The 72089-nt window shown below is 42.3% G+C and overlaps 2 protein-coding genes across 2 annotated transcripts; one reads left to right on the plus strand and one right to left on the minus strand.

Moving 5' to 3' along the window:
• Positions 1 to 10761: 10761 nt before the first annotated feature.
• Positions 10762 to 21490, minus strand: rrm2 (ribonucleotide reductase regulatory subunit M2). The gene is made up of 10 exons (XM_033021603.1): positions 21118 to 21490; positions 20904 to 20972; positions 20227 to 20379; positions 17116 to 17232; positions 16160 to 16293; positions 15984 to 16078; positions 14848 to 14981; positions 14189 to 14293; positions 13929 to 14042; positions 10762 to 11344 (listed from the first exon to the last, which is right to left on the minus strand). The coding sequence occupies exons 1-10, from the start codon at positions 21208 to 21210 to the stop codon at positions 11192 to 11194; spliced, it is 1167 nt and encodes a 388-aa protein (XP_032877494.1). The 5' UTR covers positions 21211 to 21490; the 3' UTR covers positions 10762 to 11191.
• Positions 21491 to 50039: 28549 nt separating this feature from the next.
• LOC116973485 (cystin-1-like) lies at positions 50040 to 57567 on the plus strand. Its single transcript, XM_033021604.1, has 3 exons — positions 50040 to 50694; positions 53192 to 53244; positions 57303 to 57567. The coding sequence occupies exons 1-3, from the start codon at positions 50218 to 50220 to the stop codon at positions 57403 to 57405; spliced, it is 633 nt and encodes a 210-aa protein (XP_032877495.1). The 5' UTR covers positions 50040 to 50217; the 3' UTR covers positions 57406 to 57567.
• Positions 57568 to 72089: the final 14522 nt, after the last annotated feature.

The following is a 72089-nucleotide window of genomic DNA, read 5'->3' on the forward strand; positions in this document are numbered from 1 at the left end:
TATTCTGACTACACAGGCATTGGTTCCTACTGTTTGATTCTAACTGATTTAAGGTCATCAACTGGTCAAGATTCAAGATAAAGAACGGCAGATGCTGGATTCTTGAGTAAAACAAATGTCCTGGAGTAACTCATTGTTCAGTCAGCATCTCTGGAAAACATAGATAGGTGATGTTTCGGATTGGGACCCTTCTTCAGATTAATTGTAATTGGGGGGGGGGGGGGTGAAGAAAGTTGGGAATGTGGTCTGGACAGGACCAGGCCTGGCAAGTGATAAGTAGATACAGGTGAGGGGTGGCTGATGAAGTTAGATATCGTCGGTAAAGGCGCATCAAAATCAGTTCAATTGGGAACGGGTAAGTGCTGTCCTTACAATCTCCTGCTGGAAGACCTTTAGTGTAATTTGTCCACCAATTCCACAGGCCCCAAAAAAAAACTAGATTCATGCACCGCCTTTCATAGTTAAGGAAGCACTGAACAAAGAAGCTCATTAAGCCTCAGAAACAAATGCTGATCATATAACACCCTCACAGCCAGTTGACAAATGCCCTTAATGCCTTTGGTTACTGCACATATTGCACACATTTAAGTAATGGAGCGTAAATGGAGTAACACATGGCCACACAGTCCATTCACACTTAGTCAGGAACTACATGTATGCATGCTTGGCTGCACACTGACAACCTATTACACACCTTCACCTCACTGACAACCTATTACACACATGGTCTCCAAGTAATTGAAGACTACTGTTACAACATTCAGAATCAATTGATAAAAAAAGCAATGTGTAGGAAGGAACTGCGTATGCTGGTTTAAGTCGAAGAAAGACACAAAATGCTGGAGTAACTCAGCGGGACATGCAGCATCTCTGGAGAAAGTTTCAGGTCGAGACCCTTCTTGTCAATTTCAATAAATGCAAACAATTGGGCATTGAGCTGTCCGAGCCGCTGAGGATGTTCTCCGTCGGAGTTCAGCGTCGGTGTTCTATCAGCCCGGCGTGGCGGCGACTGCGGGTGCTCGGGAAGCCCCGACCACGGGTGAACATCTGGGAAGATCGGAGGGGAGGCTGGCTGGACTATGGTACCTTCCTCAACTTTGGTGCCACTGTGTTGTGGTTATGTTGTGTCGTGGACTTCTGTGTTTGTGCTTTTTTTGTATTTTAATATGTCTTATTATTTATTTATTTATTTATTTATTTATTATGATATTTGTCTGTAAGGAAAATTCATTTCGTTGTCTCTAATATGAGATAATGACAATAAATTGAATACAAGAATTCTGTAAAGCAAAAACGACCAAAGAGACGACGGATGTGAGACGGCTGACCCTCAATGCTTCAAGAAAGATTAAACAGCAAGATTTCCGCTTACGAAAAGTAGCGGCAATTTGTCACAATTAGAGCCACCATGATCAAGAGTTATACAAAAAGTTTAATGGCAGTAAAGGGCCTGTCCCACTTGGGCTTCATTTGCGCGTCATTTACACGACATCCTTTACGCGATGCGCGCATGGTGTTCATTACGCGCGCATGGTGGATGGTGACTAAGGCAGTGACGTGCAGTGCCCCAGGATTTTGGGATGTACAAAATCTTTGCGCTCCATCTGCGTGAGGGGCAAATGACGCCCAAGTGGGATAGGCCCTTAAGACTAAAGGGGCTGTCCCACTGCGGGGACCTAATTCACGAGTTTAGAAGAGTTTGCCCTCGACTCAAACTCGCAACATGGTCGACAAGAGGTCCTAGGAGGTCTTTGTAACTCTCCTTCATGCTCGAGAGTAGTCCCCACGTACTCGAGGCCTGTTAGGTCACGGCAATTTTTTTAGCAAGCTTAAGAATGCCCGCAAGTAAAATCGCCGAGGGGGAGAAAAAAAAATTAAAATTAAATAAAAATTGATATTTTTTTTCCTCGTAGGTTTAGTCGATGTAGGTCGTAGTAGGTCGTAATGCTGTCGTAGGTAATCGAAGGCAATCGAAGGTAATAGCTCGTTGAGAAAAAAAGGTAAGTAAACCGACCGGTGATGTTAAATGCCCGCTAAACTTTATTAAAAGTTGTCTGGCTTCTTAAAAGTGTCTCCACTCCTTCTCCCCCCCCCCCCCCCCCTCTCCCCCTCTCTAAAGGATTTACCTAAACTGTGCCAGCCGTCTTTTACCTTCCTGTTCATCGCGGGTGTGAATTTCAGACAGCACTCCCCCGTTTTCCCTGGCCCCCGCCTTTGCGGAGTGTGTGTGCGTGTGCAGGCGGTCGATCCAGCTCGCGGTTTCATCGCTGACGGTTGATACAGCTCGAGGTTTTTCAGGCGAGTGCCCTCGAGTTTGAAGGTTGAAGACAGTCGCTTAAAAGTCACGTTAGTGGGACAGGCCCTTAAAGCTTAGTGTAACCTGAAATACAGTGTAAACACAACTACATTAACGATAAACCACACCCTTGTGTATACAGTAAAAGCAAATATTAGAATTTAAATTTAAACTTTCTCTCTGGGTCCTGTTTTGTTGGTCCCTTTCTAATGCCTATTACAAAAACAATCACCACCTTATGTCTTTGCCAGTGTGCTCTCGTTCAGCATCACTGAATTATTGGCCGACACTGCATTTGAAGATGTGCCACACATGCGGTGAAAAGCTGAAAGGTAAAGCATAATCTCCTCAGTGCCCTTTCCATGATTCCATGAACACTTGCATCTCTAAAATGCGAACAGGATATATTAGGTTACACAATGACAACCTTGAGACCATTGAATAGATTATCTGTAGGATAATTTAACATTCTATATTAACTAATAATTAAAGATAGATTCACATGTATGGACTAGCCAGTAATGTTAATGTCTGTTACCTAATAGTAAAAGCTGAAATTAATGCTCACTGTCAGAAAGATTGCACTTTTGCACTAATTTCAACTTTTAAATCAGACTTTCATTTCAAATAGATAAGTCTTTTTGTTCAGGAACTTCCATTTGCCATTCCTGATTCTTGATAGTCTTACTGTTCTATGTCATTTACAAACTCTGACTCCTAATAATAGTTTCCATATTCCTCATTGAAGGCCAATCGTCGGAATAATTGATGGCACATATCGCGGATCCCAATCACATGTGGCATCACCATCAGGATTGATCTTAGAACCTTTTTCCCCAGTTGTAGTTAATTTGTCAGATTTTTAAAAATCCATTTAAAAATAAAAACTTTTTCTTCTCTAAATTTAGCTGGACATTGTTTCAGAACTTCATTTAATTTTGTTTCGAAAAGTTAATCATTACCAGACACACTGCAGTCATTATTTCATTCTGGGTCCCTGGATACTGAACCTACAGTATCATCTTCTCTTCACACTGCATGATTCTGTCCTTTCATTAAGATGCTCATTTGTACTGATGTCAGGAAAAAAAAAGAAAGAACAAAAGTGATTTTGGGCCATCTGAAATTTACTTGTGGCCAATTAAGTGCTTTTAAAGTGGACACCATTGTAATGTAGGAGACATCGCAGCTAATGTGTACAATGTAGACTATCCAAAAAAAAGACTGGAACATTTATTCCTCAGTGAAACTACTTTAAGAAAAAATGCAGGCAACATTTCGCAGAGAATGAAACACAGTAATGATTAGAACAGGAAACCTTATCAGATCTGGAAAATAAGAGATGAATGGCTTTAAGCTAAGCAAAGAGAATAAACTGAATGGTAACAGTGGAGAGAAGATTAATTGGTCAAAGCGGTGATGGTGGAACTGGAAGGGTCAGCAAATATGTAAAATAACAGACAAGAGACCAATGTGTTTAATTGTCAATGTATCAATAATACAACAATGAAATGCCTGCAGCAGCATAACAGGCCTGTAAACGCAACACAGATATAATAGACAAATACTTAGTTATTGGAAATTAATAATTGGTAATAACAGGTGCATATGGTGGTCAAGAAAGCTTTTGGCATATTGACCTTCAGTAGTCAGAGTATTGAGTATAAAAGTTGGGAGGCCATGTTATACAAGACATTGGTGAGGGCACATTTAGGACATTGTGTTCAGTTTTTGTCAACAAGTTATAGGAAAGATGTCAAGCGAGAAAGGGCTCAGAGAAGATTTACCAAGACACGAAGGACTGAGCTACAGGGAGAGGTTGAACAGGAGAATGAGGGGTGATCTTATAGTGGTGTACAAAATCATGAAAGGAATAGATCGGGTAAATGCAGTAGGGAGTAGGGAAATCGAGAACCATGGGGCATGTTGGTCAGCACGTTGGGCCAAAGGGCCTGTTTCCATGCTGTACGACTGACATTAATAACCAAATACTAATAACCATAAACTGTGAAGGAAACGTGCAATATTCATTCCTCCCACCTCTGCCAGTTTCGTCAGTGGTACAATTTGTGGATTCCGTGTATAACTCAAAGCCTACAGAACTAAAGCAGATGTTCAACTTCCACCTTGAGGTAACAACTGAGTTTGTAGCGATGTTAGACAACAGTGCCTGGATTTCCATGTGGTGAGCGCCCTCTGCTGTTAAAGAACAAACTGCAGATGCTGGAAAAATCGAAGGCAGATAAAAATGCTGGAGAAACTCAGAGGGTGAGGCAGCATCTATGAAGCGAAGGAATAGGTGACGTTTCGGGTAGAGACCCTTCTTCAGACCTTTTTTCGGGTCGAGACCCTTCTTCAGAAAGGTGCGTGCATTCTCAGTGGATTGATATCAATCATTCTCATAACATTCTCAGCAAAACCTTAAATAACTTCAGAATTAAATTATCTTAATTGTTCATTCATAGAAACATAGAAAATAGGTGCAGGAGTAGGCCATTCGAGCCTGCACTGCCATTCAATATGATCATCCAACTCAGTATCCTGTACCTGCCTTCTCTCCATACCCCCTGATCCCTTTAGCCACAAGGGCCACATCTAACTCCCTCTTAAATATAGCCAATGAACTGGCCTCAACGGCCTTCTGTGGCAGAGAATTCCAGAGATTCACCACTCTCTGGGTGAAAAACGTTTTTCTCATCTGGTCCTAAAAGATTTCCCCCTTATCCTGAAACTGTGACCCCTTGTTCTGGACTTCCCCAACATCGGGAACAATCTTCCTGCATCTAGCCTGTCGAACCCCTTAAGAATTTTGTAAGTTTCTATAAGATCCCCCCTCAATCTTCTAAATTCTAGCGAGTACAAGCCGATTCTATCCAGTCTTTCTTCATATTAAAGTCCTGACATCCCAGGAATCAGTCTGGTAAACCTTCTCTGTCCTCCCTCTATGGCAAGAATGTCTTTCCTCAGATTAGGAGATCAAAACTGTACGCAATACTCCAGGACCGAAAGGTCTGAATGACAAATAAAGGATTCAATTCAATTCAGGTGTGGTCTCACCAAGACCCTGTACAACTGCAGTAGAACCTCCCTGCTCCTATACTCAAATCCTTTTGCTATGAATATGTATATTGGTATGATACATTGTAGTGTGCAAATCTCAAATTGTGTGGACATTCTGTGCATGCACCAGTGTTCTGTGAGGACATATTAAGGATGTGCAAAAAAAAAAAAAAAAAATACTGACAATGCATATATTTCTTAATTTAAGTCTGCCGGGGGTACAGGGAGCGAAGAGAACGAGATGTAAATTTCTAGCCCATGGCAGATCATTTAAATCGTCTCCGTAATAGAAGTGAAGGCTGAAGGCAATACCTGCTTTCGGGTAGAGACCCTACAACAGGAATGATGCAGTCTCAAATATCAACATAGATGTAGACTCAATTGCAGAGCTGCAGATTTGCTCTTAGCCTGCACACTTAACAGTATTTCCTGGCTCAATATTTCTACATGTCCTTCAGGCCAAGTCCACGCCGACTATCAATTACCTGTCCACAGTAGATGTTATTCCCTTTTACATCAACTCCCTACACATCGAGCAATTTACAGAGACCAATTAACCTACAAACCCACTACCGTTGGGATATGGGAGGAAACCCACACAGGCCCAAGGAGAATGTGCCCTCAACTCAACATAACCCAGGTTTCTGTAATTAGGCAGTAGCTTTACCAGCTGTCACTGTGCCATCCTTTGCATGCTGCATAAGTCACTAACATTGGCAGCTCAGACCACCGATCAGAACCAATAGACTACTTTGGAAATCAGATACAAATCAGAGGTATAACAAGAGTGGTGAACTGGAGTCAATGCAAGTAGATAATTAAAGACAAAGATCAGTTGAGAAAAGACAAATGAAAATAGAACATTTAATATTTTGACAAGATGTTGTGCTATTACCAGTCCGGAGTTTGATGGGCTTGACCATTACTGCATGAAAACTCCTTTTCTTGATTTCCAGCACTAACTTTTGGTAATTAGCGAGGCAATCCGCCCAAATCCAGCATCCTTGGGGTAATAGAAGCAATAGGGAAATGAAATTGCATAAATTAATACAAAAAAGAAGCCCCACACCTTGCAAGTGTTCCTATTTTAATTTGCAGTGGCTGAATCCCTCATGCCTTTCCTCCTATTTTACTTATCTCCTTCCCTGTCCCAACTACAATTTTAAGGTTGTTTAATTTCTATCTTTTTCCCCCAGGTCTGAAGAAAGCTAATTAAGCTGAACATTAAATGTTCTTTTCATGGGTGCTGCCTGAGCTGTTGAGTATCTGTCACATTTTTAATTGCATAATTGATCAGTAGAGTTAAGATCTGCAACTCAATGAATCTCTGATAACCCCTTATTCAGCCAGCATGTGTTTCTGTTCTCCACCTCCAGATTAGTTTACTTTTGGCCTTCATTAACTCACATATACATTAATCTTCCAGTAAACTTAATGAAATCCTTTTCTGAGAAAAGCCACAATTAACAGTGCAATAATTGCTAATTGACTCCAGCCTTGAATATAATATTGATTTCAAAGAAATGCAAAATTATATTCTACTTATCAGGTCTTAGTCAGTGTTGCATTTGTTCCTGAGCTCTGGCTCACATTTCCTTTACCCCCAATTTCATTGAGATAAACTGATTTCATGATCCAAGTCTCAAAAGACAAATTATTCTTGCCTTAACATGTATATGTCCAAATATAGCACAGTTCAAAAATCAATAAATTACTTAAATGACACCATAAATTACTTAAATGACACCTCTTCTATCATAGATGAGGCCCTCGCACGTCTCCTCAGTACTATGCAGCTCTGCCCTGGCTCCCTAGTTGCAACAGGGACAGAGTCCCCCGAGTCCTTGCCTTTCACCCCATCAGCTGTCATTTACAACATATAATCCTTCGACATTTTTGCCACCTCCAATAGGATCCCACTAGTCACATCTTCCCATCTCCACTCCTTTCCGCCTTCCGCAGAACATTCAATCCGCAACTCCATTGTCAACTCATCCCTTCCCTCCCAAACCACCCCTGCCCCAGGTACCTTCCCCTGCACCTGTCCCTATACCTCCTCCCTCAACTGTCTGGGGACCCTGACAGACCTTTCAGGTTAGGCAGAGGTTCACCTGCACATCCTCTATCCTCATCTATTGTATCCGTTGTTCAGGGCGTGGACTCGTACATTGACGATACCAAACGTAGACTGGGCAATTGTGTCGCTGAACAATCCGTCTGGACAACCTGATCTCCCGGCTGCCAAACATTAATTACCCTTCCCATTCCAACACTGACCTTTCTGTACTAGGTCTCTTTCATTATCAGTGAGGCTAAACACAAATTGGAGGAATAACATCTTATATTTTGCTTGGGCAACTTACAACTCGGGTATATTGATCCCTCCAACTTCAAGTAACCCCCTTCTCATTCTCACCGAGCAAACAGCTAATGGCGTTTCCTTTATAATTGTTACTTTTTTCCCCATATCTTTCATTCATGTGTTCTATATCTCTCTCCATACATTTCTGTCTCTCGTTTCCCTTTCCCCTGACTAGTCTGAAGGGTCTCGACCCGAAACTTCACCCATTCCTTTTCTCGAGAGATGCTGCCTACCTGCTGAGTTACTCCAACATTTTGTCTATCTTTGGTAAAAAGGACTTTCCAGCACAGATCCCTTGCAATTTGTCATTGAAAAAAAACTTAAACCCAACAGACTCTTAAAAATGTATTAGATGCCAAGATACAGTGAAATAGAAACATAGAAAATAGGTGCAGGAGGAGGCCATTCAGCCATTCGAGCCAGCACCGCCATTCATTGCGATCATGGCTGATCGTCCCCTATCAATAACCCGTGCCTGCCTTCTCCCTATACCTCGACTCCTTCATTAATATATATGGTAAACAGTTGCGGCCCCAACACCGAGCCTTGCGGCACTCCACTCGCCACTGCCTCCCATTCTGAAAAGGACCCGTTCACTCCTACTCTTTGCTTCTGGTCTGCCAACCAATTTTCTATCCATGTCAACACCCTACCCCCAATACCATGTGCTCTAATTTTAGTCACCAGTCTCCCGCGCGGGACCTTATCAAAGGCTTTCTGAAAGTCTAGATACACTGCATCCACTGGCACCCCTTCATCCATTTTACTTGTCACATCCTCAAAAAATTCCAGATTAGTCGAGCACGATTTCCCTTTCATAAATCCATGTTGACTTGGACTAATCCTTTTACTGCTATCCAAATACCCCATTATTACCTCTTTAATAATTGACTCCAGCATCTTTCCCACCACCAAAGTCAGGCTAACTGGTCTGTAATTCCCCGTTTTCTCTCTCGCTCCTTTATTGAAAAGTGGGGTAACATTAGCTATCCTCCAATCCACAAGAACTGATCCTAAATCTATTGAACATTGGAAAATGATCACCAATGTGTCCACTATTTCTAGAGCAACCTCCCTGAGGACCCTGGGATGCAGACCATCAGACCCAGGGGATTTATCATCCTTCAGTCCCATTAGCCTACCCAATACTATTTCTCGCCTATTGAAAATTTATTTCAGTTCCTCTACCCCCTTAGATCCTGTCCTCCAGTACATCTGGGAGATTGTTTGTGTCTTCCTTAGTGAAGACAGATCCGAAGTACCTATTCAACTCTTCTGCCATTTCCTTGTTGCCCATAATAATTTCACCTGTGTCTGCCTTCAAGGGACCCACATTTGACTTTGCTACTCTTTTTCTCTTAACATATCTAAAGAAGCTTTTACTGTCCTTTATATTTCTGGCCAGCTTCCCTTCGTACTTCATCTTTTCGGCCCGTATTACCCGTTTTGTTTCCTTCTGTTGTCCTATGAAAGTTTCCCAATCTTCTGGCTACTCTTTGCTCTGTTATACATCTTTTATTTTGTTTTATTCTATCCCTAACTTCTCGTCAGCCACGGTTGCCTCCTACTCCCCTTAGAATCTTTCTTCCTTTTTGGAATGAAATAATCCTGCGTCTTCCGGATTATGTCGATATTCCTGCCATTGCTGTTCCACCATCATTCCTGCTAGGATCCCTTTCCAGTCTACTTTGGCCAACTCCCCTCTCATGCCTTCATAGTCCCCTTTGTTCAACTGCATCACTGCCACTTCCGATTTAACCTTCTCCTTCTCAAAAACGAATCATATTCTGATCACTACCTCCAAGCGGTTCCCTTACCTCGAGTTCTCTTATCATATCTGGTTCATTCGACAACACTAAATCCAGAATTGCCTTTTCTCTGGTCGGCTCCATTACAAGCTGCTCTAAGAATCCATCTCGGAGGCATTCTACACTCTCTTTCGTGGGGTCCTGAACCAACCTGATTTTCCCAGTCTACCTGCAAATGGCAGAAAGGGATCACCATTTTAATTTCCATCAGGTAATAAACCTGAAGGTGAGCAGAAACAAATCGACTTCAAAGTCCAGGGCTCAATTCTGACTCACGGTGCTGGCAACGTGGAGTTGGCTTAAAAAAGACAAAGTGCTGGGGTAACTTAGTGGGTCAGGCAGCATCTCTGAAGATCATGGATAGGTAACATTTTGGGGTCAAGAGACTCCTGCAATGACATGTTCCTGTTAAGTGTGCATGGTTTCCGTGATCACATCAGCTTGCTTTGGATGCTGGAGCTTCTGCCAATAACCCCCCCCCAAAAAAAAACATTCTAGCTGGCAGATTGATTGCTGTAAATTGAGAGCAAATGGATAGCAGATAATTTGGTGTACGGGGTGTTAATTGGTATGATTTGATGAAACCGGTTGCTGGAAAATAAGTATTGGATCAAGAGTTGTTCAAATGTTGGCAAACTCATTTGACTAAACTGGTGGTAATTAAAATAGCTTGTCCTCCTTACACCTATCATCACATCAGCCATAGTATCAGTTTAGTTTCCTTATTGGGGAAGTCCAGGACAAGGGGTCACAGTTTAAGGATAAGGGGGAAATCCTTTAGAACCGAGATGAGAAAAACATTTTTCCACGGAGAGTGGTGAGTCTCTGGAACTCTCTGCCACAGAAGGTAGTTGAGGCCAGTTCATTGGTTATATTTAAGAGGGAGTTAGATGTGGCCCTTGTGGCAAAAGGGATCAGGGGGTATGGAGAGAAGGCAGGTACAGGATACTGAGTTGGATGATCAGCCATGATCATATTGAATGGCGGTGCAGGCTCGAAGGGGCGAATGGCCTACTCCTGCACCTATTTTCTATTGGTAACAAAGAAAAGGTGTGTACAAAAATGTAAAGATGGCTCTAGTCGCCCCAGTGAGGTGCAGCACCTCTATAAAATCGCAGTACTCTGCCACAGTGAATTGCCTGCAGTGTTAAATGCTATTGTACCAACTCACCTCAGTGCCGATTCACTGCAGCACTCAACACCCACTGAAAAAAAGCTGTTCAAATGCAAGGCACCAAATGTAAATGTTTGAAACTTTATTTAGAAAGTGCATTTTGATTAAAATATTTACATATTAAAACCCACTGAAAACTGCTATAAACAAAACAGTGGCTAAAGCCAATTAGGCTCCTTTATAGAATGCTTGACAACACAAATCCTCATTCAAGTGTTTCTACAACAAAATGACATACACCCTCTGTTGCAGAGTGCTGTAAACTATGTAATTATACAGTTACACTTGAAGTAACATGTGTATCTTTTATTGCTTTCAAAATCCTACAATGTGCAATCTCCAACTCCAAATTTTGGAATTAGTATGAATGCAGCCTTGTGCCCAAACCGGGTTATTATGAATGCAAACTGAAAAGTCAGTGATGTGTGGAACTAACACGTCAGCTTTTTAAATCCTATTTTGCCATCCGACTGCAAATCTTCGCCATCCTTTCAAAACTCGGCATCCAGTGAGAAAGAATTGTCAGCACTCTTGGCCATCACACCCATCCTCTGATACTCTCCAACTCTCTTTTCAAAAAAATTAGTTTTGCCTTCTAAAGAAATGTTCTCCATAAAGTCAAACGGATTCTCAGCTTTATAGATCTAGAAATAAATAGTTAACACTTGGTTAATTTAGCATTAAGGATTCAATAATATTGAAGCAAAGCAAGAATTTCATTGTCCTATACAGGGACACATGACAATAAACTAACTTGAACTTGAACTTGAACTATATTGCACAGAGACACTAAAGTACTTCATACAGTGCAGGTCTCCTTATTTCAGGAAAGCTGTCAATATATTACAAGCTTCACGATACTGAAGGACACATTGTTTCACAAGGATCGATCGATCGATCAGAATAGCAGGATATATACGGAGAAAAATAGATCTAGATTCTTGTGTCTTATATTCGGTGGGGTATTGACAGGATCGATGTGGACAAATGTGTCTTGTGGGAGAACCCTGAACTGATGGATCACCAAAAAATAAACATGGTGAAACTCATGGAATTTCAATCAGATCGGCCACAATCCTATTAAAGCGGCAAAATAAGTTTGATGCGAGACACTTATTAACAGGGCTCGAAATTAGCGGTTGCCCAGATGCCAATGGCAATCTACAGTCCCGCCGGGCAACCTAAAAGCCATGCCATTTTGCCCGGCTTGGCAAGCACCCGGGACACCTATCGGTTAATTCTGAGCGGGCCCCCTCTCTGTCTCTATCACTCTCCGTCTCCGCCCGCTATCTGTGTCTCGGCTCTGCACGACCGGCCGGATTATACATGCGCACTGCCTCGGCCTGCACATCCTCTCCCTGCACATGTGCACAACCAGCACATCATCGGCCGTGATTGTGTGCATGTGCGACCCTGCACAGGCGCACTGCCACGGCAACTGGTCGGCGTCGGCCACTTTCTCCCTCCCTTTGCATTGAGGAAGATCTGGCCGCCATTGCTGTCTTGGTCGCTGCCTCACCACGACCGGTGAAAACCAACGCAGAATCACTCCCTGGAGCCGAAGTAATTCCCTGGAGTAACTCTTGCTTCTTGGTTTCCTGGTCCTCCAAAAATATTCGAAATGGAATAAAGCAAAACAGGGTTCTTGGGGAAAAAAGAGCTACCTTAAATTTAGTTGGGTACCTGTGGTAGGGTGAAGACTATTCCATGCTTTAATTGTGCGGGGGAACTCCATGGAACAGCCAGCATCTCTGGATAGAAGGCCCTTCGGCCCACAGAGTCCACGCCGACCATCGATCACCCACTCTAGTTCTATCCCACACGTCAGTGACGTATGTCAAGAGTCAAGAGTGTTTTATTCTCTCATGTCCCAGTTAGAACAATGAAATCCTTACTTGCAGCAGCACAACAGAATTTGTAAACATAGTACTCTGTAAACAATGTTATAAACGAGAAAACAAAACTCCATACAGACAGCACTCATATTCAGGATCAATTCCGGGTCTCTGGCAATTTTAGGCAGCAACTTTATGGCCAATGTACTGACCCATAGCCTTGAACTGAATTAAAACATACAGTAGCTGTAATGGGGGACATAGCATCACTTAGAGATTTAAGACTGAAAATTTAGTATTTTTCTTTAGTAACCAAAGTTATCAACGTATAATTTTTTGTGTGTTGGAAAATAAAATAGTGGCACAGCTGGTGAACTTGCTGCCTCACACCAGAGATCTGTGTTCGATCCTGTTCTCGGGCACTGCCTGCGTTGAATTTGCACATTCTCCCTGCAAGCGTGCGGGTTTCCTCCCACATCCCAAAGATGCATTGGCTTTGTAGGTTAACATGTCTCTGTAAAATTGCCCCTAATGTGCAGGGAGTGGGTGAGGAAAGTGGAATAACAGAACATGTGAATGGGTAAACAAAAATGCTGGGAAAACGCAGCAGGTGAGGCAGCATCTATGGAGCGAAGGAAATAGGTGACGTTTCGGGTCGAGACCCTTCTAGGACTGATGCGACGGAGGCCGTAAGTAGGAAGGAAGAGGCGGAGACAGTGGGCTGAGGGAGAGTTGGGAAGCGAAGGAGAAAGCAGGGGACTACCTGAAATTGGAGGTCAATGTTCATACCACTGGGGTGTAAACTACCCATGCAAAATATGAGGTGCTGCTCCTCCAATTTACGGTGGGCCTCACTCTGGCCATGGAGGAGGCCCAGGACAGAAAGGTCAGATTATGAATGGGAGGGAGAGTTGAAATGCTGAGCCACCGGGAGATCAGGTTGGTTGTTGTGAACTGAGTGGCAGCGAAGCGATCGCCAAGCCTGCGCTTGGTCTCACCGAGGTTGATCATACGCTGAATAATCACATTTTTGTTTGGAAGTGGAAAGAGATAATACAAATTGCATTCATTGCAACGTGTAAAAAAAGATGAGATTCTGTATTGTAATTTTGCTGCATGTCATTGTGGTATATATCATGTCTTGATTGGTGAATATGTTTAGTTTGCGTCTTTATTTGAAGCAGAAATAATGTGTATGCTTCATTGACCATAATTCCAACTGATAACTACGCACTTTGTTCGAGCACAATATTGCACACGTCATGCCAGCCGTCTTAAATGACCACCTAAACTATCATTTGGCAACCTAAAAAGCTGCCGAGGTTGCCCAGCTGGCAACAGGGGAAAAAAGTTAAGTGAGAGCCCTGATTAATATCATGTTTGTATATCATACCTTATTGAATCCCAGTTCCAACATCAATCGGTCAGCTACAAATTCAATGTAACGTTTCATTAAGGTGCAGTTCATTCCAATCAGGTTTACTGGCAAAGACTCAGTCAGAAACTCCTGAAATGCAAAGTTTATTTTAAATTCCTTATTTTTAGTAGGTAAAAGATGGAAAATAATACTCAATACCTTGTGCTGTGTAGATTACAGGCACCAAGCAGTACCCTTTCATACAATTTTTAAAATATATATATTAAAAAAATTACCTGTTCTATATTAACAGCATCCTTAATGATCCCTCGTACCTTCTCCTCTGAAGTTTTTTGTACCAAGTGTTTGAACATCAAGCAGGCAAAATCGCAGTGCAGACCCTGGAACAAACATCACAGCAGCACATTAAGTCTGGCAGAAATTTTGTTTAGATCAGAATGGCACTACTGTATGTAACGAGTCTGCCAATAGAAGTGTACTGCAGAAACCAATCTAACAGATTGGTCAAACAAATGTAATAAATTGAACTACACATCTAACTTTTCCAGCCTCAAAGCTATTTTAACCTTTCAACTGGATAACTCCCATGGTTAGACTTTAAAAAAGAAATCAATAAACGTGGATCCTTTTTCAGATATTTTACTTAATTGATTATTAGCAAACAAGAAATTGCACTACAAGCACAATGCTAAATTTCTACTTTTGCTATAAAGTGGGACATTTCAAGAACTCCTGCTCCTTTAAAGAAGAAAAAGTGACACATCATGAACTACATCAGCCACTCAGAATCCTATCCAAGCAAAAACTATTGCTTTCAGCAGGAAAGTGGAATACTGGAAATTAAACAGCGAGAATTGGTGTTAAAAAAACAATATCATTCATTTTAAAGAGGCTTTGAATCAAATCCACAACCCGGGCAGCTTGATTATCATACCTCATCTCTGCTGATCAGCTCATTGGAGAAAGTCAACCCAGGCATTAAACCTCGCTTCTTCAACCAGAAAATAGCAGCAAATGATCCAGAGAAGAAGATTCCTTCAACAGCAGCAAACGCTACAATCCTCTCACCTGGTAAATTCAAGAATTTAACATATTCAAATGTGTTTAAGCTGTGAATGCAACTTTGTATTTTAAAATACAAGCACCTTTAAAAAAAATGTTTTTAATTAAAATGCTTTTATTTATGCAGATCCCATCACACAAGGGATCTGTTTATCCCCAAGGCCTGGAATTTCCACGCTTCAGCTCACTTAGATTTGAGGGAAGACCCAGTGACAATGCATCTGATGGCTCTGACCCCGCTTGTCAGATTTCCTGCAGAGTGCAGGAATTTACTGTTGTAAATCCAATCTCAGGGTGAAACCCAAAATCAGCCCAACCATTAATCCTCTGAAAACTGCCCCAGCCACATCACATGGACTTGAATTGTTTTCCCTGGAACATTGGAGATGGAGGGGAGACCTACTCAAAATTGAGGCGTAGATCGCCAACCACCACTTGAGACGCAAGTTGTGGTGCTAAAATGCTAAACTAACAGCAAACATTTGTATTGATTAGACAATTCAAACAGCTTTATCCACCGTTGTCACTGGGGCCAAAAGTGAAGTATTCTAATTCACAAGGGTAATTAAAGGATAAAGTGGGCAGCAGTGCAACAAGTATGCAGGAAGAGGAGGAATTTCTTTAGTCAGAAGGTGGTGAATCTGTGGAATTCATAGCCATATGAGGCTGTGGCGGCCAAGTCAATGGATATTTTTACGGCAGAGATAGATTGATTCTTGATTAGCAAGGGTGTCAGGGGTTATGGGGAGAAGGCGGCTAGGAGGGAAAGATAGATCAGCCATAATTGAATGGCAGAGTAGATTTTAATGGGCCAAATGGCCTAATTCTGCTCCTATCACATAGATTGTTATGCGATATTTCTAAAATATCCAGTGACTTTGTAATTTCAGGTATTTCCTGGATTAACTGCATGGAGTAAGAATGCACTGCGGTTACATTGGATGTGACGTTATTGTTAGAACTAATTTTCTTTAAAATACCCACTTTCAATAGTAAGTCACTACTCACCAAATGTTGCTTGCTGGTCACCAATCCAACACAGGGCCCAGTCAGCCTTTTTCTTCACACAGGACAAAGTCTCAATTGCATTGAACAAATATTCTCTGTGAAGCAGAATGGATAATTCATAAGCATGAATGCAGAGAAAAGTCAATAATCTGTGGCTGCCATGAGAATTTAATTACCTCTCATTAGAATCCTTAATGTAAGTGTCAATTAGAAGACTGTACATTTCAGAGTGAATATTTTCCATTGCAATTTGGAATCCATAAAAGCAACGAGCCTCTGTTATTTGAACTTCTTGACTGAAACGCTCAACCTTTGGACCAATGAAAGCAAGATCAGCAAATAATCCAAGAAAAAAACTCTTGACTTTAATATTCCAGTTAAAAACAATACATATAACCATATAACAATTACAGCACGGAAACAGGCCATCTCGACCCTTCTAGTCCGTGCCGAACACGTATTCTCCTAGTCGCATATACCTGCGCTCAGACCATAACCCTCCATTCCTTTCCCGTCCATATAACTATCCAATTTATTTTTAAATGATAAAATCGAACCTGCCTCCACCGCCTTCCCTGGAAGCTCATTCCACACAGCCACCACTCTGAGTAAAGAAGTTCCCCTCATGTTACCCCTAAACGTCTGTCCCTTAATTCTCAAGTCATGTCCCCTTGTTTGAATCTTCCCTACTCTCAGTGGGAAAAGCTTATCCACGTCAACTCTGTCTATCCCTCTCATCATTTTAAAGACCTCTATCAAGTCCCCCCTTAACCTTCTGCGCTCCAAAGAATAAAGCCCTAACTTGTTCAACCTTTCTCTGTAACTTAGTTGCTGAAACCCAGGCAACATTCTAGTAAATCTCCTCTGTACTCTCTCTATTTTGTTGACATCCTTCCTATAATTAGGCGACCAAAATTGTACCCCATACTCCAGAATTGGCCTCACCAATGCCTTGTACAATTTTAACATTACATCCCAACTTTTATACTCAATGCTCTGATTTATAAAGGCCAGCACACCAAAAGCTTTCTTTACCACCCTATCTACATGAGATTCCACTTTCAGGGAACTGTGCACAATTATTCCCAGATCCCTCTGTTCACCTGCATTCTTCAATTCCCTTACATCTTACCAAGTTCTCATTAACAATACCATCACTGGCTGCAAAAAATGCCAAGACGTGAGAAATGAAGTATCGCTCCTCTGACTTCAAGGACTCCCAGTGCTGGAGATCCTTTGAGAGATCAACCTACAAAAGCAATTCATAGCTATTAATACCCAGGACAGTCACAAAATTCAACAATAAAACCTTAGGTTGTAACTTCAGAGCAATGCAAAAAAAAGGTACAGAACGACAAGACACGAAAATCTTCACTTTGTTATTGGTGAAATGTGAACCTGGGATGGAGGAAAAGGCTGGATAGTCTGGCATTTGAAAAAATGTCTTAAAATTAAGTATCTTGTGTTTAGAAATAGTTTCATTCAGATATTGATAGACAACAAGGTTATGAGGATCGAAGGTGATCAGAAATAGTCAATTGGCCAAGAATGGGTAGGTGCATAAAGAAAGCAAGAGACAAAACATTATGCATTTATTTTGGGGTAAGAAGGAAAAATCAAGAAAGATAATGGAAAAGTATAGACAGGTTTTGTCTATAGAGATAACTCAATGAAATCAACAATGAGGACCAACAACATCAATTGTTCAGCTGTTAAGCTTAATGACATATGGTGAACAAGAACAACCAAGCTAGAAAGATGAATTCATGACATGCAACTTGTCACCATGGGGGAAAGATTCAGCTCTTGGGGTTCTTCATTATGGAAGCAAAAGGGTTAGATTCCAAAAGATATGCTAATAAAAAAATTCAGGTGTCATTAAACTGTGCACACTTATTTGAGAACAGGAGATAAGAGCTCAAAGTCAAAGCTTTTTCCACCTCAATTTTCAGCTCTACGTACACAACTGATGAAAGACCAGAACTCAATGCACAGGAAGGTTTTTAAACACACGAGTCAGTCATGGTAGAAGTTAGCATTCAACCCCAGTGTTATTTTAGAAACTAAACCACTGCCCAAGTTTTTGCAGTCCAGGAATAAAGGGAATTATCATTTTTCATGCATTCCCTCTCATTGGAAACAGGTTAGCACCAGCTAAGTGTAAAGGTTTGTTAATGGTAACTAATGTCTAAGGTTGCAAGTGGAATGGAGAAAATGCGATTGAAAACAATCAGAAATGCCAAAAATCTGAAAACAAAACGTTGAAATACTCATGAAACTGTAGCATCTTAAGTAAAAAAATACAAACTGTTGGGGGAATTCTGGGTCAGTCAACATTGGTGAAAAGAAAGTTAGATGTTTCAGATCATGTCCCCATTTCAGACAATGAAGAATGCAGTGTTAGGCAGTATGAGGGAATGTTGAATATTTCCAGCAATTGCAAAGTTTTGTATCCTAGTTCCAACAATGCCACTCATTCATTGCCTCCACCATTAATTTTATTTCCATCGCTTCCAGGCAGAACTGATGTAATAAATAAACCCTCACTGTCACTCTCAGGCAGGTGCATTGTTAAGACCCTTAACTCTTTCCCAAAACATTTATTTATTTCTGATGGAAGATTACTGACTTGTGCTACTAGGTTTTTATTTCCATGAATGTGATCCGTAAGATATTACGGCTTCAGCATGTAGATAGAAACAAGCACAGGTTTTCAGGACATGGATGCCAGTGTGAGCCTTCTTTATTTCACAAAAGTACGCTGTGCATACTCACCCATATTCACGAGACTGATAAGACAGAATATATCACGACACAAACCATACCAATAGTACTGTTCTTAAAGTTACAGTGACCATTATATACACTACTATCCCCTTAAAAAGTAAAATAACGTAAATTAGACAAAGAATACATTTTATTAATTTAATCTGACGGTTGGTTTACGCACTCCTGAGTGGTTTAGGGGGAGTGTCAGGTTGTGGCTTTAAAGGAGTCAAGTTCAGGATCATTTACCTTTGACTTTATTTGGAGATTCTGCCCTTGCATCTGAATTTGGAATAATACCAAAGTCTGACAGGTCTGCTTCTTCGTCTATGCTTTGCTCTTGTACAGGTTCATCCCTTGCTGGGATCATATGGTTTATGTGCACACTTCTAACATGTCCTCTAATTTCTACCAAGTACCACCTGGTACCACACACTTCAACTACTGTTCCAACCTCCCATGTGTTTGCTTTGTAAGGGGGGCTGAGAACACAAACCTGATCATGTGTATTGAACCTACGTTCTTCTTGACTTCCACCATAACAACGTTTCTGATCAGATTGTTTGCGTTCAACTTTAGATGGGTTAGGTAGAACCAAACGCAGTCTAGCTCTGAGCCTTCTTTTCATGCGTTCAGCTGGCATATACCCTGTGGTAGATTGTGGCGTGGTACGATATTTCAGTAGCTGGCCGCTGTGACGTACTGAATTACCCTAGTACTATTGCCATTTTCGGTTTAGCACAATTTTCATGTATGGAAAAAAAGGATTCTCACAAATTGAATTATTGGACAGCATTAGTCTCCTGTGCATTTTAAGGACACGTTTAAACTACGCCATAAAACGGATTGCAACACCTACCCCTCACTCTAGCTTTCTGCTATTTGAAAATGTTACACGTCTGTTGGTTCAGTTATTATCTGGGAGAACAGCGACAAGGGTCCAGGATAGTTAGCGTCTGTTGAAAAATATTTGCTGTTTTCCAATACTTATGATGAACAATTAAACATGTACTCAAGTTAAACCGGTTATTAATAGGGAAACGTGGACCAGCCGGATTAAAACATTTCCAGCATAATTTTTGTATATGAAAAATGCATTCTCCTGCGAATTTATTTTTTTCAGCAGTAATTATTCTAGCTCCCATCGACGTCTCCTGTATATTTTAAGGATAAGTTTAAACTGCGCGCCATAAACAGGGTTGCAACACCCACCCCTCCCTTTTCCATTCTTGCACAACTCGAGTATAGAAACTAAAACAGAAGATAAATATTCAAAGAACTCCAGACGCCTCCTCCTGGCTTGTTAGGCACAATACAGGTATAAAATACAGCTGTTCGTTAATCGGAGAACAATGGGACCGCTATAGAGCCCAGGTTAAAACACTTAAGGGCTGTTCTAATTTCAAAGTCCAGAAAGTAATGAATATCAGACAAATTTAAACTTTGTAATGAAAAATATTAGCTGTTAGGAAGCTACCTCCTCTGCCGTCCAGAAAGATGCTTCAGCTTTCTTGTACATCCGCCAGACATCGTGATATTGTATGGGGAAGATGACAAAACGGCGCGGATTTTCCCTCAGAAGCGGCTCGTCCTGTAACCTTGATGAGTCGCTGCTTTTTCCAGGCTTGGCCTGTAAATAAAAAATGCACGGTCAAACACATAATCATTTTTTAAAAAGCACAGCTCTTTACTGCGGAATTCGGAGGGGGGGGGTAGAAGGAAGAAGAGAGAAGAGAAGCAAACATTTGGCGCCAATCCTCAAAGAACGCAATTTAAAAAAAATGAATTTTAGGACGTTTAAAACTTTCAAAGATAGGGTATTGCGCAAATACACTCTAGTCTAAAGTGAAGCGAAACGCTTTCCTTGCAGTTTGCAATAACCCCGGAGAGCTGTCGAGCGAGGTTTGGCGCCACAATCTCCCCGCGCTCTCCGGCAGCGGAAAGCCGGTAGACAACCCCTCAAAGACACAAAATGCTGAAGTAACTTAACGGAACAAGCAGGAATAGGTGATGTTTCGGGTCGACACCCTTTAGACTGAGAGTCGGGGAAAACGGCAACGAAAGATATACAGTACTTAGGACAAATGAATGGAAGATACACATAAAGCAACGATTTTTTAAAAAGCCCACATTCCCTCCACTGCATTTACTTACTTGGGCTTCGGCGAAGATGTTGCGGGCGGTTTTACTGGCCAGGACCCGGGTACTGCTTAAAGAAGGCGGCTTTAGAGAAAAGAGAACATAATTACGCCGCCGTTCAATCCTCCGATCGCGTTTGTTAAACAATGGGAACAGCACCCGGCTCACTTAAGACTAGCGAAGCGGGAGAATTTAAAAAGCAGTTTCGTTTCCTCCCCCCTTCACTTACTGTGTTCTCCTTGTCATTAAGAGACACGTCACTCATCTTAGTGAAGACCACATTCTCGTTCTTGGCAGCGAGAGGAGTGCGGGCGGGAAGCATTGTAATATCTAAAATGGTTTACGAATTGGGTCTATTAGCAGAACTATGAACAGGCTTCGGAGTAAAACGAGGGATGCAAAGTAGGGGAAACAATATAAACCAGTTAACTACTGTGATAAACTAGTGCGGGACCCTGCAAAGATTTGTCAGCAGCAGTAAAGTGCCGGTAGAGTTGAGGATGTAGCTGAGCTGCAGACGCCGATAGAGTTGAGGATGTAACGGAGCTGGAGATGCAGACACCGAGCCGCTCCTGGACCGAATGAACGAATGTTGGCGCCGAGTCTCCCTCAAATCCTGGTCGGATTTGGCGTCTTCTCCGAGCCGCCCAATCAGCAGCGGCGGAACCTCCCCGACTGTGACGGCCGGGGTATTGCTGACCAATCAGCACCCGACAAAACCCTTCGCGGGAACTTCAATCTGTCACAGCGCCTCCCGCCCAGCTGGGTTTGAGCGCGGAGAGTCTGCGGTTGAAAGAACAGATGATCGATCACCCGTTTGGCGGGAAACACTGATATTTAGCACATTTTTTACAATAGATTTTTTTCTTACCACCGTCGTAAGATCTTATATTATTTCTTAAGATGTGTACAGATCGGTGCTTAAGCTTTTAAATTGCAAAACTTCATCCGAATGGTTCCCTTAAAACTTGCAAGTCGTTACCTACTGATTTTAAATGAAAGGGAAACACCATCGAAATTTGGCTTTTCACCATGACAATGCAATTTATTGTCTTGATTAAATATAAATCGCCATGTTCATTAAACGCTACCGAGAGTTTTAAACCATAAAATTGATGTAATGCAACAGTAAATCAGAACCGTTTGATATCTGCGAAAATTAACGTGTTCATGAACCAAGTTCTGACAGATTCGATCCTGCATTATTACGATTCCGTATATTCGCAGATCAGAGTGGGATAAAATATAAACATAATGTATTTGAATACGCAATGAAAGCCTAAGACAACCGCATACATAATGTAATGTATTTATTTACGTTAGTAATATACAAGGAAATACAATTACAATCAAACCGCGCACAGAAGTTAAAGATTTATCTACAACCAACTTGCATATCCAAATTTTAATCAAACTTTCCCGCATAAATAAAATCACCATTCCCAATGGTGCTTACAGCACTCCTACAGGTCCGGAGCACCAAAATAACCGCATTTTCTCTGAAACTACAATGCAAAGAAAATACAAAGCAGAGATGGCTATCTTGGGGCGTTGGGGCAATCAATAAAGTCAAAACAGGAGGAATGACGCCTCATATTTCGCTTGCAACCCAACAACATGAACATCGAATTCTTGAAACCTCATATTCCGTTGAAGTAGTTTACAACGGTATGAACATCGGATTCCTCAATTTTAGGTGGCCTACTAATCTCTCCACCCCCCCCCCCCCCCCCCCCCCAACAACCACTCCCCTTTAGCACCCTCTTTCTTCCTCCCCTTCCCCTGTGCCCCACATAGACTCACCATTTTCTCCCTCCAAGCCCTCCCTCTCCCTCCCCTACTGCTACTTTTCTCCCTCCCTTTCTTCAATCCTGTCACACACGTGTTTTAATCTCTGGTCTTTTTTTTAACCATCTATTAAAACCCCCTCGCCTGCATCCACCTATTATCCGATTATGCTTTATCCTGCCTCTCCCCTCTTCTAGCTTTCTTCTTCCCGTCTACAATCAGTCTAAAGAAGGGTCTCGACCCAAAACGTCAACTGTCCATGTTCTCCAGAGATGCTGCTTTACCTGCTGAGTTACTCCAGCACTTTGTGCCCTTTTGCAGTGTTGGGAATTATCATCTCGTAAGAGACAAAAATGAACAAGGGTTCACATTTCTGAACAACTTCCAGTAATTTGTGCTGGACAGAATTTACATATTCTGCAACTAAATTAAAAAATAAACTAAATGAAAGAACTAAACGAACTGCAAACGCTGTAATCTTGAAAGAAACACAAACTGCTGGAGTAACTCACAAGGTCAGGCAGCATCAGCACCAGTCCACAAATCTGCCATAGGTAGAATTGGGGCAAGCGGGTGGTAGTTTGGGAAGAAGTGCATTCCTTCCATTATTTACACTGGCTTCTTGACATATGCTCCTGACATTTCTTGAAGCTAAGTTGCACGCCTTGAGCAGTCATTGGCTAGGAATTCCCAGGGATCAGTGAGGATGCTGCACTCCTATAAGGATGCTTTGAGAATGTTGTTGAGTTATTTCCACATATTAATCACATTATTGCAAATATTAATCACATTACTAGTGAGAAATCCAGTAGTCCTGCCACTAATTAAACCTTCTGTTCAGCAGAACAGTATCTGGCCTGTGAAATCAGTGAACAGATTCGAGAGAGAAAAGTGGACAGATTAATGTCAGGAACATTGTTCTTGGGGTTACCTGTGCCTGCAATGAATTAGTGTTAAGTTCACAGTAGATAGACACAAAACGCTGGAGTAACTCAGTGGGTCAGGCAGCATCTCGGGAGAAATGCTCCTGGTGGTGGGTTGAGACATATCTGCCAACATTTGAAAATGAAAAATCTTACTCTGAGGTTGATGGAGTGCGAGCACAAAAAAGCGCTCGCCCATTACGGGTGGGGTCCAGGTGCCCGCTTTAGCTCCAAGTGTTTTTTAGTAGTGAAACTTTTTTTGACACATTTGTTTGATTCATTTAATTAAAGAAACAAAGTGAAATAGCATCAGGAGATATTGCTGACCTTACTAAACTAAAGAACTGAGGCGTCAGCTGCTCTACATCGGTGAGACCAAGCGTAGGCTTCGCGATCGCTTCGCCCAACACCTCCACTCGGTTCGCAATAACCAACCTGACCTGAGACCCTTCTTCAGGGGAGAAGGAAACTAGAGGTATGAAAAGGTACAGAACCAGTCAGAGCCAGCACCGATGACTCAGGAAAAGTGGAGCCCACAATGATCCTGTAATTTGTAGTTTGTAGATGTAGCTCAGAGGTGGGGGGGGGGGGGGGGGGGGGGGGGAGGGGGCGCAGGGAGGTTACGTTTTATAAACATACTAATCGTAGGCACCAATCTCTAATATTCTTAACATGATGGAGTAGGATGCTTTGAGTTTGTAAGCTCACTATTTAATGTCAAGCAACGAGGTATATGAGTTACAATTTTAAACGTTTATCTGTTGTTAAAATGTTGTGAATGCAATGTCACAAAGTCTGCTGGGATACTTGACCAACATTAAGTGTTTGTGGTGGCCAAGAACTGAGGAGCCATTAGTTAGTTCAGTGCTGGTAGTCCAAGGCCATTTGGAATAGAACATTTGGCATATGAATGTTAATTGTTTTAAAACCTTGACGACTGGGAAATGTATTTGAAAAGAACAAGATGAATGGGATGCATGAGTCACAAGATGTCAGGTGGTGTTACAGCAGAAAACAATGGTTTCATGCCTGGTCTTCATACAGTAGAAACGAAACTGCTACAGCAACTCAGTGGGCCAGGCAGCATCTGTGGAGGGAAATGGAAAGACTATGATTCAGATTAGGATCCAAATCATTGATTATCCACAAATAATACTGACATGCTGCCTGACCTGCTGAGTTCTTCCAGTAGTTTCTTTCCTCTCACAATTTCAGCATCTGCAGGCTCTTGCGTTTCCTACACCCAGGGTGTTCTGAATAGCATGGCGAACAAGAGGGCCTGGATAAGTGGCCATTGTCAATACTCATATATGGTCACATCACTAGCTGTTCACTGTCAATCATTTCCTTTGCCTCAAAAGTCTATTTAAAAAAATCCCAAGGTTGCGCAAAGTGTAGATGGAGTCAATGGTGGGGCGTTTTAGTCTGTGTGATTGACTGGGCTACATCCGCAACCTGCTGCTATTTCTTGCAGTTTTGGGCAGAGCTATTCCCAACCCAAGTGTGATGCAATCTAACAGAATGCTTTCTCCGGTACATCTGTAGCAGTATGCTTTCCATGGTGTCAGTGTAATAGCTGAACACTTCTGCCAGCTTTGGGTTGCAGTAAATACTGAACAACTCAGAAAACCCCATAGTCGTCCTCCAAATGTCATCTGTGGCACAGTGCTAACGCATGCTCCTTTATGTTGGAAGGTTATGGGCTCCTGGTTCATCTCCAGGGACATTGGATGACAATGTTGGCTTCAGTGCAGTTTTGACCGTGTGCTTCTCTATCTACTCTCCCAGATAGATGCAAAAGAAATTTAAAACAACATTTGGGAGCCCCCCTGGTGTGCTGGCCAATATTCAACATTCTGATATAAAACATTATCTGTTCATTTCCACCCAACAACTTGTGTGTTGCCCTTTGCTGTGCACACAAAGTGCTGTACTTTGTTGAAGCCAAAACATTTTGGGTTTTCCTAAATTTGTGACAGACACTATTAGAGAAATGCAAGTTTGTCCTTGTTTTAGACTAAATGAAGTAATTCTATGATAACAATTTACTGGAGGATGGGAACAACGTTGGAAAATTCTCCTGGCCCTTGAAAACTATGAGCATTTCTAAATGCTGTGTTATATATAACCATATAACAATTACAGCACGGAAACAGGCCATCTCGGCCCTTCTAGTCCGTGCCGAACACGTATTCTCCCCTAGTCCCATCTACCTGCACTCAGACCATAACCCTCCATTCCTTTCCCGTCCATATAACTATCCAATTTATTTTTAAATGATAAAATCGAACCTGCCTCCACCACCTCCAATGGGAGCTCATTCCACACAGATACCACTCTCTGAGTAAAGAAGTTCCCCCTCATGTTACCCCTAAACATCTGTCCCTTAATTCTCAAGTCATGTCCTCTTGTTTGAATCTTCCCTACTCTCAGTGGGAAAAGCTTATCCACGTCAACTCTGTCTATCCCTCTCATCATTTTAAAGACCTCTATCAAGTCCCCCCTTAACCTTCTGCTCTCCAAAGAATAAAGACCTAACTTGTTCAACCTTATACATCTTATACATGTTCTTATTTAATCAAATCATAAAATTATTTTGTTCATGTAGTCTTGGCTAAAGCACTTTTGAGAAATACATAACTGTGTAGAATTCTGGTCTTGGACTTAATAAGAATTCTAGTAGCTGCAAATTCATTGTGTGGGAGGCACTCTGACAACCAAACCAAACCAGTAAGCACATTCCAAGGCCTGACTGGTTAACTGCAAATGCCTGGGAAGATCCACTCTCTGACTGAAATAGAAAACAGAAGAGATTTCCAGTCATAATAAAGGAATTACATTTTTTAGAGAACTAGATTAAGTGCAGACCCGTTGGGTCTGCTCCCCCAACACAATATTCCACCACTCACTCATAGCCCCAACTGCACAGGCGCAGCTCATTTCCCCTCATCCCCAGCACTCCCTCCCCCTCCTCTTCACCCTCCCTCTTCTTTCCCCTATCCTCCTCCCCTCCACAATCCCTCCCTCACCTCTCCCCCTCTCCTTTCCCCTACCCTCAGTCACTCCCTCCTTCCATCCATAACTCCTCTCCCCTCCCTACCCCCCTCCTATCCCTCTATCCCCCATTTCTCACCTCCCCCTATCCCCTCCACTATCCCTCCTCTCCTCCCCCACTACCCCCTCCTCTCCCTCAATCCCCCAACATCTCCCTCCTCACCTCCCCAGGATCTTTCCCCTCTCCTCCTCTTCCCCCAATTCCTCCCTCAGCTCTCCCTCCCTCTTCTTTCCCCTAGCCTCAGTTATTCCCTCCTTCCCTCCCTCCATAACTCCTCTCCCCTACCTACCCCCGACCTATCCCTCTATCCCCCACTTCCCCCACTCACTTCCCCCACGGCCCTCCTCGGCCGCTCGCTCGCTCGCTCGCCCGCCCACCCGCTCGGCACCACGGAGGTGCCTGCAGACACAGCTCCAGCCGGCTGAGCGTTAGTGATGCTCACTCCGCTCCTTCAGGTTTATATTCTCCTCGCTGGGTGAGGCAGGCGCCGCTCATGAGTGACAGCAGACCCGGCCAATCAGTGCGGCGATGGTGCAGGAAGGAGAGTAGACCAATCTGCCTGGCGGCGACTGACAGGAGAGGAGACCAAACTGCGCATGCGCGGTTTTTAAGATTTTTAAACCTTAAAAACCTTACTTTAAAGATTTTTAAATATACCATAGATCAGAATAAAACTTGTTGCCCTTGTAGCACAGGAAAATGGTGAGTAAGGTGGCGAAAAATCGTTGCGCTATCATGTACCTTTTTGCGCAAATAGAAAAAAACGCAAAGCTGGAAGAGCACAAGATCAGAGTTTTAGTTATGTATAGATAGATAGAAGTAGATAGAAGATGAACATTTTTTAAAATATTTACATGAGACTTTTAGCTGTTCATTTTTTTTCAATGTATTTTTGATTAAAACATTTGCCCTATCTTTGTAAAATATAGGAAACTGTATTGAACTGTGGTTTTCGACTTAATGAGAAGTTTAATAGCCACAAATTCATTGTGAGGCAGGTAAAGTTGTTACATGTTTAAAAATGATGGCCACTAGGTGGTGCTTTAGAGTCATAAATTAATATTTAAACCTGCAGCAAAATAATGTTTTTGTTAGAAAGGGGCCACGTTTCATTTATGTTTTTTACCATTTGTTCCAGATTGCTCCTCCTGGCCAAGGATAGAGTGGTTGTGGTGGCAACCAGGACTGCTTATGAATAAATTATTTATCTATCCAGAATATGCAGACTAATTCAGAACACAACATGTTTTCTCATTAATTATGTGCAAAGGAACTACCTAATACATGAGTAGAATGCTCACAAGTATATCCTAACTTGATCTTACAAAAAAGTGACAAAGACCTTTAGGAAATGCTCTTTGGTGATCGTATCATGGTTATAATGTAATACTGTTATATCCATTTCAAAAATGTCTTAAGTGTCTGGAAAATCTCCATTGTAATAATAATAATAAATTATGAACATTTACTTTACAACAGGTCAACATTTATTGCCTTTCCAAATATTCTGCCTATCCATCGACACTCATGCCAGTAGAATTTTTTTTAAAGAACAATGCGAAGGTGATGAGAATAAAGATGGTCACGTGTCTATTGCAACTTGGGAGATTTCGAGATATTGCCCACAAATTCAATTGCATAGCAATATTTTTTACGCAATTGAAGTCTGTTTTTCCTGAGGTGAAATGTAATAACATTCCCTGGTTGTTTTATGCCACTCGGAAAATGTCAGTTTGTCTGCCAGCCCAGAGCAATTTCCAAATGGTCATTCCCTGTTCAAAGGTGCGTCTGGAGAATTACAGGGAACCTGTGTGGTCTTGAAAGCCCTCAACTTCGAGCACATCAATGACAATATGATTTTACTTGCATATCCTGCAAGATATGTAAGTCATATATCTACATTCTTGAGTCTCCTTCCACAATGAAATGACCTCTGTACCTATATCCGCTCACTGTGCAATTGGACCACTAGCTAGGACCACTTATGTCCAACCTTACGAAAGGAATCCTGTGGCATATTTTACACACCACTATATTATGCTGCTGATATTGTTCACTTCATTTATTTTAATTAAATTGATGCGTTTTATTTAGAAAAGAGCAAGGAAAGGATTTCAGGCAAATACACTACATCTTCAAATTTATTCATCCAAATCATTTGCCTCTTACAAACCTGAAAACGTGATTCATACTACTTGATGCAATGCTATCCTTCTGAGGAGGGGTTTGCATTCTTAATTTTCTCTCCTGAAGGTACCCTTTGATGATTTTCAGTGGTTTTGTGATGAAGGGAGGTTGGGTATGTGGGAGGGGGGTTGGGGGGGGGGGGCAGTAGTCTACTGCCATCCTGCCCAACAAGCTATTCATCATGAGCCTACATTCCTTGACCTGATGTTTCCAGCAAGCAGCACTGAACAAGAGCAGGCAAGCCTGGAACCCGTAATTTTCCATCTGAAAGATCACTGACTACCAGGCCGAAACTTACAATCGGCTCCCCGCATAGAAGTTGATTATCTTATTTGGGGAAGTAAACTTGAGGTCAGCTTGTTATTCAATGATAGACATTCAAGTTGAGATCAATCCCATTCTCAATTAATGTGAATTTATGGCTACTTTCCCCATGGTAGTCCGAATAACAGCTTTGGGTTCTTTCTTATTCCTAAACATAGAAACATAGAAAATAAGTGCAGGAATAGGCCATTCGGCTCTTCGAGCATGCACCGCCATTCAATATGATCATGGCTGATCATCCAACTCAGTATCCTGTACCTGCCTTCTCTCCATACCCCCTGATCCCTTTAGCCACAAGGGCCACATCTAACTCCCTCTTAAATCTAGCCAATGAACTGGCCTCAACTACCTTCTGTGGCAGAGAATTCCTCTTCTTGTTATAGTTGTAACAAGGTGTTTCGTTTATGACGAGTAAAAATTCTATAATAATGCATGAAAGATGACTCTTCTGTCATGCGATACCAAACTGCATCATGTCAACTTCTCAAGTGGATGAGAAATAAAGTCATGTCAATTTCAAGAGGAAAAAGGGGAATTCCTACACGGTGCTGCTAATATTTATTCTCAATCAAAACAACTAAATAAAAATATCTGGTAATTTATCCCTGCATATTTGGGGTACTGTGTGCAGTTCTGGTCGCCCCAATGCAGGAACGCTGTGGAGGTTTTGAAAAGGGTGCAGAAGAGGTTTACCAGAATGCTGCATGGATTAGAGAGTATTAACTATATAGAAAGGTGGGACAATCTTGGATTGTTTTAAATAGACAATAGGTACAGGAGTAGGCCATTCAGCCCTTCGAGCCAGCACCACCATTCAATGTGATCATGGCTGATCAACACAATTAGTACCCCGTTCCTACCTTCTCCCCATATCCCCTGACTCCGCTATCTTTAAGAGCTGGAGCTTCGGAGGCTGAGGAGAGACCTGATAGAAGTTCACAAAATTATAAGAGGCATGGATAGGGTAGACATTCAGAACTTTTTTTTCCCAGGGTGGAAATATCAAAGACTATTTCTGGGGAACGTTACAGTGAGAGGAGCAACTGTAAAGTGAGGAGTGAGAGGTACCTGCAACGCGCAGCCAGGGATGGCGGTGGAGACAGATACGATAGTGGCATCTAGGAGATAGGTATGAACATGCAGAAACAGATGGGTACGGAACATGTGGAGGCAAAGGGATCTAGTTTAATTTGGCATCATGTTCAGCACATACACTGTGGGCTGAAGGGCCGGTTCTTGTGCTGTACTGTTCTACATTCCATTAATCTTATTGTAGGTTCTGTGACCTTATCATACATAAAGAATTTGCTACATTTGCCTATAAGAAGGAAGGAACCATCTTTTCCAAAGTATGTCACTCTGTTTAAGACTGATGTTGCCGTAAGCAGTGAACTGGTCTTGCTTGGTGTTGACCTCAAAGAAGACTGCCCACAAAGATATGTGGTGAGGATTTCAATCTTCTCACTTTAATTTCACTTTAATTGAAGCCGTATGTCACTTCACAAGTATCTGTGACATTCAGCAACAGCAACTTCATGTGATTTAATTATCGTCACACTAATTTTAGCCCAACAAAATTGATTTAGCTCATTTTTCAGAATGAAGAATTTTCACCCTCAGCACAACACAAAGTGCTGGAGGAACCAAGTGGAAGGAATGGACAGACAACATTTCAGGTCAGGAACTGTGCTCAGAATGATGGAATAAAGAGGGGAAAGCTAAAAGAGAGAGCGGGGTCATGACACAGCCTGGCAAGTGATGGGTGGATACAGGTGAGGGGTGTTCAATTGGCAGATGTGTGTCAGTGGCAAAAGCTGAAGTTGAAAAGACTGATTCCTGGGATGTCAGGACTTTCATATGAAGAAAGACTGGATAGACTCGGCTTGTACACGCTAGAATTTAGAAGATTGAGGGGGGATCTTATAGAAACTTACAAAATTCTTCAATTTCAAGTACTACCCCCTCCCTTTTCTGTGCCCCATCCCTGGCAGGCATACACTTTTCCCACATCTCCAACACCCCCAGCCACCCTCCTCTCATCTCCTCCGTTTGTTCAACTCCCATCCCCGAGTCACTATGCCCATTGTATTCTCTTTCCCCATCCCCTTCCTCACAACTCTTTCGTTCGCATTTCCACGGAATCCAAACCAAGCCTTGTTGTTCAGGTTCCTGCCGCAAAAGTGCAGCTTTAACACCACTGTTGATGGTCCCTACATTGCTCTTAGAAGATGAATAGGCAGATGGAGCAGCTGGATTGGATTGGTCCTTCTATTTGTAGACATATTGAACGTGATCAATTGTTTTTCGTTCTAGGCGGACTGTCCCAACATGTACTAAAGATGAAGGCCATCATTGTCTCAATGGAAAGGGGGTTCTGGTTAAAGTTCAATCACAAAAGGATAAGCACAGAGGTACCCATGACCATTAACACAAAGTAGAAGTTCTGGAAATATATAAACACCATGGAATGCCATATTCCCAAATGACGTTTTTAAAAACACAAATTTAAATGCTCTTTTTCTCCCTCAAGAAATCCACACTAATTTAACGCATAGGGTTTTCAATTTTAATTCCGCTCTCTTCTTGCTTCCCTTTAATATTCCACATTTCCAACTTTGTATTTTGGCAGCAAACCACACTAACTAATCAATGTGGATTCAGATTCTGTTGTAAAAGTTAGGTTATCCTGAGCAATAATAAGCCTCCTTGTAGACAACATTGCTATGTGGCATCGCATAGCAATCGGACACCCTCCTTGTTTGATGCCAACTCAAACAAGTGGAGGTCTGCAGGCAAAGACATAGCAACATGTTTTCAAAGGTCTGTCAATAGATTTGCAGACTTTATATTATGAAGTGACACTCAGTTTATAATATTCTCCATTCCCTTTGTTCCTGGATGCCAGAGCACCTGCTCTGTGGCTTTTTTTTTAAAGATGAAAGGCAGGCATTTATAAGTCATAAAAAAAAGACAAAATGGAAACTCTGGTCTTGTTTCTGGCGGCTCACAGGCACAGAGAGACAATGTTGAACTTGTACAGCTTCTTTATTGGGCTGCTGTTGGAGGTTCTGTGTGCAAATCGGAGCACCTTGTTTTGGAAATGATTCTGCATCAATGTGCAGGGTACAGTCACTGTTCCCAAAGAAGAGGAGGGACTTGAGAATTTACAGATCTTCCACAAGAGATGCAACGTTTAAAGCATAACCTAATCAAGGTGATCGTCACAATAAGAAGCAAAACAAAACACAACTCCTTTATCCAGAGGGTAGTCAGATTAAGAAATACTCTCACACCAGCATTTGTTGAGACAATTCATGTTAAAACACTATTGTGAGTTCATCCAACAACTGATCCTCTAAAGTGTGTTTATGGCAGGTGACCATAGGTACATCCCTTCCTTGTGAGTTTTGTTAACAACACTACCATGCAAATTAGTAGAAATAAAGAACTGCACATGCTGCTTAATATACAAAAGGACATAAAGTGATGGAGTAACTCAACAGGTCAGGCAGCATCTCTGGTGAACATGGACAGGTGACGTTTCGGGTCGTACAGTGTGATAAAAGGCCCTTCAGCCCAACTTGCTCACATCGACCAACATGTCCCATCAACACTAGTCCCACTTGCCTGCGTTTAGCCCATATCCCTCTAAACTTGGCCTATCCATGTACCTGTATAATTGCTTCTTAAATGTTGGGAAAGGGTTGAGACCCTTCTTCGGACTGATTGTAAGGAGAGAGAAGCTGGAAAAGGGGAGAGGCAAAACAAAGCGTGGCAGGTAATAGGTCGACATAACGGAGGGGGGGGGGGGGGAGGTGTCAAAAGGCAGATGGTTAGAACAAAGGGCAGAGATAAGAAAAGAGGGAAGATATAGGTGGTACTCCAGGTGGGGTACAGAGGAGGGGAGGGGGGAAAGAAAAGGGGTGGGGGTTAGGACGCACTTGGTCTACCAGGTCTCTCAGTTGCTAACTATTTTAACTCCCCTTCCCATTCTCATGCTGACCTTTCTATCTGGGCCTCCGCCAATCCTTGAGCGAGGCCACACGCAAACTGGAGGAACATAGAAATATAGAAATTAGGTGCAGGAGTAGGCCATTCGGCCCTTCGAGCCTGCACCGCCATTCAATATGATCATGGCTGATCATCCAACTCAGTATCCCGTACCTGCCTTCTCTCCATACCCTCTGATCCCCTTAGCCACAAGGGCCACATCTAACTCCCTCTTAAATATAGCCAATGAACTGGCCTCGACTACCCTCTGTGGCAGGGAGTTCCAGAGATTCACCACTCTCTGTGTGAAAAAAGTTCTTCTCATCTCGGTTTTAACAACACATCATATAATGCTTCTATAACTTACAGCCAAGCAGTATGATCATTGGCCTTTTGCCAACCATCTGTGTATAATCCCCCCCCCCTTTCCTATTACCTGTCATGTTTTGTCCTGCCTCTCCCCTTTTCCAGCTCTCTTTTCGCCCCCCACCCCACCACAACCAGTCTCTACCCAAAATGGCACCAGTCCCAAATTCTCCTGAGTTGCTGCCTGACCCGCTGAGTTACTCCAGCACTTTGTGTCCACCATGCAAACTAGGTGGGCTTAAGATCACATTGGCTTTTCCAATTCTCTGATATGCTTCAATTCAATACATTTTTGATGTGGTTCTATTCTTAATTAACCATTCTTTCACAAAATATTTTATTAAAAATCTTTTGTTTCTTCCCCATCATATTAAATACATTGGTGGAAGACCAGGGGGAACTCCCCTCCTGCCTCCCACATGTTTGAGATGCCCATTAAGTAAATGGTTAAACCATTGCCTGTTTCAAATCAGGGAATGTCCTAGCCACCACTCAGTGCAAACACTGTTTATGACCTTTTCTGTCTGTGCCAGAATATGTTTTTGCACAGTTCTTTCTTTTGGAAATATCTTGTAAAATTTATAAATAATTTATAATAATGTGTTTCCGTCAGTTGTCTTTCTATGTGGCTGTGATGCTGCTGCAAACACGATTTTTATTGAACCTGTGCCTCCCTGTGTAGGTAGGAACTGCAGATGCCGCTCAACACCTCATATTTCGCTCGGGCTGTTAACAACCCAGCCAGTGGCGGACTGGGTCTAAAAATATTGGTTGCCAGGAGACAAAGGGGGCCCACTTCATCAGGGGCCCACTTGATCAGGGGCCCACTTGCCATCGGGCAAGCTGATACCCTGGCCAGTCCGCCACTGAACCCAGCTATATGAATATTGATTTCTCTAACTTCAAGGAACCCTTGCTTTCCCTCTTTCTCCGCCCATCCCCCACATTGGTTTTCCAACTAGTTTCACTGTCCTTCTGATTAATTTTACTGAATGTATACCTCCTTGTCACCTTCCCCTCAGCGAACAATGACCCATTCTACATTTCCTTATCATCGTCTGCTTTGATCTGTTGTTTTCACACCACACCCCTCCACAGCCTCTGACCTGACTCTCAGTCTGAAGAAGAGTGTCAACCCGAAGTGTCACCCATTCCTTCTCTCCAGAGATGCTACCTGTCCCGCTGAGTTACTCCAGCATTTTGTGTCTATCCTCACTGTACTTGTGCATATATTTGTGACAACAAACTCGACTCGACTAATACATTTAACGGTAATTGAAAATCAAAGAGTGGCAGATGATGAAAACCTGTGTGTCAATAGTGGATTAAATAAATGTTTAGGGTGGTGGTTGTGGGCTGCATTGTTCTGGATGGGTAGTTGTTGGTGCAGCACAAAGGCATAACGGTCTTGACTTGTGCCTTGTAGATGGTAGAAAGGCCTTTGGTGTTATGAGGTGCGTGATTCAACTCAGATACCCAGTATATGAACTACACTGGCCCCCAGGGCTATTGATGGTGGGGGGTTTGCAATGGCAATGCCCTCGAATATCGTGTAGATGATTAGATCAAGTGTAGATGATTAGATTCTTGTTGGATTATTGGGCTTTCTGTCTCACTGGCTGGATGTGGAGGTCAATATTTGAATCAGTAGTTTATACAAATATCCCAAACAGCTTCTGGAATGACCTTTATAACACCCATAATGATGCTTGAGATAGCATTTAGAAAATCAGCACATATTCTAGACTACAAGCCTGGATTGTGTACAGGAATGGATACTCACTATTACCAAAAAGGATTATAGAAATGAAGGGCATGACTAAAAGAATGCATGTGACAGTAGAACATAATATTTAATGGCATTATCAATACAAAGGGCAAGATGGATAATCACGATCAATATTACAGTCCATTATTCAACTGAATAATGCACTGAAATCTGACTGAAGGAAAAAAGGCAAATGACCCATTTTACAAGCAGCCCACTCGGCTCCTTAATCAAACCATGTTATTTAAACACTTGTTTAAAGTGAATAGTTATAGATTGTCATGGTGACTGCAGTTTACTCTTTGCTTGAAGTCCTTAGGCAGCCAGTACTTGTTCGTGATACCATATTTTTTAAACCAAGATAGAGAGAATGTCAGACCCGATCCTCTCGCACGAATTTGAATGTAAAGTTAACCAGAAAATGTTTCCCTAATGGAGCTTATAATGTGTTTATTGCCCTCTGTGAGAAAGAATAGGTGTAATGGAAGAGGTTAGAATAAGGTAAATTGACACATTTACAATTAAACAAGAACATTTAATTATGCAGAAGAGCTTGGAAGATTGTTAACTGAAGGTCTGTTTGTTTCTCAGGCAGAAGGGGATACTTGTGAATTGAGAAATACAGTTCAGTTCAGTTTTATTTGTCATATGTAGGTTTACACAGGGTCGACGGTACAATGAAATGCGTTTGACAAGACAATGGCTCACCTCAGCAATGATATTACAAGAATAAAATTAAGATTAAAAAAGATACGATAAAAGTGACATTGGTAGGTAAAAGACAATAATAAATAAAAGAATCAACATATATGATGTGTTTATGAGTTCAGAAGCCTGATGGCATGATGATAAAACTGTTCTTAAGTCTCACAAAGCTGCAGTAGATATAGTACCATGGCTTCCCACAGCTTTATAGATACCAGAGTTAAAGGGCTAAATGGCAAAAATTATCCCCAGGAAACCCTGAAGCCGCGGTCTGCGGAGCTTCTAGCCGCGGGCGCAGTGTGGACTTACCATCCGGAGCCTGGGATTCCTCACCAGGGATCGCCGGAGAAGAGCTCCGACCGCCGGCCTGCGGCCTATAACATCCTGAAGCCACGGACTCGGGTAGGAAAGTGCCGATTCGGGACCTCCAAGCCGCGGAGTGTGTTTCACCATCCCGATGTCAGAGTTTAGATCATCCCGACGAGAGGGCCTGTACATCAATGGCCATCTGTAGGGGCGACTACGGAGGGTCTATTGCCCCGACCACAGGTGAACAAGGGAGGAGGACTGGCTGAACTTTGTTGCCTTCTACCACAGTGAAGAATGCTGTGGTGGATGTTTGTGTTAAATTTTATTGTGTATTGTATGTTCTTTTTAAGTGTATCGCTGCTGGCAAATTCATTTCACTGCATGTGATGTACATGTGACGAATAAAATTTACTTTGACTTTGAAATACACTAGCAACAACAACTAGCATTAACTACCAACAGCTAGTATTTATATAGCCCCTTGAATGCAGTAAAAGGTCCATGAGAAAAAACTGTATTTGCAAACAAAAGTTGATAAAATTAATCAACACATTTTTATAGGGATGAGCCTTATGCAGGTGAGACATATAAGAATAAAGGTAGACACAAATGCTGGAGTAACGCAGCAGGACAGGCAGCATCTCTGGACGTTTTGGGTTGTCACCCATTCCTTCTCTCCAGAGATACTGCCTGTCCCGCTGAGTTACTCCAGCATTTACTCCAGTGTCTACCTTCGATTTAAACCAGCAACTTTCCTGCAGTTCTTTCCTACATATAAGAATGAAGATATTTCATGTTTGCAGCTTGTGTCAGCAGATACATTTGAAAAGTAATGGATACCTTATTTCAAGGCAGATATATGCTTAATGGCCTTGTTTTGTCTTTTGGACTATTTTGCAGTTATAAGGAATAAAATTTGGCACTGACTTTACATGCATCTAAATTGATTTTCCTTAAGACTGAAATGTAATTATAATTGCTCCTTGGTTAAATTGCATCACACTGGAAATGTAACCAAGCTCTGCATGTTATGAACTGCATTTGGACAGATCAACTGTTTGTGCACACATGATAATTTTCTCATACACCACAGGGCTAATGGAATCAAGGGATATGGGGAGAAAGCACGAACGGGATCCTGGTTTTGGATGATAAGCCATGATCATATTGAATGGCGGTGCTGGCCCGAAAAGCCGAAAAGAAAGGAAAAAGGAAGGTTTGTATTCACTGGAGTTTAGAAGGATGAGGGGGCATAGAAACATATAAAATTATAAAAGGACTGGACAAGCTAGATGCAGGAAAAATGTTCCCAATGTTGGGCGAGTCCAGAACCAGGGGCCACAGTCTTAGAATAAAGGGGAGGTCATTTAAGACTGAGGCGAGAAAAAACGTTTTCACCCAGAGAGTTGTGAATTTATGGAATTCCCTGCCACAGAGGGCAGTGGAGGCCAAGTCACTGGATGGATTTAAGAGAGAGTTAGATAGAGCTCTAGGGGCTAGTGGAGTCAAGGGATATGGGGAGAAGGCAGGCACGGGTTATTGATAGGGGATGATCACAATGAATGGCGGTGCTGGCTCAATGGGCCGAATGGCCTCCTCCTGCACCTATTTTCTATGTTTCTAGATAGCAAGGAAAATGCTTATTCTAGGTGATTTGTGTTTTATTGAGAGAATTAACCACCTGAGGGCAGGAGTAAACCTAATGAACCTCTGTCACCTGCTCGTGCATATGTTAATCCAAAGTTTGTCCAAAGATAGATTTGTTTCAATATACATCATATTTCCAAACCAAGCCGTGGTGTAATCCGACGGTACGCTTTCCATGGTGCATCTGTAGAAATTTGTAAGAGTCATCGGAGACATGCTGAATTTCTTCAGTGTCCGGAGGAAGTAAAGGTGTTGGTGTACATTCTTGGCTGTTGGTTCAATATGGTTGGTCCACGACAGATGATTGGTAATATTAATGCCAAGAAACTTGAAGTTCTCAACCATTTCCACTTGGGATGATTGAGCCATGTACTCCACTATGCTTCCTGAAGTTTATAACTACCGCCTTTGGCATGCTGTCATTGAGAGAGAGGTTGGTGTCCTGTTACTAAGTTCTCTCCACACCTTTGACTATCCAACTCCATGACTCAAAACCACTCAACCAATCCAAATATTCTTCCCCAAATTCTATAACAACCAAAGAGCCTTCCTCCCCAATGTCGCCACCATAACAAACTGCTACCAGTTGCATTCCCCTAAACACACCAGTACCTTACCCACAACTCTGTCTCCCTTACTGAACCAGGACCCTTTCCACCATCCCTGGCCTTTCTCTGCAGGCAACCCAATTGTTGTCCGTTACTTATCCTTTTTCCTTTTTGTTTGTTGCACTGGTTCATTCCAGACTGGAGTAGTACATGCTGAGGGATAAACTTAAGGTCAGTGCCGCCAACACGAAGGTCTGTGGAGAAGGACCACAGACTAGGATCCTTCTGTTGCCGGACATTGAGGAGCAGATAACAGTGCGGACACCCCACAAAGGGATGATCGCCCCAGGGAGCCACATGAGAGAATGGTGTTATGTGTAAAGAGAGATGCTAACACTAATTATGAAGCTGGTTCCATCCTGCTGTTTTCTCCCAGGTCCTCTTCACAATGAAGATAGACACAAAAAGCTGGAGTAACTCAGCAGGACAGGCAGCATTTCAGGAGAAAAGGAATAGGTGATGTTTCAGGTCGAGACCCTTCTTCAGACAATATCTTCACAATATTGTGCGTACAGACACACTAAAAATGTACAAAGGGTTTTGCAATTTTTTTGTTTTGTACATATTTTTTATTACGAATAAAATTTGATTTTGAAATTTTTATGTGCACTGATGAAGAAAAGCTCATTCAAAATTCTATTAATTTGCAAGTGACAAGCCTGTGACTAAAACAACATATTCTGCAGTGACTGATCCACATCTCTCTGCAAGTGCCAATGAATTACAAGGACACTATGTTCTTTCTCTGTGCAAGGGGATGATGCAACTCATATTTAAATTTTGAAGTGTGACAGATAGAAATGGGGATCTTGCACTAAGTTTCATGCTCGTAATAATTCTCCCTTACGCCATGTTCCCCAGTGTGTCAGTGTCATGTGCTGTTCTTAGGCCACTAAACATAACATGCAACTGAAATTTTCAATAATGTCATCAAGGCATTTGATATCGTTGTGTATATGTGCAGTCTCCAAGTATATAGATATTAAATGGAAGGATGATTTGAAACAAATTTTTGAAACTGTGTGATCCAAACACAAAAAACTATTTAGTTACCTAGTATTAATACAATTTCATTGCATAGTAAAAAGTTTAAATAGCACATATTCCTTCATAAGAAGGTAAGAATTAGGAGCAAGATAAGACCCTTATGTCAATTAGATTTGTTCCCCAATTCAATAATATCACAGCCATTTGTTCCACATATCTCTTGACCTGCTTAGTTTCCCAAAAAATCTATGGATCTCAGACTTGAATACACTGAGTCTGAGCATACACAATACTCTGAGTAAAACAAAACACTTACTCACCTCAGTCCTGACCATCCCCTGGACTTGACACCACTTCTCTCAATTAACAGCACACCCTGAGGAAATGTCTTCCCAACATCTGCCTATCACTCGCCTCTCAGAATTTGACTATTCTTCTCAATCTCAGTGAGTGTAGCTTCATCTTGCTCAAGATAGGCTCAAAATGCTGGAGTAACTCAGCGGGACAGGCAGCATCTCCGAAGAGAAGGAATGGGTGACGTTTCGGGTCGAGGCCCTTCTTCCACTGCTCCATCTTACTCAATCTCTTCTCCCAGGACTAATCACTCATCCTAGGAATCAACTTATTAAATAAATATTGCACTGTCTCCAAATCATGTAAATTGGTCGTTAGAAATTTAAAAAAGGACTCTGCTCAGTGTCCCAGGAGAAGTCCCATGAAAGTCCTGTAGATTTGCAGTAAGACATCCTTAAACTTATTTTCCAGCCTCTTTGCCTTCAAATTATTTGGTCTCCATGCAAGTTAACTTTCTACATATCGGCACAAACGATGTTGGAAAGAAGGGGATGAATATTCTGCAGTGTGACTTTAGAGAGCTCGGAAAAATGCTGAAAAGCAGGACCTCCAGGGTTGTTATCTCCGGTTTGCTTCCAGTTCCTCGTGCTGGCGAGAGCAGGAACAGGGAGATATGGAACCTAAATGTGTGGCTGAGGAACTGGTGCAGGGGACAGGGATTTAGATTCTTAGATCACTGGGATCTGTTTTGGAGTAAGGGGGAACTGTACAAAAGGGACGGATTGCATCTTAACAGGTGGGGGACCAGCAATCTGGCAGGCAGGTTTGCCACTGCTACACGGGTGGTTTTGAGCTGAATAAGGGGGGTGGGGTGTCAAATGGAATAGTCGAGGACGGAGTGAAAGGGAAAGGGAGTAAAGGGATGGTTAATGACTCCTGAATTAACGGGAAAGGAAGCTCACAAAGGGATAGGAGAGTATGGCCAAGTTTAATTGGAATCGATGTGAAAGGTGAGATGCGTAAGGAATTAAAAGTATTGTATATGAATGCGCGAAGTATAAGAAGTAAAGTAGATGAGCTTGAGGCTCAGTTAGAGGTTGGTAGATATGACATTGTGGGGATTACTGAGACGTGGCTGCAGGAGGGTCTGGCCTGGGAACAATATTCAGGGTTATACATCCTATAGAAAGGACATGGAATTCAGTCCCTTGCGAGGGAAGACATAGGGACTGACGAGGTAGAGTCACTGTCGATTGAGTTGAGGAATTGTAAAGGCAAGAAGACACTAATTGGTGTTATCTACAGACCCCCAAATAGTAACCCGGATGTAGGGTGTAAGTTGCAGCAGGAGTTAAAACTGGCATGTAACAAAGGTAATGCCGCTGTGGTGATGGGGGATTTCAATATGCAAGTAGACTGGGAATATCAGGTTGGTTCAGGACCCCAAGAAAGAGTTTGTAGAATGCCTCCGAGATGGATTCTTAGAGCAGCTTGTAATGGAGCCAACCAGAGAAAAGGAAATTCTGGATTTAGTGTTGTCCAATGAACCAGATTTGATAAGAGAACTCGAGGTAAAGGAACCGCTTGGAGGTAGTGATCATAATATGATTCGTTTTAATCTGCAATTTGAGAAGGAGAACGTTAAATCGGAAGTGTCAGTGATGCAGTTGAACAAAGGGGACCATGAAGGCATGAGAGGGGAGCTGGCCAAGCTAGACTGGAAAGGGATCCTAGCAGGAATGACGGTGGAACAGCAACGGCAGTAATTTCTGGGCATAATCCGGAAGACGAAGGATCATTTCATTCCAAAAAGGAAGATTCTAAGGAGAGTAGGAGGCAACCGTGGCTGACAAGATAAGTTAGGGATAGAATAAAACTAAAAGAAAAGATGTATAACACAGCAAAGAGTAGCCGGAAGCCAGAGGATTGGGAAAAGATGAAGTACGAAGGGAAGCTGGCCAGGAATATAAAGAAGGACAGTAAAAGCTTCTTTAGATACGTTCAGGGAAAAAGAGTAGCAAAGTCAAATGTGGGTCCCTTGAAGGCAGACACGGGTGAAATTATTATGGGCAACAAGGAAATGACAGAAGAGTTGAATAAGTACTTCGGATCTGTCTTCACTAAGGAAGACACAAACAATCTCCCAGATGTACTGGATGACAGAGGATCTAAGGGAGTAGAGGAACTGAAAGAAATGTTCATTAGGCGAGAAATAGTATTGGGTAGGCTAATGGGACTGAAGGATGATAAATCCCCTGGGCCTGATGGTCTGCATCCCAGGGTCCTCAGGGAGGTGGTTCTAGAAATAGTGGACGCATTGGTGATCATTTTCCAATGTTCAATAGATTCAGGATCAGTTCCTGTGGATTAGAGGATAGCTAATGTTATCCCACTTTTCAAGAAAGGAGAGAGAAAACAGGGAATTACAGACCAATTAGCCTGACTTTGGTGGTGGGAACAATGCTGAAGTCAATTATTAAAGAGGTAATAATGGGGCATTTGGGCAGCAGTAAAAGGATTAGTCCAAGTCAGCATGGATTTATGAAAGGGAAATCATGCTTGACTAATCTTCTGGAATTTTTTGAGGATGTGACAAGTGAAATTGATGAAGGGGTGCCAGTGGATGTAGTGTATCTAGACTTTTAGAAAGCCTTTGATAAGGTCCCGCACGGGAGACTGGTGACTAAAATTAGAGCACAGGTATTGGGGGTAGGGTGTTGACATGGATAGAAAATTGGTTGGCAGACCGGAAGCAAAGAGTAAGAGTGAACGGGTCCTTTTCAGAATGGCAGGCAGTGGCGAGTGGAGTGCCGCAACCGTTTACCATTTATGTTAATGATTTGGAAGAAGGAATTAGGAGCAACACTAGCAAGTTTGCGGATGACACAAAGCTGGGTGGCAGTGTGAACTGTGAAGAGGGTGTTAGGAGGTTGCAGGGTGACCTGGGCAGGTTGAGTGAGTGGGCGGATGCGTGGCAGATGCAATATAATATCGATAAATGTGAGGTTATCCACTTTGGCGGCAAAAACAAGGGGACAGATTATTATCTCAATGGGGTTAGGTTAGGTTAGGGAGGTGCAGCGAGACTTGGGTGTCCTTGTACACCAGTCACTGAACGTTGGCGTGCAGGTACAGCAGGCAGTGAAGAAAGCTAATGGAATGTTGGCCTTCATAACAAGAAGATTTCAGTATAGGAGTAAAGAGGTTTTTCTGCAGTTGTATAGGGCTCTGGTGAGACCACATCTGAAGTATTGTGCACGGTTTTGGTCTCCTAATTTGAGGAAGGACATTCTTGTATTTGAGGCAGTGCAGCGTGGGTTCACGAGATTGATCCCTGGGATGACGGGACTGTCATATGAGGAAAGATTGAAAAGACTAGGCTTGTATTCACTGGAGTTTAGAAGGATGGGGATCTTATAAAAACATATAAAATTATAAAAGGACTGGACAAGCTAGATGCAGGAAAAATGGTCCCAATGTTGGGTGAGTCCAGAACCAGGGACCACAGTCTTAGAATAAAGGGGAGGTCATTTAAGACTGAGGTGAGAAAAAACATTTTCACCCAGAGAGTTGTGAATTTATGGAATTCCCTGCCACAGAGGGCAGTGGAGGCCAAGTCACTGGATGGATTTAAGAGAGAGAGCTCTAGGGGCTAGTGGAGTCAAGGGATATGGGGAGAAGGCAGGCACGGGTTATTGATAGGGGACGATCAACCATGATCACAATAAATGGCGGTGCTGGCTCGAAGGGCCGAATGGCCTCCTCCTGCACCTATTTTCTATGTTTCTATATATCAACATTTACCAATTACTTGTCCTGTAACAAATGTTGTTTTTCTGATCCTCCTGCCAACGTCAATAACCGCATTTGCCACAATGTGCTTCATTGCTATTCCTGCCCAATCATTTAACGTATCCACATTTCTCTGACCACTCTGCATCTTTATCATGGATGCTTTCCCCACTTAGTCTAGCCTTGACAGCGACCACTACAAAACGTGGCTAACCAGTTTGGGATTGATTAACAGCTGACAACAAAAGAAGCCTGAATGTTCCATTTTCTGTGCTCAGTCAATCCGGTAATGCTGCTTATTGTTAAACTTTACATTTAGCTGATCAGCTATTGACCAGCAGTTTATCAACTATCGTTCTTTCATACAACAGGTTTTTTTTCATAAAGCACTTTTGGGTAAGCTACCTTTTGCAAAGGGTAATTTGACTGATTGTAATAATTAAATACTCTTAATTATGTAGACTCTAATGTATTAAAATTGAATTAAAATGTTTATTCATTTATTTTATTCCGTTATACATTCCCACTTGAGCATTCAAAGCAACCACAGCACATGACTACTGAGTGAAATGTCTTGGGGCGGTCAAATAAACGAAAGTATTTAACAAACAGATTTTACAGTTCAGTAGGCACAGGATAATTATTAACAAATCTTCCTGTGCATTATTCTATCCACCAGCATAACCTACGGTTTTTACTCCAAGATCAATTAATAAACAACCTATGTCTATTCAGAAAATGTTAAAAATGCATGGCGGCTGAGATGTTAGCTGAGAGAGAAATATTAGTAAACCTTCGGAGGGGAAATGTACTCAACAGATGGAACAAGCTAAAAATAAAGATGGGAGAAATGTTGAGTAGCCTCTGGGAACAAATGGTCACAGATTTAGCTTTTTAGCAATCTATCTTCAGAAAGGGACTAAGCAGAAAATATACCAGAAACAAATATTTTTTTAATATCGTATCATGGTCATCTAAACCTCTAGATGGGACCACTCATGTCCTACAGAGTTAACATACGATAAGATACGATACGATAGAACTTTATTTATCCCAGGAGGGAAATTGATCTGCCACCAGTCATTAAACACAAGATACATGAAATATGAAATTCAAGTAACTAGTGGAAAGGATTGGGGATGTGCAAAGATTTGGGAGGGGAGAGGGGAATCAGTCTATCCCACAACAGAAGGGGGAGGAGTTCTACAGTTTGGTAGGCACAGGGAAGAAGGATCTCCTGTGGCGTTCTGTATTGCATCTTGGTGGAACCAGTCTGTTGCTGAAGGTACTCCTCAGGTTGACTAGTGTGTCATAGATCCATAGAGTTGTACACCATAGCAAACAGCCTGGGGTCTTTTTGCTCATCTACACTAAATGTTGCTATGCTTTCTCCTAACACCTTCATCTGGCCACAATACCTTCAGTGTCAGTGATTTGGCTGCAAGTTTCACATCAGAATAATGGAGAAAATGGAAACACAAGAGACTACAGATGCTGAAATCTTGCACAAAAATCAACTGGAAGAATTCAGCAGGTCAGGCAGCATCTATGGAGGGAATGGACGGACAACATTTTGGGTTGAGACCCTTGATCAGTCTGAAGAAGAGTTCTATAGTCTGAAATGGTGTCATCTTCCTCATTTTTTATCAGCATTTTTGTTTTCAAGTACAGTAAGCAATATTTTGAGTGAGTGATTATTTGATCCTTTCATATGAAAAGCGACCGTGATTTGTTTTTTTTAAAGTATCCAAGCGGGAACATTCACCCTCCCCCCCCCCCCCTCCTCCCCTGCCCCCCTCACTACCCCCCACCCCCCACTCCCACCACCCCAATCCCCCCCACCCCCCCCTCTTTACTCTGCACTTCCTCTAGAACTGCCAAACAGTTGTGGTTTTACATAGTACACAAAATGGAACATAAATTGGCAGAATTCCATTCTTTCAACACTATGACCAATTGTTGACCTTGGACAGCTGGATTTACACCCCTTCAATAGGGCAACCAAAAGCAGACAATGCATGCTTAAGATATTAATTTTACAAACAAACCAAATAGCTACATTTTGGTCGATGGGTTTAGAACGAGCTTCTATCAGGGAAACAAAAATCCTAGAAAGTTGTAAAAAAAAAACTATGGGAGGATGGAGAGACCTGCAAGCATGGAGTTTACAGCACAAAATCCAATTATTTACATTTAAGTGAGAATTTATTTTAGTTAAGTTTAATTTGTTGCAGACAAAATACCATCTGTGGAATCTTTGCAACTTTATAACCTTTTATTATTAGCACTGATTCCAACAGTTTCATGTTCTAGTTGCGGTTCTATAAATAGATAGCTTCTCTCAAGGAAATGTTCTTGCTGTCCATTATGATGGATAAGGTAACACTCCTGCGAATGGAAGAAAAGACTGAGTTTAAACTTTTAGATTACTGTTCCACCATACTGATTGAGTTATGTTCTAATGTGATGTTCTTAGTTTCTTAACTTGCAGCCTGCATCCCAGTTGCTCTGAATCAGTTTGTGGTTATTTCCTGACACAAGGCAAAGCAGACACACCAGAGGTAAAGGTTCATGAATACAGTTAGGATGGGGCTCTCCGCAGAACTTATGAAATCTTGTGTCCTTAGCTTAAACTTTAACAAATAAATTCGGTTCAGCCACCTCTCCTGCTTCCATTTCCACATGCAATTGAATGTGGCAACACTACTGACCCTGATCATGCATTCCACACCCCAATCACTCATTTATCGTCTCACACTAACAGACCTAAATAAAAATAGCCATTGGACCTCATTGACAATGGATATGTTTTTCTCAATAAGATGAGGTAATGCATAATGCTAGGAAGGTCAGTGTAGGTTAGATTGTGTCAGTCTATATCCATTCCAGACAGAAAGGGTATGGTGGCATCAATTCACTGACGCATGACGCTAAACAACTTTAAAAGATGGTAAAGGGGTGGAATTTATCCACTGATTCTGTTGCCCTAGTGTTGTAAAAACAAACTGAATGAATGGCTTTGTCATTGAACTCTGGGATGCCTCCAGTCCCAAGAAGGAATGCACAAATCTTCACAAAGAGAAAATTCAATCATTTACTATCAGGATCCCAAGCAACAGTTACAAAAACCATGAAAACACAGCTATTTAAAACAGGCTAATAAAAATCCAGTAAAAGGGATGATTCTAAGATTTTCCCAACAAATGTTACTGGTTTAACAAAAGATAATTTGCAAATAAACCAAGTTTCTAAATATACAGTATGATTTAAAATTAACAACTTTGAAAATATAAATCAATACACATCAATAGTTATTCTTCAAAAAGTGTGAACTTGGATGAAACATTTGGGAGCTCAATGGTGCCATTGTAATACGTATGTTTCTGACATGATTTATTGGCAGCTACAGTCAGCTATAGCTGGAACTTGACATGAATTCTTAAGGGGTTGGACAGGCTAGATGCAGGAGGATTGCTCCCGATGTTGGGGAAGTCCAGGACAAGGGGTCACAGCTTAAGGATAAGGGGGAAATCCTTTAAAACCGAGATGAGAAGAACTTTTTTCACACAGAGAGTGGTGAATCTCTGGAACTCCCTGCCACAGAGGGTAGTCGAGGCCAGTTCATTGACTATATTTAAGAGGGAGTTAGATGTGGCCCTTGTGGCTAAGGGGATCAGAGGGTATGGAGAGAAGGCAGGTACGGGATACTGAGTTGGATGATCAGCCATGATCATATTGAATGGCGGTGCAGGCTCGAAGGGCCGAATGGCCTACTCCTGCACCTAATTTCTTTGTTTCTATGTTTCTATGAAAGTGGAAAACCTATTATGGAAGCTTTTACAGGTAGACAAACATGCAGGAGATTATATGATGCCTTTGAGATGCTGCACATTAAAGATGGAATGCAACCATCCAAAATATCGTAGTGTAAACTTGTTGACTCAATTATCCCAGATAGGCAAATCCAGGCCAAAAAAAAGTAACTGAAAAGTTTCCCCAGTCACTTTTCAATTACATTTACCTACAACATTACAAAACTTGGAGAGATGCCAGTATCCATGTTCCTTTTACAAACCTCGTGAAAGTAGATTTTACAAACCTAAGAATGAAGTACATGAGACTGTGTGGTTGCAATGAAACATAGAAACATATAAAATAGGTGCAGGAGTAGGCCATTCGGCCCTTCGAGCCTGCACCGCCATTCAATATGATCATGGCTGATCATCCAACTCAGTATCCTGTACCTGCCTACTCTCCATACCCCCTGATCTCTTTAGCCACAAGGGTCACATCTAACTCCCTCTTAAATATAGCCAATGAACTGGCCTCAACTACATTCTGTGGCAGAGAATTCCAGAGATTCACCACTCTCTGTGTAAATGAAAAATCACTAAGTCTACTTGCTTTACACTGTATTTTTTTTTCTTTCAATGCAACAAATAATTTCCAATGATTCATGCCTGGCATGTTCCTTAACTCTATTCACGGAATCAAGTTGAGTACTTAAAGTCTCTCAAAACTTTGCACTCAGACCTTCTAGACGGAGAACAAAAAACCTCTTGAACAACAGTGCAAGCTTAGAATTGGCATGAAATGCTTAAAAGTTGAAAACTTATTAGTTACTTGTTAATTGTACAAAGAGATATCAAAGCATATTGTAAATATTGAAAATACATTGTACGCCCATATATGGTTTTCCAACAAAATCCATGTCTCCAGGTTAAAACATAAACTTTACTTGAAAGCTGAAGTTTGTCTGGTAAATTACCTTTGACTTTTTATGCCATATTTCAATTATAATGTTGATGTCACTTACTCTGAACAGATGAAATTGATGTGCAATAATTCACCATTTACTCACCTAGCTCTTTAATGTTATGAATGAAAAAATACCATGTGACCTGTTGATCATGTCTAGAATTCTGACAATGTGTGAACTATTTCAAATAATCGATTTGGAAATTTCCTCCAATGTCAATAGGGAGTAAGTTATGTCATGAGGCCATATTTGGAAATACTGTTCATGAGGCCATACTTGGAAATACTGCACATGTGTTTGACCCCTTTACCTAAAAAGGGATGTAGTAGCATTGGAGGCTACCCGAAGGTGATTCAGAAGACTAATTCTTGGGATGAGAGGGTTGATCATTCATGAGACTTGGTGGTTTCGGTCTGCATTTCTCAGAGTTTAGAAGGGGACCTGCACCCTGCATATTCTCACGATCTTCTGTAAGTCCCCTAAGGGAACTTGACAGGGTAAATGCTGAAATGTTTTCACTGAAAGGAGAATCACAAACAAGGGTTCATAGTTCCAAAATAAGGGACCAGTCATTTAAAATTGAGGCGCACAGGCATGTTGTTTCTTGGAGGTTAGTCAGTTTCTGAAATTATCTGCCCTCATGGGGGTTGGAGAACAAGAACATTGTTTCTACCCTCTGCGCCATTGCAAACATTGGACTTTGTCCAACAATTAACTATATTCTATATTCTGTACCCCCTTTGTTCTATCTATTGTTCGTGAGTTGGACTTGATTGTATTTCTGTATAGTATTATCTGATCTGATTGGGTAGCATGTAAAACAAAGCTTTGCACTGTCCCTTGGTGCACGAGACAATAACAACCCTGAACCTAATTAGACATATTTAAGGTGAAGATAACTATTTGAAAGAACAAGAAGTTATAGATTTTGAGAACTGCTAAAGAAAGGGAGTTGAGACCATGATTATTTTAAATGGTGAAGCAGGCTCACGGGGCCTGGTGGTCCACTCCAGCTCCTATATTCCGATGTTTTTGTGTTTGTTATAAAAAAAACAACTTTATCATTAAATAAAAGAACCAACAAATGAAGAAATGACAAAGATATTGCATTCCAGTGAAGTGATTTTGTTCCTCGTCACTAATTATTGTTAAATATGCAATGTTTAACATACGCTCCAATGTTACTAATCAACATATTTTAACCCATGAGCAATGCTACAATAGGTATTTTACCAACTATGATTCTCAATTTAGCTCCGTTTGGCTAAAGAAACGACCTCAGATTAAACTTTCGCACCAGGGTTGAATGATAAAGCCTGAAGTTGTTTGCCAGCCTGGTGTGTTACAGGAATACTCGCAATCAACTTAGTCTTGGCAGGATAGAAGTTGAGTAACATTTTTAAATTCATTAACTTACATGGATCTCGGCCGCTTTTAATGGGAATTCATTGTGGATCCGGATTCCCGGTGGAATGCGAGACGATGAGATGCAGAGAGTGCAGGATCAGGACACTGTCGAACAGCAAGCGGCACTTTCCTCACCGTTGGGCCAGAGGTGAACATTGACATGTTGGAGATGTTTGGTGGGGAAGGGATTGGGCTGCGTTATTGTTTTTTTTCCCCCTGCTGCCTGTCCCGCCCTTGGGCTGGATTGGTGAGCAGAGACTGACGTCTTGCGGTTGTGTTAAATATTTGTTCCCCCGTAGAAATCCTCCCACCCACCCACCCACCAAAAGTCAAATGTGGAGGTGGGAGGGTGGACATTCAGGGAGATTGCCCGGGGGCAGCAAGTGAAGGGTCGCGCCCAGCCCAGGCAGGGGACACACGATGGGCGGCGGCGGCAGCAAGTGGAGGAAGGCGGCGGTGGGACCCCCGCTGCCAGCCGCCGGAGAGAGGGAGTTGGGCTGCAGCGAGGAGGGAGCGGGCGGCGAAGGTCTACAGCGGTGGGACGGAGAGGGACGGCATCGCCTGTGGAGCAGCCGCGCCGGAACGGCCGGAGCAGGGGACTGGCCGCCCGTGATGGAGCGGGAAGCGGGCAAGGCAGCGGCTGAAGGCGGGGACTGGAGTATACAAGCCGAGGGCGGCTCCTCTCGGCGATCGCAGCCTTCCACGTGGAAGTTGCCGAAAGCGCCCTGTGGCGACTGCACGCCTTCCATCCAGTGCCTGGCCGGAGGACAGCGCAGCGCCGGTGGCGGCGGCAGCAGCCCGGACAACCCCCGCCCGCCGCGGGCAGCCGGCGCCTGGCCCTCGGCGCTGAGCGGCTGCTCCCTCAGCACCAGCCGCAGGAGCCCCGGCTCCGCACATGTGAGTCTGTCCGCAACCTCGCAATGTAAACAACAACACTGGAGAGGCGCTCCTAAACAGTCGCCTTTCAACATAACATGTAACATTTCCAATCGTGCACGAATCTTGCTCTATCGTATGTTTCTAAGCAATGTCCTTAAGAGGCTTTTTTTTTTTAAACTTTCAGAGACATTCATTTAATTTTAGGTCATAATTCATTACTTTTTGTAAAAATGAAACCCATTTGTAATGGATATTCTGTCTGCAGTCTAAATTGGACTGGGGCGCAGAGACATTCTCCAAAGAAATGCTTTCCCCACAAATACAGCACAGCGCAGGGGTTAATTTAATACCCAGTTACTCTATCAGTAACTCATAACCTCAAATTTTATCCAAGTATCTTAAGGATTGTTTCTAACATCTCTATTTTCAGGGAAATGTTCTGCTGTCTGAATTCTCGTCATCCCTGCTGCATTTGTGCATAGTTAGTTTTAAACTTTCTTCTGTGAAACTTTCTGTCCGTATTAGAACATTAGGGTTCGGGATGGTAACTGGATTAAGCAATAATTATTCACAAAAACATTCTCAATTATTTTCTATCCCGCTCTAATTGTTTTCGAAACAAGCGAATGTTACGAAGCTGAAGAGCTTGCAAGCAAACGGCAAATGTAAAGTTCAAACTTGAATAACTAACCGGTCGGTTTAGGGCAGGAGGGGGTGGGGTGGGTAGTGAACTGCCAGCTCCCGTTTATTACTAGAAGCAAGGTGATGGGCATCGTCGAGGCGGGGGTTTCTATGTTGCTCCAGTGGGCAATTGCCGGAGGTCGCTAGCAAAGCACCGTCGCCGCTTCTCGCCCTCTCCATCCCGGGCCTGTGCCACTGTGAGCTCTCAAGCAAAGATACTATTATCTCCTCTAGTATCTCTGCTCTCAAGGTGCCGATGGTCCTTGGCGGCCTTGAATGTGTACTGTACTGTACTGTACTGCCTGTGGACTCGGTGGGCTCCAGACTGGGTTCAAACATGTAACAAAGCGGTCATTGTGAAACGCAGCCTGTCAGCACTGCACAGGCAGGTCTGTGCATTGTCGTTGGCCTTGAACTGAATGGCTATCTAGGCTATCTCAGGACAACATTGCTGCGGGTCAGAGATTATATATATAGTTGGGACAGGGCAAGAATGATACACTTCCTTCTCTGAACCTACTAGTGGATCAGGCGAATTGTTATTTTTTTTAAATTCCAGATTTATTTAATCATTTGAAGTTAAATTCCCCAGGTGGGATTAAAACTTGAGATCATTAGTCCTAGCTGAGAAATATTAGCCCAATTACTTAACCAGCTGTTATAACCATTCTTCCAATAAAAATACAGGATAGCATGGCATTCCTAATGAGACAACTATTGCATCCATTGTAAAATAGAAATTATTGGTGAGAAGTGGGAACACAAAATCTCAAAGAAGACACAATATGTGTTTTAAAAAGAAAACATTATACAATTTTGAAACATTTCACTCGCTGAGCCTTTTAATATACTTGTGTATTTCCTGTAACCTTGCTGGATACCTGTCATAAATGAGAATGATTTGCATCCTTTGGTGAGACAGATATGACACAATGTTATTACATCATTACCATTTCATTAAAATATTTGCTGGTGCTTGCATTGATAAATAAAATGCATTGTGATGTGGGCAAAATGTACACCAGGCTAATCCCCGCCACCAACTCAACCAGAAAGGGCAGTAAACAGGCAACAAATTGCAACTTTCATGCTCTCAAAAATCCACTGTCTGCAGTATTCTCCAACCCTATAACACTGGACAAATCTCTGTTCCTCCAAATCCTGCATAACCCTGACAGATGGCTGTATTTTTACCTTTCTTGATCATAAATCCCTCTGTATCCACTCTCTTCCATAAAAAAATGTTCCCAAACCCTTCAACCAAACATTTTATCAACTGACATAGTGTCAACTCTTTGCTGGCTATTACCTTTTGTTTAATAACCATCCAGGGAGTTTTCATACATGTTGTTCCTTTAATAAATGCTATATAAGTTGCGGTATTGTAGAGCAAAGTCAAGGCAAAGAGTGTGCAAAGCAGTCTTACAGATAGCAAATAAGGAAACACAAATGGGGATGGAAAATAATTTTATGTGATGAATGTTAGAAGAGGAATCTACTTAGACACCAAAATAATCTTGCTGCCTTTCTTCATATGGGCACTTGGTATATTTGCAGGTACGTTCCATGTAATATATTTTTTAAAGTTGCCTTAAATCATAATTCTGCCCTCCTGGCTCTTTTGAGAATCTGATTAAAGTCTACAAAATGGACCACGTTCTTGATCCTCCCGATATCTCCCCAAGAGATTCACAGTCCATGTGTACTTTGTACCCGGTATAGCTCTTCAAAATGTGTTACTACAATAAAACTACAATTAAATACACTTTGTATAAATTGTGGATATTTAAAAACATTATCCAACTTATTAGTAACCTCTCTGTTCATCCCGCAGGATGTATTCATGATAAAGACACGACACGTAGAAAATAACAACTTGGCAAATGGGTGAGTTGTGTATAAACAAGCCAACCTGTATTATTGCTACTGCATCCCAAAAGCTAAATATCCTGCTTGGTTTCCTTTGATTTGGATGTGGATATTGTCCTCCAAGTTTTCTTAATTGGTTAAGCAACAAGTATACTAATAATGGAGGTTTTTTTTTAAATCTCTACAGCCTGCTAAGCAGAAATATTTAAAAATTCAAAGGTGGTTAGTGTAGGTTTTCTGTAAGAGATTATATAGAATTATATTTACCTATTGAAAAAAAAATTAGTTAGGGAACATAAATTTTAGTGCAAAAACAAATGGATGCTGGGGATGCCAGATTCAGCAGTATCTGGAGAGAGAAAATGTCAATGCCCTTTCATCAGGTCTACCTTCGGATTATAACCAACGTTCTCTTGTGTTATACATTTTGAGGAGCTTACTATTAAAGTTTAGCATATAGTTTTATTTGGGCTATTATATTTATTAAGGTAGAACACAATGTCTTCCATTTAAGAAATGGAATTCACATGCCCAAAAATGGTATGAAACAATAACTCCCTTTTATAATTGCTATTATAATACATCTCTCAGTCAACGATATTGTATTAACGGAATTTCCCATAGCTAGTTTAATATAGTAATTCCCATTACAAAGAGCTTTGAATTCATAATCAAATAAGCATAGGTGTAAATATTCTGTAGGCATGCAAAAAAAAGTTGCAAGGGGGGATACTCCCAATTTATAGCCATGTATTTTTAAAGACAATGTACTTGATCTCCGCTTCATTAATCCTTCTGTCTCAGATTTATTTATCCATTATGATATTGGTAGGAGTGAACATGGGATAATCCATGACATCACATTTTCCTACTTCACTGAAAATTTCCTTTGGTGTATTTTTCACTCCTGTGCTAAATGGAATAGATTCATAACGGTTCTAGGAGCTCAAAATAGAGTTGTTTATAGACAACACTGCCATCTACTTGATAAAGTGGAAAATTGCCTGGTAATTCCCTGCCTGCTTAAAACAAACGGGGCATCTCCAATCCTTTTGGGAACAGTTCCCCAAATCATCACCATTAGGTCTGCACCGTAAAAGGACTGGACAAGCTAGATGCAGGAAAAATGTTCCCAATGTGGGGCGAGTCCAGAACCAGGGGCCACAGTCTTAGAATAAAGGGGAGGCTTTTAAAACTGAGGTGAGAAAAAACTTTTTCACCCAGAGAGTTGTGAATTTGTGGAATTCCCTGCCACAGAGGGCAGTGGAGGTCAAATCACTGGATGGATTTAAGAGAGAGTTAGATAGAGCTCTAGGGCTGGTGGAATCAAGAGTTATGGGGAGAAGGCAGGCACGGATTATTGATTGGGGACAATCAGCCATGATCACAATGAATGGCAATGCTGGCTCGAAGGGCCGAATGGCCTCCTCCTGCACCTATTTTCTATGTTTCTATGTAACATCTGAAAAATGATGAAATATATCATCAATTATCCTTTTAAGCAGGACTTGTTAATAACATGTTTACCTCTGGTCGTTTGGCTTCACAAATGAATTCTGAAGCTGAGTTGAGAGTGACTGCTTTAGATGTAACTACAAGGGAACCTAGTAAAATTGACGCCAATTTTTATCGTGATTGGATGAAGTGTACCTCATAATGGATCAAGTGTACCTCATAAAGAAAGATTACACTTTTACGTTGGTTAAACTGTTTTAAAATGGTTTTGACTGGTACTTGGATATAGACAATAGACAATCGATGCAGGAGTAGGCCATTTGGCCCTTCGAGCCAGCGCCGCCATTCAATGTGATCATGGCTGATCATCCCCAATCAGCACCCCGTTCCTGCCTTCTCCCCATATCCCCTGGCTCCGCTATTTTTAAGCCCTATCTAGCTCTCTCTTGAAAGCATCCAGAGAACCTGCCTCCACCACCCTCTGAGGCAGAGAATTCCACAGACTCACCACTCTCTGTGAGAAAAAGCGTTTCCTCGTCTCCGTTCTAAATGGCTTGCTCCTTATTCTTAAACTGTGGCCCCTGGTTTTGGATATCAACGGATATGGGTCCAATGTGGGTAAATAACACGAGCAGAGGTAGGCATTGTGCTTAACACGATCGAGAAGGGCCGAAAGGGTCTGTTTCTGTGCTGTATGTTTCGATGTTGGTACCGTGAGGTGAGAAGAAACAGAACATCAACAAAAAAGTCTATGTTGGACCTGATGACTCTGAAGATTGCAATTGATGGAACCTATTCCCTTCCATTTCATTACCGCTTTAAGGATACCTCACCTAGTGTTCGGGGCTAAGGCACTTTCATCAGTAACCTTTTCTGGATCATCAGGTCCAACATAGACTTTTTTGTTTCTTCTCACCTCACGGTGCCAACATCAAACAAGACCTGAGATAAATATTCTGATGCCAGGATTATTAATCATTTGGAAAGCTAGAGATAGCCCGCAGTTTTGTCAAATGCGGATCCTGTCTGACCAAAGTGGGTTAATGAATGCAGTGCAGTAGATGTGCTTAGCATGGACTTCAGTAATGCCTTTGACATGGTTCCAAATGGAAGACCAGTTCAAAAGATCAGGGCCCAGTGAGTCAGGGCAGGTTGCAAAATGGATCCAAAATTGGCTTGGCAATAGAAGATGATGGTAGAGGGTTGTTTGTGTGATTGAATGCCTCTGTCTGATGGTATTCCAAGGGGAGCAATGGTGTTTGTATTGTGTTGCAGTTTGTAATGTATGAATGTAGGATGCATGATCAGCCTTTTCATAGGAGTTGTAATTTTGAATTGAATCATTTATTGACACATGTGACAAGTCACAGTGAAATTCGTTGCTTGCATACCCAAGGTATGCAAATAGTCGCCCATAAAGGGCGCTCAGAAAGTTATTGGTGAAATGGGCTGAGAAAAGGCAAATGACATTTGATCCAGATAAATGTGAGGTGATGTGATTTGAGAGCAGTAATATACGTTGGACATACTCCGTGAACGGTGGGGTTCTGGGGAGTATTGAGGAACAGAGGGACTTTTGGTGTACATAGATCTTTGAAAGTGGCAGTGCAGTTAGATAATGTGGGAAAGAAGGCATATGTGATACTGCCCTCATTAGTTGGTACATATTTCCATCTTATTGGTCTCTGCCTCAACAATGTCGATATATAATTTATATTATAATACGTTAACATTGATAGTTTATTATTTATATTAATTTGTATTTTAGATGAATAATTTAAATATACTGTAATTTATTTTTGGTATTTCTTATCGCAAAGGAAAAAAACTCCAATTGTTGAAAATCTGAAATGAAACAGAAAATGTAGGAATTACCCAGCAGGTCAGGCAGCATCTCCGAAGAGGGAAACAGGGTTAATGTTTCGGCTAAACAACGGAAACTGCCTGGCCTGCTAAATATGTGGAAATGTTCTTATTGCATTTATTACTTTATTTTCATGCTATGATTTTACTTTAGCTCTAGTGGATTTTTCTTCTTGTCTTTTAATTTCATTAAATTAATCATCAACAGCAATAACAAAATCTTGACTTCCTTGGAACATGAACTAATACCAAAAAATTAAATCCTTGTGTTGAAATAGCAAGTTAAATCTGTTCTTTTACCAAGCCCTTCCTTTCCAGTATGAGAAATGCTTATTTTTGATTCCAGACATTCACATATGCTAAGATCTTGGCCTGTGGTGATATCAGGGGAGAATGTCTATATTTGAGTACGAAAACTAGGGTGTTCACATGGTAACAATGATCTCATGTATGTTGATGATAGGATTTTACTGTGCTTAAGTTGCCAGTGGCTTAACTCAAGTTACACAGAAAAATCTGCACAAAATTGTTTTGACACTAACTTGGCTTTGGTAAGACGACAAATTTTCTTGTGATCAAGTTGTGCCTTAATTAAATAATTCATGTGACATTCCACGCGTGCTTTAGACTTTATCCTCTTTCTACACTTATCATGATTTGATAATATTCAAAAAATATCATGATTTGAAATTTTTTAAATTGGCATAAATGGATGGAAATGTGCACATCTCGAATTATGTCTGTTTGTTCACTTCCAGATTCCAGATGAGTGGCAAAAATATGCCAACCAACTTGACTCCAATTCTGTACGATTATTCCGAAGAGGAACTAATGGCCAGCATTGAAAAAGAATATAGCTGACCAAAAATGAAAGGTTGTCCATTAGACAGAATCCATGCACTTTGCCGAAGTGAACAGGAATGCCTTTGAACATATTTAGCTATTTGCAGCAGTGTTGCAAAATATATTAGTAAAGCAATTGCTTTGTATATAATTTTTTAATAAATAATTGGTGTACAGAAACTATTCATTGATTGTTCACAATTATTGGTTTCAATTTATTTTATGAAAGCTGAATTATTAAGGGGTTAGTGGGTTTATGGGGTACAGGCAGGACTGGATACCCTGAAACGGATGTAAGAACATGTTGCTGAAAATTTGTACCCACAATCTACCGGCAGTCGATAGTCAACAGTTTGATATTATAATCTGAAAAAAGTAAGTTCTCTGCTGCCATTGGAGTCTACCCAGGAAATAATGTTTAAACTCTGATAATAACCACGAATAATACAACAATTTAATCATTATCTACCATTTTAATATTTACTTCAGAATAATTCTTATTGGGGCCACCATGCTTCAGATGACCCCGACAGTTCTTTCAGGTTAAGCAGAGGTTCACTTGCACGTCCTCCAACATCCGTTGTTCAAGATGTGGACTCTTATACTTCAGCGAGACCAAACGTGGACTGGGCGATAGTTTCGCTGAACACCTTTGCTCAGTCCGCCTGAACCTACCTGATTTCCCGTTTACTAAACACTTTAATTCTCCTTCCCATTCCTCCACAGACCTTCATGTCCTAGGTCTCCCCCGTTGTCAGAGTGAGGCGAAACGCAAAATTGGAGGAACAGCATCTCATATTACGCTTGGGCACGTTACAGCCCAGTGATATGAATATTGATTTATCTAACCAGATACCCCTGGCATTCCCTCTCTCTCTATCCCTCCCCCACCCCAGTCTCACTAGCTTCTCGTTTTCACCCAACAAACAGCTTACAATGGCCTGTTTCCTTTATCATCGTTACTTTTTTGCATATCTTTCATTCATCGTTCTTTATCTCTCTACATCATGGTCTATATCTCTCGTTTCCCTTACCCCTGACCAGTCTGAAGAAGGGTCTCGACCCGAAACATCACCCTTTCCTTCTCTCCAGAGATGCTGCCTGTCCCGCTGAGCTACTCCAGCTTTTAGTGTCTACAGATAATCAATAATCAAGCTTCAGCTTGCATTCTCTCTGCACCCATGCAAGTTTCTCCCTGGAGCTCTGCTTCCCTCCCACATCTCAAAGGCATGTTCATGGGTTAATTAGCAACACTAATGGCTAATTTATAATATGGGCTAGAAGGAGACTCGAGAGTATAAATTACAGGGAAATGGCTCGGAAGAACATTGATACGATTGCTCGTAGAGCTGGCATTAGCTCAATGGGTAAAATCACTTTTTTCTAGATAGCAAGGAAAATGCTTATTCTAGGTCATTTTTGTTTTATTGAGAGAATTAACCACCTGAGGGCAGAAGTAAACCTAATGAACTTCTGTCACCTGCTCGTGCATATGTTAATCCAAAGTTTGTCCAAAGATAGATTTGTTTCAATATACATCATATTTAAAACATGCTTGAAATCAAAGTTTACAATTGGGACAAGTCCGTGACCGTTTGTAGAATTGTCTTTTAGGATTATCTGCAGAATCACTAAAACAAAAGTCAGATTCCATCCAGATCAGTCTTGGTGCGGTGTTTGACACCCAATTCTTATGTACACATTTAAGGAGGCAGTAGGGGAGGGAGGGAAAATTTCAGGTTGAGCTAACGGTTCTAGTTGTTGGAATGTTAACCAATTTGCACAGCAAGCTTTTGTAAACACCTTTGTGAAAATGACCAGATAAACTACATTTGTGATGTAGATATAGAGGAAATGATTGACTCCATGAACAATACTGTCACGTATCCGTCATGCCCAGTTAAGGTGGTAGATTGTGCCGCCTCTGAAAGATGACACACCCGTTATCATAGCACCCCCTCAGCACTGCATTGAAGTGTCAATGTAGACCTCTACATTTAAAGTCTGGAACAGATCTTAAACCACCCAGTAACTGATCTACAGCTAAAAAGTGGATACAAATTTCTTTCATTGTGGCTGCTTTTGAGAGGAATCAAGAGGTCAAAGAGTGACTACTCCCAAGGGAAACAGCTTGCACATCTTTTTCAGCGCAAATGCGCTGATGGATTCGACGGTAGGGCTGCTGCTTCATGCCAGCAGATACCTGGGTTCAATCCTGACCATGGGTGCTGCCTGTGTGGAGTTTGTATGTTCTCTGTCACCACGTGGATTTTCTCTGGGTGCTCTGGTTTCCTCCCATATCCCAAAGACGTGCAGGTTTGTACGTTAATTGCCTTCTGTAAATTGCCCCCAAGTGTGTCGGACATAGAACTAGGGTGATCAATGGTTGGCACGGGCTCGGTGGGCTGAAGGGCCTGTGTCCACGCTGTATCGCTAAGCTAAGCTAATTATCACATAAGGCCCAGACCCGTGTAGAAGAAAAAAACTAAATATTAATTTACTTAATTTTGATCGGAATTATATAAGGTAACGAAAGGGTGTGCAGACGTGGCAATTGCCATCTTTCGTTGACCAGATGCAGAAGAAGATCATGGGAATTTGGCAAAACAAGTTTCAGACACATTATCCCTTCTAGAATTGTTTTCTCTTGGCTGGTAATGCATAGCATTGGTGAATAAAGCACATCAAATTAGGACAGAGATCAGGAAGCCTGTTTCTCACTGGAAAGTTACTGAATGCTGGATCACAATAGTTAGCCCTGTAATGTCGGTAACTATTGTGATCAAAAACACAACAGCATCAGCTGAGTAGACCACCCGCACCCCCTACCACTAGTAGCGCAGAAACATTGCAGTAAATGGGGGCTTATGATTGGCTCGGAGAGGGGGCAGTGGCGCAGTCTGCTTGAAAGATGACATAGAATAATGTCAAGAAGTCCTTGTATTATGTTTGACTTGCATTAACCATCCATTGTTGAATAAGATTAACATAAACAAAATGTGTTTTATCACTAATGAAATGATTAATACCCATGTAGTAGATAGTAATAACAGGAAAACATATAGCCAAGGACAAAGTATATTTTCGTATAATTGTATCTAACAAAAAAAAAGTTGTTTACTGCACTGTATATAACTGTCGGCTAATTCTGCTGCAAAGACTAGAGACTGGTGAGCATTTAACTGCTGCCATCTCTTCATGATACTATGCAATAAAGCCTCTTGAAGCATACCTAGAAGTCTCAGTTTTTCCCTTTAATTTTCCTCTGTCAATTTCCTCGACACCCAGTGAGTACGACAGCATTCTGCCTCGTGGATCATGAAACATATGAGTGGGTAGTTTCAGGGTCATTGTTACTGAAACAAGCTGTTTTACCCCCTTTTAAAAGGAAATTTTAGATCAGTTGCTTCTTCTTCTTGCGTAGGGCGTGCACAGCCTAAAGTTGCAGGACAACTTGTTCTATTTGATCTTATCTGAGTGTGCACACCAGGTTGATTGCATTCGTCGAAACAGGGCAGACCACGTGAAGGTTGCAATCTCCCACCCCAGATCAGTTGCTGAATTTAAATTGCACAGCCTGACATATGGAACCTGAACTCAGTTTGTTAGCATGATCTTCTAGATTATGAAACAAATAATTCAACCATTGTGCCACTATCATCCCTCCATACCTATCTGGCGATGAGGCTTGATGGATCCTGGACATGTCCAGCAACTGAGCCGAGGCAGTACAGTTCAGTTCAAAGCCCCCATCTCTAGAGTGTCCCAGCAGTGCAGTGCAGTGCAGTGCAATGCACAGTCCCTGTCTCCAGTGGGCCCAGCAGTGCAGTGCTGTGCAGTGCAGAGACCCGTCTCCAGAGGGCTCAGTAGGGCCGGGGCAGAGCCTTTGCCACTGTGAAACCTGTCAAGGAATTTAATAATAGAAATCTCACTGGCATCCAACGATTAACATTTTTTACAAAATAATTAAAAAATTAATTTCTTAAAAACACAATCACTTACAAAATATGAAAAAACATTTTCATGAAATTTTGTCAGATTCCACTATTGTCTTTTGCACCTCCAGCCTTGGTTACTGTCTCCACCCCTCACTCCCTCACCTGAGTCAACAGCTAATCATCCCGTCCTCACCTAGGTCCACATCAGTTGCTGGATCCTGCCCCACCTCTTCATCTCACCTCTTTCTACCTCTACTCCGTCAGTCTGAGGAAGGGTCCCGACTTGAATCATCGTTTGTCTATTTGCGATCAAATCCACTGAGTTCCTCCAGCAGATTTTTGGTAAAGATTCCGGCATCTGTGGTCCTTTATGTCTTCATGAAAAAGTTCTTAAACTGACTAATGTAACTGTTAGAAAAAAGTAATATTTTCCATTTCATGGGCTGAGAGTGGGTAAATGGGTGGTTGATGGTCGGTGTGTACTTGCAGGGGAGGAAAACCTGGGGGGGCCAGAGGGGACACGTTCCCCCCCATGTTTTGAGAGGTGGGGGACATCCCCCCCTCCCCCCCCCCAAGTTTTTGTCATCCGGATTTTAAAATCTCCGCTTTCCGCGAGACAGTGGAGGTGGGGCTGCTGATTGAGAGCGCCGATTGGACGAGAGAGATGTCGGTCAGCAGGCAATGGGGGCGGGACACGATGATTCAGCGCGATCATTGGAGGAGGGAGGAGTGGGGGGGGGGGGGGTGGAGTGCGGTGATTGGAGGATGGGGACGTGGCACAGACCTGCACCTCATCCGCAGCCAGGATCGATCCTGTCCCGTCCCCACCCGAGTGCCCCCCCACGGGTGGTCAGAGAGGTCGGCTAAACCCAGCTCAACTCTGCCTGTCCCGCCAGGTTAACCTTCAGTCCAGCCTGGGCTTGCGGGAAATATGGCCAGCGCGCAGAAGCAGCGCTGGTGTCCCGTCAGCCCAGGCAGGGCTGCAGGTTAACCCGACGAGACAGGCATAGTTGAGCTGCATTTAGCGCTGGATTGAGCCTCTTAAGCCAAAAAATTGTGTGTCCCCTGTCCCCCGGTCCCCTCCATATTTTGATAGCGAGTTCCATGCCTGTGTACTTGGTGGGCCGAAGGGCCTTTGTTTTGTATGCCATTTAAACTATAATTGCCCATCTGGCTACCTCAAAAGGGCGGCATGGTGATGCAGCGGTGGAGTTACTGCCTTTCAGTGCCAGAGACCCAGGTTTGATCCTGACTACGGGTGTTGTCTGTACAGAGTCTGTACGTTCTCCCCGTGAACTGCATGGGTTTTCTCCAGGAGCTCCAGTTTTCTCCCACACTCCAAAGACGTACTGGTTTGTAGGCTAATTGGCTTGGCAAAATTGTCCCTAGTGTTAGTGTGCAGGAATCGCTGGTCGGTGCGGTCTCGGTGGGCTGTAGGACCTGTCTCTAAATTAAACCTAAACTAAAAGACCCGAGGATGTGCAGGCCCTTAGTTCTTCACTCCATTCGATATCTTCCCATTTATTATGAATGACCTCATCCTGTTGCACCTCTCCAACTGCATTGTCTCATGATTCCTGGGTCCGTTCTGCTCATCTATCTACCATCCTGCAGTCTAAAGCTTTTCTCCGCACTGTAAACCTCATGGCCCACTTCTACATCTTCCACAAACTTCCTTATCATGCCCCTACTCTGAAGTATAAATTAATATCGTCACAAAGAGTGCGGAGCCTGATGACAGTTGATAACATCCTTTCAGTCACAAAGACAACCGCCAGCCACTACCCTTTGCTTTCTACCACTGAGCCAACATCAGACCCAGATTAACCCCAAGACCTTTTACTTTTTTGGGCAGTCTGCCTTGTGGGTTCTTGTCAAAAGCCTTGCAGGAATGGGTGCAGACTGGGTACATCAAAGGCACGCTCCTCATGCAGTCTCCTTGCTATTTCCTCAAAACATCCAGTCTGCCCAGAACTTCCTTTCATAAAGTTATGTTGTCTGTCCCTGATTAACCTCTGCCTTTCGAAATTAAGATTTACATTCCTGGAATTGATTCCAAAAATTTGATGTCTCCAATGCCAAACTAACTGGCCTAGAATTACACAGTTTATGCCTTCATTTTTGTTAAACGGTACAATGCCAGCAAATGTAGGGCTTGTCCATTCCAGTTTAATGGCCTGTTAAGCATTTAAGTACTGCCAATAAAACTCTCTGGTACTGAAAATTAACTTTTGCAAATGTTAATATTTAATAATGTTTTCATTCCACTCTTTTCATCTCCCACTCCGACCCAGCTTTCATCCTTTCAATTTATTCCCCATTTTGTACATTACTTGGGAATTGTTCTTACTTAAACCTCTATTTTCAGTCCAGTTAAATGCAAGAGTAATGGATTGCATTGAGAGAGGTTGGAATATGTTTCATGATCCAGCAGAGAATAAAGTAGAGGTCCAATGCTGGTTTGGGCAAGTGTGATTGCATTGGTTGTCGGCTACAAGAAGAAAATCCAAGTCCACATTCTAGTTCAAAAAAGACTAGCTGAGGTAAACATCTGCTCAGGTTCAGAGCGATTCAAGGGTGTTTTTAATTGCCATATGTACCAACAACAGAACAATGAAATCCTTACTTGCAGCAGCATAGGATTGCCGTGCTCTGCTCGAGAGAACTGTTGGTGATCGATCACGAAGCACAACTAAGCCTGAGATCAGTGGATTATAGTTTGATAGTTTAGTTTAGTGTCATGTGTACCAAGGTACAGTGAAAAGCTTTTGTTGTGTGCTAACCAGTCAGCGTTAGGGAACGCTGGATTTTGCGGGGGAAATGGAGTTAATGCAAGTAATCAGCCCTGGTTTTATTGAAATATGGAGCGTTCTTGAGGAGCATCTTAGTCTATTCCTGCCATTTTAATTTGTTATTATGACTTGACCTTTAACTGATTACATGGAAGGTCAGAAAGAAGGTACCATTGGATGTAAAGAGACATCCAGGGTTGTAATAGGAGGAGTTAACCTTTGGCATTTCTACCATCTGCTCTGAGGCTTACAGTTCTTTACAGTACAAACAAATGTGCAGGATAATGGAGACACTCAAATATTATTGAATAATATTGCTCGGATGGCATGGCAAAGACTCGAGAGGTTTAGTGGGACAGAACAGGAGGGCAATTTTCCAGCACAGGTCAGAAAAACCTGGCTCCAAACTGCGAATAAGTTAAAAGTTGGAAGAATGTACAGCGTCAGGAATGGATTCCTTTGGTAGGAATATGTTGCAAACTCCAGGACATTGAGCCCACTGAAGGAGCAGGTGGAAACCCAGGCTAGGTTACAAATTAAGCCTCCAGACCACCTCCCGTCCAAAAATCTGAATCTGAGGGAATATGCTGCAATGAATGAATGACTGGGTTTATATTCACTGGAATTTAGAAGGATGAGAGGCAATCTTATAGAAACATATAAAACTATTAAGGGATTGGACACAATAGATGCAGGAAACATGTCCCCGATGTTGGGGGAGTCCAGAACCAGGGTCCACAGTTTAAGAATAAGGGGTAGGCTATTTAGAACTGAGATGAGGAAAAACTTTTTCACACAGAGAGTTGTGAATCTATGGAATTCTCTGCCTCAGAAGGAAGTGGAAGCTGATTCACTAAATGCATTCAAGAGAGAGTTAGACATAGCTCTTAGGGCTAGCGGAATGCATGGGGTACTGATTGTGATCAGCCATGATCACATTGAATGGCTCGAAGGGCCTACTCCTGCTCCTATTGTATATGTATCCATGTATCATTCACCCTGGAACTCTCACGCCACTTCCTTGGGATCAGGATTTATTGAGCAGTGTTCAGATCTCTCAGACATACGGCTTTAGATAGGACAAAAAAAAGGCATTCTCGAAGAACAATATACTGCAAGCACACATAGGAAAAACACATCAACTGGGAGCAAAAGAAAGGTCCCTCCAATTCACTGAGACTGTAAAAGTAATTTTCATCCAATTGTATTTTGTAGCTCAGGACGTCAATGCAGGCAGTATAATTTACCCAAGGTACAAACTCCCTGTAGTTTTCTCTGCAATCTGCCATCATTACTGCCATCCTGGGTACATCTGAGACTAAAATGATGACTAATCTGTGGTTGATTGCAGCCTTGTTCCATCATTTCTGAACCATAAACCACTTCGCAAGCACTGTGTCAGCTTGCTGAAGCCAGCAAGTACGTCATGCACATTATTCCTGGCACAATCATGGGGTGTGGTCTCTCTGCAAGGAAAACAGTTAGTCACACTGTGTAAACCTCTGCTGTAAGCCCAGCAACCACCTCAAAAGCATGCTCTTGGGCTGAACATTGTTCGAAGTCCTGACACATCATTAAAGCCAGTAAAAATAGGCTGATTGCGGGGGGAATAGAAAGGCCCATAGGATCATAGTCACAAATGTCTTGGCGTTATACTTGGCTCACTTGAACATTAATGGAGCTCGCAGACTTTAAGGCATGAACTGCCGACTAAATGTCTCTCTTAAATATTCCATTGCCCTAATATAAACCATGGGGAGAATCCACCGCTGACTGAGAAGATCAGGTTGAGAAGGACGAGGCTCGCTGGTCACCTCCACCGCCACCCAGAAATGTCAGCAAACGAGGTTATGCTGTGGGAACCCACCCATGGAACACGTGACCCGGGACAGCCAATCAAGACGATGCTGAAGACGTTGATGGAAGACGCATGTGTAGAGACAAAAGAGGAGCTTGCCAGCTGCATGGAGGACGGAGATGTGTGGTGCGTCCGTCACCGTGCCCGTCGGAAACCAGCGCCACTGCGTGGCTAATGTTTTCAACGGTGATGAATGAATGAAGGAAATTGCAAGCAAAAAATACACTACAACATTTTGAAAAAGATATTCAATTGTTTTCACTATTTTTCTACCCGTTTCATTTAAAATCCCTGATCATAAGCATTGGTTAAAACTTACTTTCAACTGAATATTTATTGGTGCCAACATTGTTATTATAATTATACAAGTAAGAATCTTTGCTTCTGACAGCAATACAGGGAGGCCTTTCAGCCCATCGGGTCTACACAAACTCCCACCTAAGCAGTCAAACAAAGTTTTTGATCAGCCTGGTTAAATAATTTGACCATCCATTGATATATAGAAACATAGAAACATAGAAAGTAGGTGCGAGAGTAGACCACCAGGTCCGTCGAGCCCGCACCGCCATTCGCTCATGGCTGAACACTAAACAGACACACTTACCCACAAACAGTAGACACAAGACACAGAACACAAGACACTACCCTCCCCTTTATACCGCTATCACCCCTCTCCACCCCAAGAACCGCGTGATCTCCTGGGGGAGGCAAAAAAACGGATAAAAACCCAGGTCCAATTCGGGAAAAAAATCCGGGAAATTCCTCTCCGACCCCAATCCAGGCGATCGACACTTGTCCAGGAGATCACTCAGGTCTTACTATACTAACCATACCTAGGTCCATATCCCTGCCCTCTCCCCGTAGCCCCTTATCCCCTTGGCAGCTAAAAAACCATCTATTTTAGACTTAAATATATTTAACGTTTCTGCTTCCACTGCTCCCTGGGGCAGTGAATTCCATAAATTAACCACCCTCTGGGTGAAGAAGTTCTTCCTCATCTCAGTTTTAAAAGAGCCCCCCCTTATTCTGCGACTATGTCCCCTAGTTCTAGTTTCCCCGATCATTGGGAACATCCTCGGTGCATCCACCCGATCAAGGCCCCTCACGATCTTATATGTTTCAATGAGATCGCCTCTCATTCTTCTAAACTCCAAAGAGTAGAGTTCCAGCCTACTTAACCTTTCCTCATATGTCAATCCCCTCATTGCAGGAATTAATCTTGTAAACCTTCGCTGCACTGCCTCCAGGGCTAGTACATCCTTTCTTAAGTATGGACCCCAGAACTGTACACAGTATTCCAAATGTGGTCTCACTAATACTGTGTACAGCTGCAGCAAGACCTCCGTGTTTTTATACTCAATCCCCCTAGCAATAAAGGCCAAAACTCCATTGGCCTTCCTGATTGCTTGCTGCACCTGCATACTAACTTTTAGTGATTCATGTACTAATACCCCTAGATCCCTTTGCGTTGCATTACAACGCAGCTCCTCCTCATTTAGAAAATAACTTGCCCTATCATTTTTTTTCCCAAAGTGAATGACTTCACATTTATTAGTATTAAATTTCATCTGCCAAGTTGTTGCCCACTCACCTAGCTTATCTATATCCTTTTGCAGACTCTTCCTATCCTCCTCATCCCCTACTTTTCCTCCCATTTTTGTATCGTCCGCAAATTTTGATATATTACACTTGGTTCCCTCCTCCAAATCATTTATATAAATTGTGAACAACTGGGGTCCCAGCACCGACCCTTGCGGAACCCCGCTAGTTACCGGTTGCCATCCCGAGTATGAACCATTTATCCCCACTCTCTGCTTCCTATTTGTTAGCCAATCCTCTACCCATGCTAATATATTACCCCCAATCCCATAATTTTTTATTTTTAGCAATAGTCTCTTATGTGGCACCTTGTCAAAAGCCTTTTGGAAGTCCAAGTATACCACATCCACCGGTTCCCCTTTATCCACCCGGGTTGTTACTTCCTCAAAGAATTCGAGCAGATTCGTTAAACAGGACTTCCCCTTCACAAAACCATGCTGGTTCTGTCCGATGAGGTCATGTTTATCCAAGTGCCCCGTTAGTGTTTCTTTAATAATTGTCTCTAACATTTTACCCACCACCGATGTTAGACTAACCGGTCTATAGTTACCCGCCTTCTGTTTACTTCCTTTTTTAAATATAGGTGTTACATTGGCCATTTTCCAATCCACTGGGACCGTTCCTGCCTCCAGGGAGTTTTGGAAAATTATCACCAATGCATCCACAATCCCCACCGCTACCTCCCTCAAGACCCTTGGATGTAATCCATCAGGCCCAGGGGATTTATCCTCCTTCAGTCTCATTAATTTCCCTAATACCACCTCCTTGGTGATCTTAATAGTATTTAGCTCCTCCATTCCAACACCAAACAATTCAACCAATACTTGTTTTTCCATGAATTTCTATGTGACATGGAAGAGTCACAGAAACAAGAAACAGAGGAGTCACAGGAACAGAAACAATGGTTCTGAACTTAAAGAAAGGTAACTTTGAGGGTATGAGACGTGAATTGGCCAAGATTGACTGGCAATTAAATCTAACAGGGTTGACGGTGGATATGCAATGGAAGACATTTAAAGACTGCATGGATGAACTACAAAAATTGTTCATCCCAGTTTGGCAAAAGAATAAATCAGGGAAGGTAGTGCATCCGTGGATAACAAGGGAAATCAGGGATAGTATCAAAGCGAAGGATGATGCGTACAAATTATCCAGAAAAAGCAGCATACCAGAGGACTGGGAGAAATTCAGAGACCAGCAGAGGAGGACAAAGGGCTTAATTAGGAAAGGAAAAATAGATTATGAAAGAAAACTGGCAGGGAACATAAAAACTGACTGCAAAAGTTTTTATAGATATGTGAAAAGAAAGAGATTAATTAAAACAAATGTAGGTCCCTTGCAGTCAGAAACAGGTGAGTTGATCATGAGGAACAAGGATATGGCGGACCAATTGAATAACTACTTTGGTTCCGTCTTCACTAAGGAAGACATAAATAATCTGCCGGAAATAGCAGGGGACCGCAGGTCAAAGGAGTTGGAGGAATTGAGTGAAATCCAGGTTAGTCGGGAAGTGGTTGGGTAAATTGAATGGATTAAAGGCCGATAAATCCCCAGGGCCAGATAGGCTGCATCCCAGAGTACTTAAGGAAGTAGTTCCAGAAATAGTGGATGCATTAGTAATAATTTTTCAAAACTCTTTAGATTCTGGAGTAGTTCCTGAGGATTGGCGGGTAGCAAACGTAACCCCACTTTTTAAGAAGGGAGGGAGAGAGAAAACGGGGAATTACAGACCAGTTAGTCTAACATCGGTAGTGGGGAAACTGCTAGAGTCAGTTATTAAAGATGAGATAGCAGCACATTTGCTTAATTAAGCTGCTTAATGTGCCGTGCGAAGAGGATAAAAGTGCATTCACAAACTTTGTCAGAATTTCACCCGAGCTCTTTAATGAGCTGAAGAATAATCTGTTTTTTTTAGACAAATGTTGTTTGGTGTGATGCACCTTCTCTCAATATGTGCAAGAAGTCGTCTTTTTATTTTGTCAAATAGGAATAAAGACTTTGTCTCACATTGACCGTGATGGTTGTCTTATTTTATTATCTACTGAGAGGTGAAACGATTTAATATGGATCTGATTAAGTACTGTCAGTAGTAAACCCGATCAAAAACAACATCAGGACGTCTATTAAACACCAGAGATCCCAGTAAACACCCAGCCGAGACTTATTACAGGTCTAGTGGAAAGACACAAAGCGCTGGAGCAACTCAGCGGGTCAGCCAGCATCGCTAGACAACATGGATAGATGATGTTTCGGGTCGGGACTCTACTTCAGCGCTGAGTTACTCCCGCATATTGTGTCTTTCCAATGCAGATTAGCGTCTGCGATTCTTTTCTCCTGCATTACGGGGTCTATCTCGATTCCCGATAAAGTCTAAAACCCATCCTCCAGAGTTCTCAGCCCAGGGCGCCCATAAACAAGCCCTTAACTCCACACTGGGGACAGAGGCTGAGAGGTGTACAAAACCATGAGACGAACAGGCAGGGAAATAGACAGAGTCCAGGGTAATATATGTCCTTTGCCCACAGAGGGGATTCGAGGACCAGAGGGCATAGGTTCAAGGTGAGGGGGGAAGATCTAATAGGAATCTGAGTGAGGGGTAACATTTTCGCACAAAGGGTGGTGTGTGTATGGAACAAGCTGCCAGAGGAGGTAGTTGAGGCTGGGTCCATCCATACATTTAAGAAACATTTAGACAGGTACATGGATAAGACAGGTTGGGAGGGATATGGACCAGACGCAGGCAGATGGGACTAGTTTTGATGGGACATTTTGGCCGGTATGGGCAAGTTGAGCCGAAGGGCCGGTTTCCACACTAACTCGATAACGCCAGTGAGTATACGATCTAAGATAGTCCGAGGGTCTCGAATGAGGTAGATAGTAGTTCAGGAATGGTCTGTGGTTGGTGTTAGGATGGTTCAGTTACATAAGTGCTCAAATGTAGGCACCGTTTTCGCAGTGGAAGCTCCGAGACTGCAGCGGGCGATTGTCGTGTTGGCTGGGACTCCTGTTATCCATGCAGGATAATGCCTATCCGTCCATGCCTATTTCCTTCGTTCCATAGATGCTGCTGCACCCGCTGAGTTTCTCCCGCTGAGGTTGGGCAGGCGAGGATTATGTTACTTGGAGTGCAGGAGGCTGAAGGGTGATCTAATGGAGGTGTATAACCGAGGGGAAATGCACAGACTTTTACTCAGGGTCAGGGCATCAAAAAGTAGAGAACACGGGTTTAAGGTGAAAGGGCAAGATTTAATAGAAAGCTGAGGAGCAGCTTCTTTACACAGAGGGTAGTAGGCAACGTTGCCTATTTCCTTCGTTCCATAGATGCTGCTGCACCCGCTGAGTTTCTCCAGCATTTGTGTGTGTGGGTGGGAGTAGGGGGGAGGGGTGGGGGGGGATAGAGATAAGGCAGCCTGAAGAAAGGGTCGCCTGTCCATTTCCCTCCAGTAGATGCTGCCTGGCCCGCGGAGTTCCTAAGTCTTAGAAACTGCTTTAGACAAAAAGAGACACAAACTGCTGGAGTAAAATAGCTCAGCAAGTGAGGTACCTGAACACTCAAAAATGAAAAAGAATGAAAATGTGATTATTTCACCTCCCTTCAACTATTTTGTGTTTCAGCATGAGAGGGATTATAACATTAGAAACATTCATCTTGTAGTGATGTGTTAATGAAGAATTGCAGACATCAATCTGATAGTAAAAAATATATTTATTTAACAATGAGGTAAAACAAGCACTGACAATCAAACTGCTCAGTTACTCACCGTTCGCAGGAGTTCCCACGGTACACGCAAGAGTTATTACGGATATCGCACGGATATCGCACTGGCCACTTGTTCATACAATGTTGCAATGCTCAACCACAAGTGTACAAGTCACTCTTGGAGAAATTCAAACTTTCTTGAATTTTCTCCCGAGTGACCAAGTTACACGATTACCTGCCGTTAGCGCCACGGTGATCCACGAATGCCGTACTGTTATCGCACGAGGTTCCCACGATGTTAAACTCTGGTTCACTCTTGCGTCAAGTCGCCCCGTGAAAAGGCCACTTAAGGGGTTGGACAGGCTAGATGCAGAAAGATTGTTCCCGATGTTGGGGAAAGGTTCAAAGGTTTCAAAGGTTTCTTTATTAGTCACATACACCTAAGTGTAGTGAAATTCTTGTTGCCAATGCAGCACATAAAAAAGAATACAAACATAACAATAATTAAGAACTTTAACATAAAAAAACTTCCCCCCACAATGGTTCCCATTATGAAGGAAGGCACAAAGTCCAGTCCCATCCCATGTCCACCCATAGTCGGGCCTATTGAGGCCTCCACAGTCGCCGCTACGGAGGCTCGCTGTTCCAGGCCGTTCTCACCGGGTGATTGTACTCCGGCGTCAGGAGAATCTTCTCAGCGGCGTGGGAACCCTGGAACGGCCGCTTCCCTTACCGGAGACCGCGGCTTCCGAAGCCAACAAGGCCGCGCCGGATGGAGCTCCACTACTAGCGATCTCGTCGCGAGATCCCAGACT

Source organism: Amblyraja radiata, chromosome 5 (assembly GCF_010909765.2).
Source record: "Amblyraja radiata isolate CabotCenter1 chromosome 5, sAmbRad1.1.pri, whole genome shotgun sequence".
NCBI lineage: Eukaryota > Metazoa > Chordata > Chondrichthyes > Rajiformes > Rajidae > Amblyraja > Amblyraja radiata.

Excerpts from the sequence above, each read along its gene's own strand:
- rrm2 (XM_033021603.1), bottom strand. The coding sequence starts at position 21,210 with ATGCTTCCCGCCCGCACTCCTCTCGCTGCCAAGAACGAGAATGTGGTC. Across the intron at positions 20,973-21,117 it reads TTAATGACAAGGAGAACACA|CCGCCTTCTTTAAGCAGTAC; the intron begins GTAAGTGAAGGG and ends TTTTCTCTAAAG. Across the intron at positions 14,982-15,983 it reads TGACCAGCAAGCAACATTTG|GTGAGAGGATTGTAGCGTTT; the intron begins GTGAGTAGTGAC and ends TGAATTTACCAG.
- LOC116973485 (XM_033021604.1), top strand. The coding sequence starts at position 50,218 with ATGGGCGGCGGCGGCAGCAAGTGGAGGAAGGCGGCGGTGGGACCCCCG. Across the intron at positions 50,695-53,191 it reads GGAGCCCCGGCTCCGCACAT|GATGTATTCATGATAAAGAC; the intron begins GTGAGTCTGTCC and ends TTCATCCCGCAG. Across the intron at positions 53,245-57,302 it reads AATAACAACTTGGCAAATGG|ATTCCAGATGAGTGGCAAAA; the intron begins GTGAGTTGTGTA and ends GTTCACTTCCAG.